General features: G+C 47.2%; 3 protein-coding genes across 3 annotated transcripts; 2 read left to right on the top strand and 1 right to left on the bottom strand.

Annotated features, from left to right (window-relative positions):
• Positions 1-6,113: 6,113 nt before the first annotated feature.
• LOC125728229 (Friend leukemia integration 1 transcription factor-like) lies at positions 6,114-22,196 on the top strand. Its single transcript, XM_049005268.1, has 9 exons — positions 6,114-6,316; positions 9,835-10,049; positions 10,318-10,469; positions 11,941-12,144; positions 13,890-13,961; positions 18,053-18,112; positions 18,365-18,427; positions 19,142-19,189; positions 19,665-22,196. The coding sequence occupies exons 1-9, from the start codon at positions 6,299-6,301 to the stop codon at positions 20,192-20,194; spliced, it is 1,362 nt and encodes a 453-aa protein (XP_048861225.1). The 5' UTR covers positions 6,114-6,298; the 3' UTR covers positions 20,195-22,196.
• Positions 22,197-22,518: 322 nt separating this feature from the next.
• LOC125728230 (ATP-sensitive inward rectifier potassium channel 1-like) lies at positions 22,519-29,198 on the bottom strand. Its single transcript, XM_049005269.1, has 2 exons — positions 29,082-29,198; positions 22,519-24,699 (listed from the first exon to the last, which is right to left on the bottom strand). Exon 2 carries the CDS (start codon positions 24,690-24,692, stop codon positions 23,568-23,570), a length of 1,125 nt encoding a protein of 374 aa, XP_048861226.1. The 5' UTR covers positions 24,693-24,699; positions 29,082-29,198; the 3' UTR covers positions 22,519-23,567.
• A 4,138-nt stretch (positions 29,199-33,336) lies between these two features.
• LOC125728224 (G protein-activated inward rectifier potassium channel 4-like) lies at positions 33,337-48,831 on the top strand. The gene is made up of 4 exons (XM_049005259.1): positions 33,337-33,406; positions 44,720-44,802; positions 45,065-45,935; positions 48,500-48,831. Exons 1-4 carry the CDS (start codon positions 33,403-33,405, stop codon positions 48,829-48,831), a joined length of 1,290 nt encoding a protein of 429 aa, XP_048861216.1. The 5' UTR covers positions 33,337-33,402.
• Positions 48,832-54,866: the final 6,035 nt, after the last annotated feature.

Consider the following 54,866-nt stretch of genomic DNA (forward strand, 5'->3'; position numbering starts at 1 on the left):
GGACAGAGCTCTCCTGCACGGCAAGGTGCTTAAAATGTAACACTAGAGGCTCTCTGACATGAATGGTGTCCCTAGGAAAGCGGAGGCGGTCATTTAACAGTCCCGGCGAGTCACTGGCTGGGTAATTGGGTGCAGATGCCGGACTGCACGGCCTTCTTACCGTTTAAGAATTGGATGCATTTTGGAAACTTTATGAGGCGATCCCAACATTATCCTGTAAAATGGAAAGAAAATCCGAGAGTTCTGCGTTTTCTGACATCAAATTACGTCTATTGGCCCCGACGGCGATAGTCCGCCAGGCATGCAGACTGGAGAACGATAGCAAAACAAAGTCAGACACTCAATACGGTGCAGGACGAGGGAAAACAGACGGCGTTTATATTTTCATTATGAGATTATTATGAATGAAAGAGTATATTTCCAGGGTATAGTTTTATGCCGCTGTTTAAAAGCAGCCACGTGTGAACTGTCAACTGTTAAACTCTGATTTGTTGTTTTAAGGATTTTATGAAATCTAAACATGATTTTCAAGATGGATAAATCCTTGCAAAGCCGAGCCGCGCCATTTAAATTATACAATCGGTGCCTTTATATGACGTACAGGAGAGAATTCGATATGTGAGAAGTGTGAAAATGACGTGTCCAGACGTGCATCTTGGTTTCCGAATAACCGTCGGTGATAGTTAGTATACAAACTTAACGACTCTGGTTTCTTGACCGGCTCCGCCAAAAAAAAAAAAAGAAAATGGGTAAAACAGAAGCAACAAAATAGTTCATCTTCAAACTCCGCAACTTTGAACAGGCTCACGCCGCAACAATACCGTAATACGCAGACTATCACGTCAGCTAATTAAAATTCAAACAGTCTGGTTTGTCTGTACAATTAGTTTTTGGGGTTAGCACTGACTTGCATGGTGGACTGATATGCCTTGTTCAGTTTATCGAACTAAATATTCCGCCGAACCAGTTGAGGTTAACTCCCCTTGATACATGAACACATGTGCATGAAAGCGCGGTCTCTACATAGGACTGTATACCCCCCACCCCAGTATAAAACACATCAATTTGCCAGTATAAAGCAACTGTGTTTGTCTCTCTCGGTTATGATGGCTATAGTTTGACTGCTTTGGAAAGCAAAATGATCTTTCCTGACCTTACGCTCAGACCCCAGGCTTTGCCTTCAACGTGTATATATGCATATGTGTGTATCTAAAAGCAGAGCATTGTGGGATACGTCCGAAGAAGCATTCCAATGTTCCTGTACACATATGTGGGCAAATGAAGCATTAATTCATTTGTGCCTGAGAAGCAGTTATAAGCATTAGGGACCATTGGTAGCCAAGCTTTCTGAGGACCGCAAACTGATTGGTCCAGTCGGCTATAATCTGACAATCTGGAAGCGGTGCAGCCAATCAGGAACTAGCATGGTGGTTAAGGATGTAGACATGTGATGGACAGTTGGAAACCTGGGAGGGGCACTTCTGTAGGACCTTTGAGTGGGGAATGAATTTTAGAGAGGTGTGATTTATCAGATTTAGTGTTTTTACTTATGTTAAGAGTGGAAACTGAAATGGACACACACCTCCATTACTGCCCAGGATATGACATCATCAAGGCTGTTGTGCAAAACCCGTATTTTATGGTTTGCATATTATCATCACTCAGAAGTGGGGAAAGAAGGGCTGAAGGCCAGAATACACACGGTTCGTAAGAGCTTGTCCTTCTTGGAGCTGCTTCTAAAGTGCCATGAATAAATCATCAGGGAGGCGTTAGAGGAAGCTCCCTCCATCCGCGTTACGCATGGTGGCGTCCCTATTATTTTACGCTTCTTCTATATGGGCTTTTCCCCTGTACTCCGCCTTCGCAGAGACTGTGAACAGACGGCTTTTAAGACCAATTCTCACATGAAAGTATTTCAAAGAGTCCCGAACGCTGCATTTCACCTCAAAGCCGAACAGAAACGATCGCCGTCGCTTTTAGTTCAAGCTACAATCAGAGGTGGAAATTTCAGGTCCAGAAAGTACAAATCCAGACCAGGATTTTGTTTCAACCGATCAGTTGAGTCCTCTGTGACTGTGGCTCTTTATGCGCAACTGGTCGGTTGAAACAAAACCTCGGTCTGGATTTAAAATCCGTGCACCTGAACTTTCCACTTCTGCCTGCAATAAACAGTATAATGTGAAAATACATACTGAAAAGTTACCAAAAGGGCATCTAGGTGTATTTGCATTGAGACATATCTAATTGATGTGACATCCCTACAGTCGACGGGTTTCGTTCTGTTTCTCTGAAGAATGTAAATGAGGCGAACAGCTGACGTGCGCAAAAATGCGTCCTGGACAGCGTGCAGAAAATCACCGCCCTTAGGCTATTTTGTGGGGCAGAGGGGACAGTCCATCCGAGAATTATAATTTTATGGGTTACGACTACAAATTAAACTAAAGAGCAACATTAATTAAAGTTATTTTCTTTCTTAAACAAAAAGAACATCTGTGCTCTACAGCTTATACAACGTTGCTTGGAAATAGTGTAGAAGGTATTATGTTAAAACGGTGTTTTTATTCAACACCACAATACAGACATTTTATTAGATATAGGCGAAAATAAACAATAAACATTACTGCGTTGTTTTCCTTGTTGTGATATTCTAACTCTACAGCAGTATTTTATTTTAACAAATAAAATAGGCCCACTATGAAAAACTACTGCCTTCGAAAACATGCGGTTTAATTCATGTAGCCTAGCTGCACTGTATTTTACTGCTCCAGTGCACGACACATTTGAGTTTTCGTGCAATCACTACATAAACAACACTAGTAAACACAATATTTCAGTCTTAACTGGAAGTGGTAATTAGGATATATCTGGAATCCTGAATTTGTATAACCTTTTGCAATTACGGTTGTATAAATAATCCGATAGAGGCCACATATGGGAGCTTCCTTTGAAGTTTCCCAAATTGGATATTTATTATTGTTTTTGCGTTTTAATCTTCCACAGACTTACCTTTATTTCAGCAGTGCGGGAAATTAACAGAGGAGTGTCTTGGTTGAAGTTATTTGGATGTGTTGTTTACTTTTTTTTTTTTTTTGGGGGGGGGGGGGGGGAACCGTTGGTCAGCACAGCTCAGAATAGGAACCAAGCTCACCTCAGAAGAAAAACCTCGCTTCATTCGAGCGAATCCATCGCCAAGCACCACTTTGTATTTGCTTAAGGTCTGACGGGATTCTGTGTCGCCAATACAAATAAACCTCAAATTAATTATGGCCTCATGCCGGACTCCAGGCCTGTGCGTTGCAGCCTTAATGTTTTTTTTTTATAAGTATTTTCCCAAATTTTTCGTTCTTTTTCCCTTCACTTGAGAAGTACACAAATCATGACCTCCGTAATGGGTATCCACAGGGGTCACGCGCAAAACGCTTGCAGTGGTTGTAAAGGATCAAACATCTTGGTCACAGACTATAACAACACACAATGGCAACTGCATAAGTAATGTGGCATTCCTCGAAATGTGTTTTTCTTGGTGAAACACATCAGTGCACTTCAATGGGATTATGGAAGAAATCATAACCGCTACATTTCTTAAATGCGACAGGTATAAAGCAGGAATATCAGATTAAATTCTACTTCCAGGTTAAACGTAGTGTGGGGGGCTTGGAGTTAGGATTTCAGATTCTGCACTGACTGTGTGTGAGCTCTGTATGTTCTCATGTTGTGCGTGGTTTGTGCCATGGGCGTCATTAAGTCAGATCACTGTGGGCTATAGCCCTGTGTATTTTAAGCCGAGTTTAGATGTGGAGTTTGAGTGTTTTCCCCATGTTCTGTGAAGGTTGCATGTTCCTCCCGTATTGTGTGGGGTCTACATGTTCCCGTGTTCTGTGGAGTTTGCTTGTTTTCCCCATGTTCCAGTGGGGTTTGCATGTTCTCTCCGTGTTTTGTGGTGTTTGCATGTTCTCTCCGTGTTGTGTGGTGTTTGCATGTTCTCTCCGTGTTGTGCGGTGTTTGCATGTTCTCTCCGTGTTATGTGGGGTTTGTATGTTCTCTTCGTGTTGTGTGGTGTTTGCATGTTCCCTCCATGTTGTGTGGGGTTTACATGTTGTCTCCGTGTTGTGTGGGGTCTACATGTTCCCGTGTTCTGTGGAGTTTGCTTGTTTTCCCCATGTTCCAGTGGGGTTTGCATGTTCTCTCCGTGTTGTGTGGTGTTTGCATGTTCTCTCCGTGTTGTGTGGGGTTTGCATGTTCTCTCTATGTTGTGTGGTGTTTGCATGTTCTCTCCATGTTGTGTGGGGTTTGCATGTTCCCTCCGTGTTGTGTGGGGTTTGCATGTTCCCTCCGTGTTGTGTGGGGTTTGCATGTCCCCTCCATGTTGTGTGGGGTTTGCATGTTCTCTCTGTGTTCTGTGGAGTCCCCAGCCTCGAGCCCTGTGATACCTGGGATAGGCTGCAGCCCCCCACCCCCGCCCCTGTGACCTTGCCCTGAATAAGCAACTGGAGGATGACTGGAAACCTTAATCCAAGTGCTCTGGCTAAGCCTGCATATTGTAACCCTAATCTTGACTGGTTACATACTGGTGTAATCTGCACAACTGGTAGCATAGTTTGCATTACGGCTAATTTGAACTACCAGTTTGTACACTGAGACGCATTTTGCTAAAATGCAACATTAACTCGAGGACTGACCTCCATCACAGAAATAGGGACCTCCCCCCCATCTTAATTAGACTGCCACACCGGCCTGAGGCAGGGAAAGCCTTGACCTCGGCAAGATCCAGATGTGAGGGTCCCAAGGGGGCCACCCCCCCTCCCCCCCAAGCAGAGCCCCAAATCGAGAGCAGACAGGCCGACCCCTTGAGCCAGCCGTGACGGAGCAGGCTGTTTGCACAGCACTCCGGGCCCCCGGCTGCCCTGTGCAGGGTTAGCTGGCAGAAATACAGCCTCACTGATGGAGGCTGATTCATGAGAGGGGGGGGGGGGGACAGTCTCCTCCTTAATTAACCTTAAATAAATTCTGATGTTATAATAATGATAATAATTATTATTGCTTAATAATAATAATTATGATTGTGATGATGATTATAATTAGTATTATTATTATTATTATTATTATTATTATTATTATTTATTATTATTATTATTATTAATAATAATAATAATAATAATATTCTTGCTGTTGTTCATATTGTTATTATTATTACTATTATAATCTCTTAGTAGTATAGTGATAGTATTGGGGGAAAAACTATATGTATCATTTACGCCAATGATTTAATGCCTGATCGTATCCGTCTGTTTTTAATCTTGCACCTACAATTCCCCCAAAGTCAGGGGATGGGGTTAGGCTTGGGGGCAGTCGAATCCGAAACAAGGGTCTTATTATTGAACCCGACCAACATGCCCCCCATTCATTCGGGGAGACATACTATCCATCACACGGCCCGATGCCGGATAAAGGAAACACACATGTGGAAGCAGACTGAGGCATCCAGCAGTTACGGTCCGGCCTGGTTTTATTGATGGTGTTTCAGGGAAAGCTTACCGGGGACCGTGGGCGGCCGGAGCTGCTGAACTCCCTGTCACAGGTACGCTGCCACGGAGCCTGTGCAGTTCCCTTAGTTTGATTTACGATGTTTTTTTTCCTACTTTAATGCGATGCGTCTGCATGCATTTTGTCTTCAGCCCGTTCCTGTTTGAGGCTGAGGTAAGACTAAAATGACGACTTAAATTGTATAGATGACACAGTTTCATTTAATTCATAGAAAACTGGAGGGATTTGTATTATTACGCATATGTAGAACAAAATCAAAAAAAAATATTTATATTTAATAAATAATAAATAAATTAAATTCATAAATAAAAAAGATTTAAAAAAAGAAATCAAACTTAATAAACGGACATATCGTTGTTTTGAGTCTTTAAAAATATTTGGAAAAAAATTGCCCATGACGTGTACATTCGAAAGGCGTCGCAGATGTTAAAGATGAATGCATCAAACATTTCCAGGGAAAATATTCAAAGAGAAAAAAAAAATCCATTGTCTTCTCTGCTTATCTCATTGGGACAAGTATCCTGCTTTTTTGGGAGCGGGTAACGAAGGGAGCACTGCAGTGACACACACAGACCGCTTCCTTCGCATACGTACTCACTTCACTTGCCACATTTTGCGAGTAAAATCTTCCAGTTAACTTTTTTTTTCTTCTCTCTCTCCATCTCCATCCCGCCATAACACATGGGTTTGTGGATTTAATGCGGCAAAGTGTCATGTTCGGATTATTTCTGGGGTTCCCTTATAATTGCCCGACATGGATGAAAGCGTTAAGGTAAGGCACCGGACCGGGAGGCTGGTCGCGCGGCTCTCATCTACCCGCCGCGGCGCTCTGAAAGCTGGACACTTCGCCTCCTGAAACCGATTATCACACTTCGTTGTCTGCTTCCACGGACCCTGACGTGTCCTTCTCATTTCATCTGCTTTTAATCTGCAAAATAAAATTACAAAGTATTAGCAGATTAAATGAAAAACGCTGTCAAAGTTGGATAGAGCTTACAGCGGAGTTGCAGCTGAAGAATTATATATATATATATATATATATATATATATATATATATATAGGCTATATATATATATATATAAACATATAAGTATAAGGAATTATATTATGCATATTTGAAAAAATATACTACATTAAAAAAGTTCGCCTTAGTGTTATGAGATGGTCGTATAGTTATATGTCGGCTACTTGTATTTTGTCATGTAGCCTAAGTAACGGGTTGACTAATAGTCCAGCCAGCACTCTTAATAAAATCAATTTTGTTCTAACCATACCGAAAGTAAAAATGTAAACTTTAAACCAACGTTTTGCATTGGTGCGCCTGATGTTGTATCTGCAGCGAGCCGAATTATGCGCTGAGTAACTTTGACTGTTGGAGGAAAGTGAAATTATCCAGCGCTGCGATTCGCCACGCTGTGTTTTTTAAGTTTCAGGCATTAGTTTGAAAGCTATATATTTTGTTATTAGTGATATATTCCATTTATAATCTAAATAAGATGGTTCAGATCGTGCTGAATGGCCATTTTGTCTAGTTTGTAATCATACCAATGAATGTAAAGGGAGTATTCTATGTAAATATCTGAAACGTGTATTTAGAGTATAAAACACTGTCTTTAAGTGCTGTGTTTTATATTTTATATATATATATATTTTTTTTTCGTTGGTATGTCCTCATCTTAAGGACAAAGGCTCTCTATGTGAACAAATTTCAGGAAAAAACTCCGAGCTGCTCCCCCGGGCACGATTGCGGGATCTGAAACGCTGTCACGGTGACGGTCATGTCTATCGTGTGGTTCAGCAGTGAGAAGTGAAAGATTGCCGGACCCGGGCGGTTTGCGGAGCGCCTCACACACTCGGCCATTCTCGGCCGGCTCCCCTGATCAGTTCGCTCCAGGATGCAGCATGGCCTCTGCAGACTTCCTGCGCTACACAATCAGGCTAAATGGCCAGATTTCCTTTTTCCTTCTCAAACAAACGGACCCCCCCCCCAATGATACCCCCCACTGGCTGCCTTGTGGGCACCCTTAGGACCTTCACTGGGTTCCTCAGCCATGGGTCTCGCTCTTTAGCCTGGAAAGAACCTTCTTGCAGACCACACCCTCCTCTTGGCCTCTTCCCCAATTAGGAGCATAATGACTCTGCTTTGAAGAACAGCTTCTTCAGAAGTCTACAGTCTTCCTGGAGAAGTTCTCTCTCCTGTTCTGGAAAGCCACATCCCACCAGCAGGTGGCGTTGCTGCGGCGAGTTCCGCTTCCCTCTCCCCTGCAATACCTCCCAGCCCCCACGTTGACAGTGTGTCAGGGTGGTTTAGAAAATGTGACTGGAAGACTATGGGTGACAGGAAGGACACTCAGTGCCGAGGCCCAGTTTACTGTCCCTCGCCTCAGCTGTGCCAGGAAAATATTGAAAGTGCAGAACCTGGAGAAACTGGATGTCTTTTAGCATGAGCACGTTGCCCAAGCAACCAAAAACAGCCAATGGGCGCGAATGTAACAAAACCGTGAACCAAACCTGCACCTCCTGACAAGAGACAGGAGTGGCTTAGCAAACGAAGGACCCGATACCTCAGCTGGGGAGTTGGACACAACACTGCCTGACAAGAAAATAGTGTCACTATCAATTTTAATAGACTGCTAATGTTTAATAAACTACTTACACTGAGCCCACAGGTTGTAGTAGTTCTAATAGGACACAGAATAATACATTTCCTATTTTGTCTATTTTGGCGGTCCAGATTGTAATTACATAATTTTATACTTTATAAATATTTTTTTATGATAGAGGAACATTGATTGAGATGCTCCTCATGTTTACCGTCGTGGAACGTTGCACATTTTTTTGTAAGTAATGTTCTATTTCCTGGAATGCAGATCAAGGTTGGTAGGTGGGAATCATTTGTAAGCAAGGACTGAAAGTGGGAACGGGGTACGGGGAACGCTGTTCTTCTGTGTAAATACCGCCACCTTTCAAAACGCTAACGCAGAATTCGCAGATAGGCAGCGCAATTCGTTTAACAAACACATTTCATTCTCCGAAGCAAAATATCTCCCACATAGTCATGTTGGAAAGATCTGAAAAGATATGGCTCTCATTTCCTTTGGAAATATCAACCCATGGCTGGTGGTGTTTTGGTGTTGAATGGTGTTGTGTTGAATTCTCCTTTTAGGAGAGATATAGCAGTCAAACAGCTGATCTCAGGATCAGAGTTTTGCAAGTTGTGAATCCATCCCTTTAGGGATATCCTTGCTGTTTTGAGGTGGTTTGCATACCAAGGTCAGGGTTAGGGACCCCTCCCCCCCCACCAGGGGGATTTGCGAGGGGCGCTGGTTATCAACTGTCGTGCCTGATGATCTCAAGGCGTGTTTGCTGAGTTTTGTTGGAAAACAGGATGTGGGTATACTTATCGTATTCCCACTGGTGGCCGAAGAGCTCGCCACTGATTACAGGAGTCGCCGACGCCCCCCCCCCCCCCCCCCCCCACAGAAAGGAACGTTCCAGAGGTGCGAGGCTGCCACATGACATCCTCAGCGAGTCTCTGTGTCACGACACAGGAGGAAGCAGGACGTTGCCTCCAAGGGGAAGCATCCTCAGGAAGCAGCTGGCCGCCTGGCTGAGGTCGGGGTAGTTCTGACCCCCTGCTTCCCTCGAACCCGGGCATTTACTGTGTGTGTGTGGGGGGGGGGGGGGTGTCCTTGTGTCCATGGATGTGGGTGACCATCTTCCTTCCTGTGACTCTCGTCCTGAGTTCTGGGTAAAAATGTCGCAACAAAAGGCATGGAAACAAATCTAATGCCTCTCGGGTTGCGGGTTCGAGTGCATGTGTGATTCCCCTGTTCTCTTCTGCCATGCAGCCTGCATGTCCCAAGTTCCTGCCACAGCCCCAGGATGGGCAGTCAGAATGACTAGCATCTGTAAAATGCCAGCTGCATGTGCAGGTCATGTATATGTTACATTGCTTGGACCAAATATCCCCACAATGTGATTAAAAACGGGTTATTTTTACATTGTGGGGACCAGCTTTTCGGTCCCCACAAGGGGAAACTGAATTCTATAAAAATCTGTGACTGCAATCAAAAAACTAAAGATGCCAGAAGTCTTGTATTTTCTTGGGATACTTATGGTTAAGGTTAGGGCTGGGTAGGGGTTAAGGTCGTCACTGTTGGGAATGGGGTTTTTCCCCATAGAAATGAATGGAGAGTCCCCACAAAGATATGTGAGATGGTTTTGTTCCTTGTATTTTCTCTGGAGGGGCCCAACCTGAACCTGCGTTTGCTTATCCCTCCCCCCAGGAGGCGCTGTCTATTGTGAGTGAAGACCAGTCCCTGTTCGAGCCCCCATACGCAGCTGCCGCCCCCCTGTCTAAGCCGGACATGACAGCATCGGGATCCCAAGACTATGGCACCGCCCCCGACATTCACCCTCTGCCCCCCCAGCATGAGTGGCTCAGCCCGGCCCGGCACATCAGCGTCAAGCGGGAATACGAGCATATCAATGGTGGCTCCAGGTGGGTGGTCCGAGTCACGGCGGCTTATTCAACACGCCGAATGCTCATTGGCTGACCGTTTTATCACGCCGATTAAGCAGAGAGCTGATATTATTAACACCCCCGGGGCTATTCCTCCCCCCACCCGCTTTAAATGCCCCACTGGAGCGAGAATCGGCTGTAAGGGTTAAAAGCATGGAGAGTGTTTGGAATGCTACCCAATGTTCTAGGAGGGGGTCCCACGTCATCCTGGTACCCCCTGCTCCCCCCACCTTCCCCACTTTTACAGTGACTCCACGGCGCCGCCCTGCCTGCTGAAGAGCACCAAGCAGCCCAGTGGCACCGACAGCACTCGCACCGGCTACGGCTGCTATGCTGATGAGAAGAGTGGCCTGCTGGAGAGCTCAGGCGTCGCCGAGAGGAGGGTCATTGTCCCGGCAGGTAGGTGGCGCTAGACAGGCTGTCATAGCGGGAATCACCATCATCAAGTGTGTGTGCGTCTGTGTGAGTGTGTGTGTGTCTGTGTGAGTGTGCCGGCTCTCCATTATTTTGGTTACTCCATTTATTTTGAAACTAAGAATAGCAAAATACTTGGATTTTGCTTGGTTTCTCATGGTTACGGTTAGGGCTGGGTAGAGTGTAAGGTTGTCATAGCTGGGATTAGGGTTATGGCCTTAGAAATTAATCGAGAGTCCGCATAAAGCTAGGAATACATGGACTGTGTGTGTGTGTCTGTGTTTGTCTGTGTGTGTGTGTGTGTGTGTGTGTGTGCGTCTATGTGTGTGTGTGTGTGTGTGTGTGTGCGTCTATGTGTGTGCGTCTGTGTGTGTGTGTTTGTATGTGTGTCTGTGTGTTCGGGGGAAGCTGAGATAATTTCTCGAATGTATTAATACCAATAAAATCCACAGTACATTCCCGGTTCCGTGTTTATTTTCTTGGATCCCCGGGCCGGTTACACTGAGGTCGCAGGCCTTTCATTCTAATCACAATATGGACACAAATTATCATGAAAGCCCCTTTTCCGCAAGACGGCTCGTGCGTCCGAGGCCTCATCTTTTATTCAGTGGCCCCCGCTGGAGCGGTTTTCTGTGGCCGGCGCTGTGCTGCTCGTGTGTCGCGGACCCTTTGAAGCCTTTGTGGCAGCAGCCCACGGTGTCCCCGCCGCTGTCCGGCCCGCTCAGTCCCTCCCATTGTCCAAAAGGTATCATGAAAATTCAGCCGCGCTAATTAATTCTGAGCAGCCAGCTGATGGTAGCTAATTAGGGGCCTGGAAGGCGTGACGTAGCCAGAGGTGGAGATTTCAGGTCCAGAGAGTACAAATCCAGGCCAGGATTTCGTTTCAACCGACCAGTTGACCATAAAGAGTCACAAGTCACAGAGCACTCAACTGGTTGGTTGAAACGAAATCCTGGTGTGGATTTGTACTCTCTGGACCTGAAATCTCCACCTCTGGACGTAGCGAGCGGCTCACTGAGGGACGTGACGGCCACGACGCAATGGAAGAGCATCGTCGCCATGGAGACAAGGACTCCCCGGCAACACTGCATAGTGACCAGCGGCTTGAGGGCAACAACAAATCATAACAATAATAATGAGGATAGTGACAATGATAGTGATAATATTTGTAAACTAGTAACTGTTATAATGTTGTGCTGTAATTAAATGGCGAGGTCTTTGTAAGGAAAAGAAACATGTTTATTGATAAAATGGCCCCATTAAGGGCCATTTTCAGTTTCTTATTATCTCAAAGGGAGGATTAATAGCATCTTGTGTTTTTACAGTAAATGTTACCATCTTATACTTCCTGTTAATAGTGGGTGTGGTAGCAGTGAGCTTATATCAATGCAGCACCGTGACATTGGTTGCCTAGGAAACAGCACTAGCTTACATTGGACTGGTCCCCCCCCCACAGACCCCGCCCTGTGGACCCCGGAGCACGTGCGGCAGTGGCTGGACTGGGCGGTCAAGGAATACGGGCTGCTGGAGGTGGAGACCACGGCATTTCAGGGCACCGACGGCAAGGCTCTCTGCAGGATGGCCAAGGACGACTTCCTGCGGCTCACGTCCGTGTACAGCGCTGACGTCCTAATGTCCCACCTGCAGTACCTCAGGGAGAGTAAGTCAGGACGCCTCTCTCGCGGTCCACTAGCTCCAACGGCGTGTTGGGCTGGTGTCCAGCTTCTGCTCAGTCAGATCCTGCCCTCAGTTCCTGAGCCAGTCGTGATGACCGATGCTCTTTGTTCGCATCTCTACGCACTGGCGAGAATCCCGCGCAGTTCCACGCCACTTTCTGAAAGCTTCTCGCTGAGTTTTGAACTTTGCTCCTCATAATTCAGACCCTCTGTTCCCCCCGGAGCATCTGGAACTACTGTCTTCCTCTTGTGGGCAAAATCAACTTTTCCTTCTTTTTTTGTGGTCTTTGCTCCCTGTGGCAAATGCCCCTGTAATGTTCTTGCTGTGATCCTCTCTATCAGAGTTCTTCAGCTTTTTCGGAGAGCAGACCAGCTCCAGGGGCCCCCGACCATGAACACTAACGTTCCTTCCGGGGGGGTGGGTTGGCTTGCGTGAGTCGAATGATAATACCAGCATTTCCTCAATTTACGACACGTCTTTGCACCCCCCCCACCCCCCAGCCGCGCCTGCTCTACAGGTCCCCAGGGTCCCCCACTCTATGCTAAATGGAACTTTATGGATGGAAATTCATCTTCTGTGCTATAAACTGCTGTTTCTCTTGGGAGAGGGCGAGGGAAACTTTTCTGGAAGTGAGGTCTACCTCTACATGTAGCGGTGAGCGAGGGAGGAGCGGGGACTGGGCCCAATGTGCGCACGTCATCAGGGGGCAATGTAGTGACACTGCCACGGCCTCCAGATCACCTGGATGGTGGGGCTGTTTTTCCAGCTGTGTGGCCAGGCTGGTCGGCCTGCCCCAGCTTGTCCAGTAAACACTGTCCTAAACGAGTGGGGGTGAAAAGGGCAGTGGGTCACTGTGGCTTATGAAGCAGATGCTGCTTTACACCCCCTAACCCCACCTCGATCGCAGCGCCACCTGCTGGCAGGACAAGAAAGTGCAAAAGGAGAATTAAAAATAATAATTAAGGACTCTGTATTTGCTTGATTGGGCCAGCCGGATGTGCAGCATCCGCCGAGGAGGCTGGAGGCAGCCCCCCCCCCCAACGCCATTCTGCACTGCCCAGCTGGCCTCCGTTTGCGGCAGGCGGTAATCGCTTTCCAGCCTGGATGTCTTCTGCTTACTCTCCCCCCCAATCAACACCAAGCACATGGGCGGGACGGTTATTCTCCCACCAGAGACACGGACCTGGATGTAGAGTGTGATTCCTGGGGCCCCGGAACCCGGATTAGAGGGCGGGGGGCATGTCTGACCTACAGCTGTAAGCCAATCACGAAACAGGTTAAAGAGCATCTGTTACTGCAGCGTGCACCATCTGAAAATATTTCCAGTTATATTCTTCTGATGTTCCTCACCTGAATACACTCCCTGGTGATGTTCATCTGATGGTCACCACCTGAATACATTCTCCAGTGATGTTCTTCTGATGTTCCCCACCTGCTTACATTCTCCAGTGATGTTCTTCTGATGGTCCCCACCTGAATACATTCTCCAGTGATGTTCTTCTGATGTTCCCCACCTGCTTACATTCTCCAGTGATGTTCTTCTGATGGTCCCCACCTGAATACATTCTCCAGTGATGTTCTTCTGATGTTCCCCACCTGCTTACATTCTCCAGTGATGTTCTTCTGATGTTCCCCACCTGAATACATTCTCCAGTGATGTTCTTCTGATGGTCCCCACCTGAATACATTCTTCGGTGATGTTCTTCTGGTGTTTTCCCTGTCCTGCAGGTAACTCTTCGCTGTCCTACAATGTCCCGTCTCACATGAACCAGCCCCACACACGGCCGGTGGCTAAGGAAGGTAAGGTGATGCCATGACTATGCTGGGAGGGTCAAGTGTGTCTTCGTAACAGAGCCATGGTCATGTTTGGGCTATGAAAGTTCCATACAGTTCACTGAAGAGCACTTATGGGGTCTGGAAGTCATGCAGAAATCCCTTCAGTATCAAAGTGTCCCTGAGGTATAGGAATCACATTGGAGGAAATGAACTTCCATACGCCCATCCACAACCAGGCCAGCGCTTAGACCAGCAGTCTTCTATAGCAACATGTCTAATTTGGTCATGTGACATCACATGGGGGAGGAGGGGGCATGCTGATGAGAGGATCAGTAGCACATTGCTAATAAAACAGAGGGCCTGACAGTACCTTAGGAGAGACGCGGGGCAGAGTCTATGCATGGACAGTAAGGAACCATGTGTGTTTCATCTGGGATGGGGTGGGGGGGCTTTCAGGCTGCTGATGCAGGCAGTTTGTCCCCCCCTGATCCCCCACCTTCACCCCCGAGACACTAAGCGCTTCCTGTCTGTGGATTTATTGTCCAGATTTACAGCCATAAGCAGACGTGCACCGTCAGAGTCTAAATCAGTTACCTGACACAGTCCAGGAATCGGTACCCGCCTCATTGTTCTTGGGCCGGGATTCCTCTGAGCAGGAAGCGGGGAGCCAGCGGGACACCCTGCTGCAATAACACTGATAGGCAGGAGCCTCCTAGGTGCCGAGCCAATGGAAGCACATGGCTGATAAGGGCCCCACCAATAAGGTGCTCCTGCTGAGTCACATGATGCTGTTATGGTCACTGATTCAGGGAGAGCAAAATGTGAAGTTAAAGCTCCTGTTGGCAGGTTTCCGCTGCCAGAGCACAGACTACAGGTGACAGTATTATGCGTGTGGTTATCGCGTTTGGTGGGCTGCGCACGCTTGGACCATTGAAGCCTCCTCCTCAGTCCAGACTGCTCATAAGCTCGGTTTACACACCCGCAAAATAGTTGTTTGTATCTTCATAATTTAATATGAAATATCCGCAGTACCGCCGGGTTCGTCAGCAAGTCCTATCGAACGATCAACTAACAACAGGACACCACTAGAGCCCCTCTTGAGTCTAGAACCGACACCTTTCTGGATAGTGCCCTGGGTCCCCCCCCCCCCCCCCCCCCCCGCCCATGGTCTACATTCAGCTACCATTATGTCCCATTAGATGCGCTCATTGTTTTCCTTCTTCTTGAAGGCAGCACCCTCCAGGGGGCGACATTGTCACCTCCCCCCCCCCACCACACTCGGGGCGGCTGCCCTTCTCCCCTCGCGGACAGTAGCTGAGTCGCTCGCGTCCGCCTCTGGGCCTGAATTCCAGCGTCTTGTTTGGACTGCACCCCATCCAAAAATAACATACCGTGTTCCTTCCCTAACCCCCCCCCCCCCCGATGGTTTCCTTTCATGGAGAAAAACAAGGGGGGGGGGGGTGGTAAATGGCTGGCCAAACAAAGAGGGGCTGTCTGAGGTAAGGCAGGCAGGAAGTGAAACTCCCAGCAGGCCGCTGGGCCTCGTTTTAATGTAATTAATGATTCCTGACCTCAGCAGATGAAACGTTTCTGCCACTTGCCACTATTTTGAAGTAAAATGATAAAAAAAAAAAGCATTTATTCCAGAGGGATGTGAGACTTCACTGCCAGAAAGGTGGCGAGACATAAATATCAGAAACACATGGACAGAAAGAGGTAACATTTCTGGTTATATTTAGTGAATATTAAAGCAAAAGAGCGTATTCCCCACTGAGAAGCCGTAAGAAAGTGAAATAAGGGCCTGATGCTGTTTATCGTTGGATCATCAGTTTCTGAGTGAGCTGCTCACTTTCTGCCTGTTTTCTTTGGATTGCTGGTTCAGTCCAACAGTTACCGTAAATATGAATGGGGGGGGGGGGGGGGGGGGTTCTATCATTTAGGTTATGGAAGCATAACAATGTTTAAGTGAAGGTAAAAGTGAAACTATCGGGAAAAAATATGTTCTGGGACACGCGTGGAGAGTTTTCTCGCTTTCGCTGTTGTGTTTTGGGCCAGTAGGGGGCAGCATTTCTCCGCATTTCACACTGCAGAAACTAGCCTTGCCTTTTTAGAAAGTGGTTTTGGAAGTTCTGGGTGCTGTGAGGTCAGATCCTGAAGTGTGTGGCATAGGGTGAGGTGGGAGGGATGTGGGGGGCGGCTATGATATGGGATTACAGAAAAAGAGTACAGCTTTCCTGATGCCAGAAGCTGACCCCACCTTACAGACACCTAGCTGTAGTGCCCCACTTCTCCACCAGAGGGTGTTCAAGTCTCTGGCCCCAAACTCAGGCTCAGTCAGATGCAGAATCTCAGGTGAATTTGATTCATTTCATTCTGAATAACGTATTTGTTGAAAAATAACTGGTACAACCTGGGCTCTTCTGGGACTTCAATACTCAATTATTAAAAAGCATTCAATTAAAAATTTCCTTCTCGATTACTCAGCAATATGGCGGAAGGCAGACAGCACATGCGGGATGACGATCCAAATGAAGGGCAAAAGCATCATTTGTGTGCAAGCGCTTCACATTACAAATGAATAAGAATGCAGTCGTCTGTCAGTATTGCAAGGCAGAACTTGAATATCACCACGGCACGACTGCAAAGCAAACACATCGTAGAAGACATTCAGGTTTGACGGACTCGCCCAGTAATGCGAGATTAGCCATGCCATAGATATCTGCCATGTAGCCTCTCAGTGTAGTTTATCATGTCTGTGTCATCACTTTGCCTCCATTTATGTTGCTTATTGTGTTTCCTGCATGTGTAAATAATCGTTGCTAAAATTAAGGTTAGCCTGTCGCTTAGGCGCATCATTTTACTTACACAACGGTACACAATAACCAATTAGCGTGAATTATTTTTTCTTTAGGCAAGGCGTATTTTGAGTAGGGCTAAACGAGACTATAAAAAGATCACGATTGCGATATTTAGAGAGAAAATTAACTATACAGACGCTCCTCTACTTACGAACTTTCAACTTACGAACTTTCAGACATGCGAACTAAGAGGACTGCAAGTCCAAATTGTGTTTGTTGGCCTCCTGTTCCCTGTCCGCAACATAAATTTTATTTCTGTGCGCCAATTCCGCCTGGTACGACTTCTGGTCGCTACTCCCCGCCGCACAGCAGTGTAGCGTGCGGACTCCCAGCATCCGAGTTCTTAGTACTTGCGTAAACCCTTAAAATGATGTCGAATAATGACTTACGAACATTTCAAGTTACGAACGGCTTTTCGTGACCAGTCTTCTTCGCCTTTCTCCTCTTCACTCAGTTGCTTAATTTCTCCCAAACGCGCCACGCAGTCCATGAATCAGTCCAACAGGATGAAGACGATGTGGTTGGCATACAGCGCTCATGCAAAAGCAGTGGCAGTAAACTTCAGACTGAATTTTTAAACCTTTAATAGATAATGCTGAAAAGGAAGCATCATTAAAACTGCAAAGCATACTAAGTTTGGTTTCCTGTAACTAACTAAATGTTTTAGCGCAATTTGTCGATGGTTTGAACCCAGCAGACTATCGCGGTCCTTGCATGAAATGCCATGTTGATATTCACTTTGCACAGCGTGCCAGCCTAGCGGCAGCGTGGCACTGGGAAGCGCTGTCACCGCACACCGCCGCTTGCGTGTGTGTGGAGTTTGCACGTTCGTCCTGTGTGTCGGTGCCTTTTCGGCAGATCTGCCGATTTCCTTATAATGTCCAAAAACCTTGAACATAGGTGGATTGGAGTGCCTAAATTGACCATATGTGTGACTGAGTGTGCACCCTGCAATGTGTGGCTGGTTCCTGCTGTGCAGCAATTGCAATTTAATTGCCTGAGGTCTAGTTCTTATTACTGAATTGCAGTCGCGATATATTGGAGTACAACCACACTCCTTTTCATATGTTACTGCTTAAATATAAACAGTTACTCGATGAATCGTCAGATGAATCGGTACTCGATTACTTATATATTAGGCATGGAGCAACCTGTGAATTTACCCCCTCATACAAATAGGGAGTGTGTCTTGTTGAAGCATCCGTCTTGACCGTAACTCTCTCAGCGTTTATATCTCTCTCCCCCCTCCCTTGTCAGACACCCCCTATGAAGTTCCAGGGCAGGCAGCTTGGACGGGGGCCATGCATGTTGGGAAAGGTGAGCGAAACATTAAAATGATCCTAAAGAAATGTCGTGAAGCAGCAGAAGTCAGTCAGAGGTGAGTGTTTGCTAGTTTCCATTAGCATGCGCTATGCTCAGGTGATGACAAAGCCCCGCCCACCTTGAAATTCCTTAAGCCCCATGAAGCACCTGGTGAGACGCCACGTCTCAAGGCCGTCTCCTCGGGAAAGAAGGGGCAGGTGCCCATTTCCGCGTCTTTTTCCAAACCTTGCACGTCCCGTCCCCCAGGCTCGCCGCCAGGAGTCACACAGAGTGTCTCCAAGACGACGGAGCAGCCGGGGGCCCAGCCAGGTGACTCAGACCTGTACCGTGCCATGCCTGGAGCCAAATACACCATCCCTGAAATGCTAAATGCTAACAAACTGAGCCAAATACACTGTTCCTGCAATGCTAAATGCTAACACCTGGAGTCAAATAAGGCTTCCCTGCAATGCAAAATGCTAACGCCTTGAACCAAATAAACCTTCCCTGAAGTGCTAAATGCTGACACCTTCAGCCAAAATAAACATTCTCTGCCATGCTAAATGCTTCTGCCTTGAGCAAAATTAACCGTCCCCTCAAAGCTAAATGCTAACGCTCCTTTTTTCATACATGCAATGGTCACCTTAGCACTCTAATCTGAGTGACGGGCAGAGTCATCGCAACAAGGGATCCAGACTCCGCTACACTTTCTTCACTAGTTCATCCACTTTTCAACTACTTATCCTGGATCATATCAGGATAAGTGGGGGTGGGGGGGGGGGCAATGTAGAGCCTGTCCAGGCAGAAGTACACCGTGGAGAGCGTAGCAGTCCATCACAGGACACATACGCACAGCAGGCGAGTCAGAAACCCCTAGATATCCTGACTGCATGTCAGAGTGTGGGAGGGAACCTGCATCAGGAGAGCACACACAGCCTCCGCGTGTGGGATCCGAACCCACGTCCTCGGGGGTGTGCGGTGGCAGTGCCTGTCTCAAACCGTACATCATCTCCCCCTTACAAACTATCCTTTCTCCTAAATCAGATCCTTACCAGATCCTGGGTCCAACCAGCAGCCGACTGGCCAACCCAGGTGAGCTCCGGTTTTCAGCGTATTTTCACAGGTTCCTGCTCTGGGGGGCTTCATCAGGCCACGTAGCGCGGATGCAGGTCTCAGTCCCAGTGGCGACTGTGCTGTCATAGCACTCAGAGAGCTGCCATTCCAGCTATGAATAAATAATGGTGAAAGGGGCCCTTTTCACGTGCATAACATTCAGATCTGTGCAAATGGTACGGATAAAGATCAAAGTTTGTAGTAAAAGAGCGCCCTCTGTCTGCAGGAATGTGTAACTCAAAGGTGGCCTTTTTTATTTATTGAATTTGTTGGGTGTAGCTGCTGCCCAGCTGCCAGTTTGATGGCTACCTGGGAGAACATGCAGCAGCAAGACAGTTGAGGAAAAAAATCACGAAAATAAAAACCTTTTTTTTTTTGCTGAAACTTATTGGTAGAACTTTCTCCTGCACGCACGCCTCCCCCCCCCCCCCACCCCCCCCCCCCGAATCCCCAGGATCTGGCCAGATACAGCTGTGGCAGTTCCTCCTGGAGCTGCTGTCGGACAGCGCCAACGCGGCGTGCATCACCTGGGAGGGAACCAGCGGCGAGTTCAAGATGACGGACCCGGACGAGGTGGCGCGGCGCTGGGGCGAGAGGAAGAGCAAGCCCAACATGAACTACGACAAGCTGAGCCGCGCGCTGCGCTACTACTACGACAAGAGCATCATGACCAAGGTGCACGGCAAACGCTACGCCTACCGCTTCGACTTCCACGGCATCGCCCAGGCGCTGCAGCCGCACCCCGCCGAGCCCCCTGCCTACAAGTACCCCCCCGAGCTGGGCTACGCCCCACCCTACCCCCCACCTCAACAGAAAATGGCCTTTGCCCCCCCACACCCCTCCCCAGTGCCTGTCACCTCCTCAAACTTCTTTGGGCCGGCCCCCCCTTACTGGAACTCGCCTGGGGGGGGCATGTACCCGGGCCCAGGCGTCCCTCGACACCCTAACGCTCATGTGCCCTCACATCTGGGCAGTTATTACTAAAACACACACACACACACACATTCCTGTTATGGTGTTTGTCCTCTCAGTTTTCCTGAAGCAGACCCTTCCCCCAAACCGGCAAGATGAAATTCTTCTGACATTCTTCATGAGGAAATATTTCTTCTGTTTTTGCCAAAGGATACAAAAAAAAAAAAGAAAATACTCAATTTCAGCTTCAGTGCCAAATGGATTATAACTTTCATGAAGGTGAGGCTCTGTATTCCCAATAACACAGCATTCAAGTCGTCATGGATACAGCTGGGATAGAGACCTTCCGCCTTTGGGTTTAAATGGGCCCCAGATCTCCACTCTCAGTCCCTCCCTGTGCCTCGGGAATCTTGCAGGATCATGGTGGAGCCTGGAGATCTGTCACCTGGAAGGAGCAGACCACAGACAGATTCCATTCTCTAGGTGTGAAGAGTAAAATTCTGGAACTCTCATCAGCCTCAGAGTCCTGTATTTTGGCCAGTCATTGTAGTAGGATCTGGTCAGATCACTGCTGAGCACATCACATTCTTAGATTTTGTGCGGATTCATAAGAGATCCATGTCATGGGGATGTTCTCAGCATCCGAGCACACCTAGAGAACTTCAGAAGACCACCACTTTTTTTTCTTAATCTATCCCCATCTCTGTCTCTCTCTCTCTCTGTCTCTCTCTTTGTGTATCTGTCTCTCTGTGTGTCTGTCTCTCTCTCTTTCTCTGTCTGCCTCTCTGTGTCTCTCTCTGTATCTGTCTCTCTCTTTGTGAATGTCTATGTGTCTGTCTATCTGTCTCTCTCTGCATGTCTCTCTCTTTGTGTATCTGTCTCTCTATGTGTCTCTCTGTCTCTCTCTCTGTCTGTCTCTCTGTGTCTCTGTATCAGTCTCTCTCTTTGTATATGTCTATCTGTGTGTCTTTCTGTCTCTCTCTGCATGTCTCTCTCTTTGTGTATCTGTCTCTCTATGTGTCTGTCTCTCTCTCTGTCTGTCTCTCTCTCTGTCTGTCTCTCTGTGTCTCTCTCTGTATCTGTCTCTCTCTATGTCTCTCTCTCTTTGTATATGTCTATCTGTGTGTCTATCTGTCTCTCTCTGTATCTGTCTCTCTCTTTGTGTATCTGTCTCTCTGTCTGTCTCTCTCTCTGCTGTCTGGTTTGCCCCATGTGAAGCTTTGTTCGCCATCTCCTCTTTTCAAACCTGTGGAATGCCAGGGTGCTCTTGACCATATTCAGCAAGCCTACCCACATCGCCACCTCCCTTTTCCATTGTTAGTTTTGTAAAGAAACGATCAATGAATCACCAGGGCTGGAACAAGCGAAGGCCTATCAAGATAAAAGCAGACATGACGAGACCAGCAACGGCTGGGAGGCTTCCCTGATCGATTCACGAATGCTGTGCATTCGCCAGACCTGCCTCTTCAGTCTCAGACATTAGCTAGTTGTTCAACCAGCTACATAAGTTATGCAGAGCTATTTTCATATTTGACGCAGTATTAAAAGGTCAGGAGAATGAATGCGAGTTGACCTCGCCCGTAAATGCAGTTATTTTGCAGTCGTCTTTGAGGTATATTTGCACATCTCTATTTTGTTTCAAATTTGTACATTTGAGCCGTACCGTAAATACAGGTAACTACTAAATACAGGTCATTCCCAGTGCCTTACTATAACAGATACAACTTACTAAATAAACCCACCCAGCACAAAAAAACACCTGGACTCTTTGTCCCGGTCACCAGTCAGCCAAATTCACCATCCAGAGCAAAAGTCACACTTAGTTAAACGTGCCTGAATTCAGTTGAACATCCAGCACATTCCAGGCCATTCCAGTTCAGATGACACTAATGAGCTTCTGGCCCCATTTGCCTAAAGGCAAACCTAAGCAGGTAGTGTTATTTTACATATGCAATGTACTTTGAATATGATATATTTGTAAATAATGTCATTATTCATGTTCATGTGATAAATTTTTTTGTAAAAGAGTTCTTATACGGAAGAAATAAGAAAATAAATGTTTTTATATTGTTTACATATGTTTCCTGTAGCAATGTCTCCAGCAGAAACTAGATTACCTCCTTATCTAGACATGAGTGGTGTCTGGTTAGCATTATCCATCAGGTTTACTAGTCAAGTGACATAATAAACCAGTTCAGCTGTCAAAAATGCATCTAATACGCAGAAATGTGATTTTACTGACAAAAACAATAACATTAATTAGCTTGAGAATCAGTCTTTACAAATTCCACAGTCGGAGGGGCTGTTTGAATTTTACTGAAAGTTTTATATTTCAAGGACATTTAAGAGGCAGAAGGTAGAATGTTTCTGAATGAAATACACAAGAAACGAGAGGATGTGTGACAAATATCTTTATTGTGACCTGACATTATTTCAGTCATTTCTTCCCCTGAGAAAATATATAACTACTTCCTGCTTTGCAGAGATCTTGACTTCCTGTCAATGCCAGTGTTCAAGTTAACAAAATACATACTCAGACTTTACATGAGCTGTGTTATTCAGAGGCTATAAAACACACACACACACACACACACACACACACAAATCCTGTTACTCCTTCAGACGTTAAATATTTAATTAAAATCGACTTAGATCATAATCCCCTCTTGTGGACCCGTAATACAGCCTCTTTCTCATGTAATACACAGAAGTAACGGGTCCAAAGCTACTGCAGTGTTAGGACGTGAGTTTAAGGTGCCGAGGGAATTTTCCAAAACTCTGGCATTTAGTGCTGAGAAAAACACATCAACAAATTGTCTTAAATAGCTGTATATTCCATTTTCTATAACTTTACAGTCATGAATGGTGGCAGTCTTACTGCTACCTTATCGTTCTGTGTGCGTTAAAGTGTTCTACAGGAGATCTCTCTAAAGTGTGAACAGCAGCAGGTTTCTTCTCCATCTTGACAGGTGTCCTGCTACTTCTGCATCGAAGTCGAGCTCGAATCCTTGGCAGAAGATGCATGTCGTCAAACACGAGCATTCGCGATTTTGATCCTGCCCCCATTCAACTTAAGTTTTAGTCGTGTGACTTCAGTCGTCGCATGTCCAGAGGCAGGAGTGCCGCTAGGGATTCAGAGCCTCATCGAAGCAAATCACAGTGGACCCCCAACCCAGATCAATCCCATTATGTTACAAAAATGTTTACAGCCCCTATCACTCAGGGGCTCTTGGAATCGTCCTAATTCCCTCCCTCCCTTCACAGTGCTCCTGCTCAGAGGGTCCAGGTGGCACCACCCAGTGGTTGAAGCCTTTGGAGACTTGTGGTCACTACTTCCTTTGAGGCTCACCTGCAATAGCCATAGCTGCTTAGGTTTGTCCAAAAGGGTTTATGCTCCCATACATGTGTACAGAAAACTAGGGCCAAGGCTTGGCATCCGCCTGGCTCACATTTTGGTGAAGTCCATTGGATCGTGGATATCTATCACCTCAAAGGCAGGGTTGTCGATGCCTGTCTTGGTGTGTCGGTGGTTGTGTGCCTTCTCGTTGTGGAAGCACTGGGCACAGTGAGGGGTGGTCACTGGCACGATCTTGGCAAAATTGGAGAAGTCCACGCAATACTTGCCTTCCTTGGTCCGGGAAATTACAGGCAGGAAACTGTAGCCCCACTTGATCTCGCGTGGGATGTAGGAGGTCCTCACCTGGCAAGAGGCGCTTGTGGACTCTGCCACGCCGTCCAGGAAGACCACTAGCTCAAATTCCTGCTGGTGCAGGGTGTCCATGGCCAACTCGAAGAAGGGACTGGTATTGTCAATGACGTGGTACAGCGTCAAGGGGCAGACGAAGAACAGGTTGTCCTTACCAGCGTCCACCACAAAGTTGATGTTGGTCTGGTCCAGAATGACCGTTTCCCCATCCGATGTGACAATTGTCTTCAGAAGCTTGCCATATATCTGGCTTCCAATCAGCAAGGTCTTGCGCAAGTTAGCCACTCGGATGAGGAGGCACAGGCTGCCATTCTTCAGACAGACGACAGCCGTCTCGCTGAAGGTGATGCTCTTCGCCCTCTTCTTGGGCAGTGCCATCTTGGCCAGGATGATGCTGCACATGAAGCAGTTGAGAATGGTGCCCATGAGGGTCTGTATGATGAGGAGGGCCACGGAGCTGGGGCAGACGCCTGTGATGTACCGGCTCCCATACCCGATGGTGGTCTGGGTTTCTAACGAATACAGAAAAGCCGTGGTGAGCCCATATACGTTGCGTACGCAAGGCGTGTGGTTCATCGGTGGATTCTGATGCAACAGGTCCCCGTTGCTCTTGCCGATCCAGTACCAAATCAGGGCAAAGCCGAACCAGGTGCCGGTGAAGGTGATGACATAGTTGAAGATGACGTAGCGCCACCGGATTTCCACGACCGTGGTCCAGAAGTCCACCAGTAGGATAAAACGCCTGTGGTATTCTATGTTTCCCACCTCGATATTGCAGTGGCCGTCCTTCGTCACGAGGCGGTTCTTCTGGGTCCGGCGATCCACCAGTCGGTTCTGGAGCCGCTTCTGAAGGGACTGGAACATCTTTAAACTGTGGGGATGAGGAAAGTGAGCTTGTAATTCATGTGACTGAACATTTTATAAAACCATTTGAAAGGGGTACATGGTTCTTCTGTCAGTGATGTTTGACCTATGAAATGTATATCTACACACTTAGGAAGAGCTTTGTGGCAACACTGTTGTGCAAGGCACCAAACAAAAACACATTCAATTAGATTAAAAGGAAAAGCTTTTAACACTGGGTTTTTGGCATTCTGATACTTCTCTCTATAAAAGCAGATTAAAAAATTAAACGCTATCAGAAAACTCAGAATGCAATATAAAGATAAAATAAAGAGTTATTACAATTTAAGTTTGATTTGCCCACTGAAGTGATGCAAACGCGGGAACAATTGGCTTACTGTGATAAATTTTCCAGCATTTTCTACTAGACGGCTTTTGCGCACGATGGCCAAAATGCGTAATGCAACATTTCATGCATGCAGAGTTCTGACAGAATAGGCCCCTCGCCAACCAAACGGAAAGGATACCCCCCCAGGAATGACATGACCTTGACTTTAATGACCGCCATTGGAGCTGAGAGTGGAAAAAACTCAGTCACTCTTTAACGCGGGTCAGTGACCTGAACTTATTACGGGAGTAAATTAAGTGGAGAAAAGTTCAAACCCAGGCATGAGTGGAAGCTGTGTGGAGCCCAGAGGCTCCATTCCTGTGAGCGTATCTACACACAGCGCAGAAGGATCTCCATCACGCCGCTAGCTGATCGCAGCCGACCGCACCGGACGTACCTGCGATCCGACACCACGGCGGTGCTCTCCGGACGGCTCCCGCTCCACTCTCGCCACGGCCCACCCGAGTGCAATGAACTTTAATCCCCGGGAAATGCTCTAATCCCAGGCACATGTCCCAGTTTTGCTCCCCCCCCCCCACCCCCCCAAGAACAGAGTCGTCGGTGTCACCCACGTGTGACGCGAGCATCTAGGTGTCGACTGCTGGACTGGTGCAACCTCGCCCCGAAACTAACCCCGAGGAAATTTGCACGGCCCTGCAACTCCTCCCCGCCCCCCCTATTCCCCCCCCCCCCCCAACAAATCCTCTCCAGTGGGGCCCCGGCTCAGCCCTCTCATGACTGTATGCTGTTGGCTGGGTCGGCTGCAAAAAGCACAGCAGCTTGAGGGTTCGGGGGCTGGGGTGGTTACTGAGGGCAGTGTTGGAATGTCCACCCCACCCCCCAGCCCCCTTAGCAGCAGCAGGTGTACCATACAAGCTGCCGAGCCGCCTATAGAATCCGCAGCAGGAAGGTCCAGCCGGCCCTCGGGTCGCGGGGTGACAGCACAATGACTTCCCTAAATCACATTTCACTTTGTTTTGTTTGCTCTCCCCCACCCTCTCAATCACTCCCCCAGTGATGGTGGACGTGGGCTTAGACAGCATGTGGGGGGTTGGGGTTTCTTTGGTTTGCAATCCTGAAGTCTGGGATCAGTCAAGAGACCAGCCCCAGTGTTGCAAGTGAGTAAAAGCTGCTTTAAAACACCACGAACAGACCTCCGCACGTAGACCTCCGCATGCAGACCTGTATATGCTGACCACAGCATACAGATCCCCAAGTTCACCTCCCCATGCTGACCTCCATGCACTGATTGCCACATGCTGATTGCCACACACTGATCACCATTCACGGACCTCCATACACAGACTGCCATACGCGGAACTCCCCACACTGTCCTCTATATGCTAATTGACATACATTGTCCTCCCCACTCTGACCTAAATATACTTTTCGCCATACGTTGACTGCCTCCATACACTTATCACCATTTGCTGACCTCTCTACACTGATCTCCATTCACTGTTCGCCATATGCTGACCTCCATATGCTGACCTCCCCACACTGACCACCATACACTGATTGCCATATGCTGACCTCCCCAAGTTCACCTCCATATGCTGACCTCTCGAAGTTCACCTCCACATGCTGACCTCCCCTAGTTGACCTACATATGCGGACTTCCCCAAGTTCACACTCCCCAAGTTCGCCACACACTGACCTCCACACACTGATTGCCATACATTGACCTCCCCACGCTGACCCCCATATGCTGATTGCCACATTGACCTCCATACACTGACTGCCATATGCTGTCCTCCACAAACAGACCTCCGCATGCTGGCTGCCATACGCTGTCCTCCACAAACAGACCTCCGTATGCTGGCTGCCATACACTGATCTCCACACACAGACCTCCGCATGCTGGCTGCCATACGCTGTCCTCCACAAACAGACCTCCGCATGCTGGCTGCCATACACTGATCTCTACACACAGACCTCCGCATGCTGGCTACCATACACTGATCTCCACACACAGACCTCCGCATGCTGGCTGCCATACGCTGACCTCCACACACAGACCTCCGCATGCTGGCTGCTATACGCTGACCTCCACACACAGACCTCCGCATGCTGGCTGCCATACGCTGTCCTCCACAAACAGACCTCCGCATGCTGGCTGCCATACACTGATCTCTACACACAGACCTCCGCATGCTGGCTGCCATACACTGATCTCCACACACAGACCTCCGCATGCTGGCTGCCATACGCTGACCTCCACACACAGACCTCCGCATGCTGGCTGCTATACGCTGTCCTCCACACACAGACCTCCCCATGCTGGCTGCCATACGCTGACCTCCACACACAGACCTCCGCATGCTGGCTGCCATACGCTGACCTCCACACACAGACCTCTGCATGCTGGCTGCCATACGCTGACCTCCACACACAGACCTCTGCATGCTGGCTGCCATACGCTGACACCGCACACTGATCTCTGCACTCATTCACAGGGACGATGGTCTCTCATCAAGTGTATTTTCCAAGACACTTTCCTCATTCCCCCTCTCGCCTATTTCAGACATATATCCTCACCAGCCCAGTTGACCCTCCATTGGATTCCAGTACACACCATCATGCTCTCAGTGATGCAGATCTATGAACGGCATCTACAGGAATGCATACACTCGCAAACCCATAATAAAACATCAGGGGGTGTCCTCTGAGCAGACTTATGGTTACCTCATTGTCACAAGAGCCCTGCACAAAGCCCGGCCCATCAACCAGAACTGATGCTACGTAAATTGCCTTGTATCATACTATAAAACACGCCATGCAACTGTTTGGGGAGGACATTAAACGACAGGACATGCAATAATAAACCCTGAGGAAAGCAAAAAAATAAAAAAACTAAACAAAACAGCGGTAAAGAAAATCAATGCAACAAACAATCGCAGCAATTTGTGAGAAGACAGGCATGGATGTGTGGCGCAAATGACATCACAGCACACGCCACTTGTAAAGACACAGACATCCTCAGCTTGGTGTTTTTTGTAGACAAAAGAAAACAAGATGCTTCAGCAGTGAATCGCAAAATATCCTCACATAAAAAGCCACATCTCAATACCAAGGCTTTGTTTAGCTTGCAGGACCACAGCTCTCCGATCTTCAAGGACACTAAGAGATGAGCCAAGGAAACATCAATATAAACAACAAAAAAGCTGTAAGAGTCTTTCTCATGATGGTGGGTAAATCTGGGACGGCTCTTCTGATTCTCGTGACTTCTTGTGCGCATATTAAAATGGGGCAGATATGTGGAGGTGGAGACTCATTGACTTAACACCCTATGGTGTAAATTGAACACTATTAGAGTTAATAAAGATTAACACTGTAAAAACACTTACTGCACACTGTGATGTGTTAAAGGTAACACTGATTGGTGTGGACACATATAAACACCACCCAGTGTTAGTTTAACACTGGCACATTCGCTGGGTGCAAAGGCTACGCTTTGTTTCATACATGTAACTTGTTAAACTGTAGTTTGTTTTGTGCAAATCCTTGTATTTGGTTGACAAAATATAGACACTCTGCATATTTAACTTGCAAACTGCCGCATGTCTAAAATAAAATCCTGCCATCTAAATAATTACATAAAAAACCGTACTGACAAAACTTTAATGATAGGAAAATTAATCTTTCTCTTCTCTCTTATCTTTTTAGTGTCTTTGTTTTTCTAAAGCATCTTTTAGGGAACCCCAGGCGTCCAGGTTTCTGCTACCGGGAGCTGGGAGTGATCAAAAACATGGACTGCTGGGGGATCCCTAAGGACCGGGTTGAGAAATACTGGTGTAAAACACCCAAACAGACACCGTCACTTCCAAGAAACCAAAACAGCTGACGCAGTCCGAATTTGTTATCCATTATTCCAAGATCACCCGGGAACCTTTGGCCACCAAGCAGGATCAGTTGGGACCGCAGAGAACATCTCTGGTGTCCCTCTCCCCATTATGGGGGGGAAACTGCATCAAGCGGAGATGGAGACGGCAGACGTGACGGAAGAGAGAAGGGAGGCTTACCGTTCAGCGGAGGAAGCGCAGAGGCCAAGAGCAGGCAGCTGGAGGAGAGCCGGTTAGCACTGTGGGGGGCGGTCTGGAAGACAGGCAAAGGCTTTGACAGCCTGAGAGGAACTGGCTGGGTACCTGGCACAGCACCTGTAGCTTTTATAGATGAGGTTGGGGATAATTACCCATGCATATCCTCGGCCTGCATGGCCACACCCCCTCCCATAAACACCCATTACACGCTTAACCTCCAGACCTGTATTTGGAATTATATGGCGAAATGGAAAAAATTCTCCAGTGTTTATGCCACAACCCCCCTCCTCATCCAGGGCCAGGCCACCCTTTCACCAGCCTGACCCCCCAGCCCTCCTTCTGTGAATAGTATCAACCTATTAGCTATTAAGTTAAGATGTAGCAACAAAGGGGCTGTTTACCGTTAACGCAGTAACTCACGGTTTAATAATGAGGAAGCAAAAAAAAAAAAAAGAAAGAAAAAGTAACCTCTGTACAGCACAGACAGCCACCGGGCTCCATGCCTTAAGGAAAAATGAAGGTGAGATTGCCCGGATGTCATAATGTGTTAATTTTCCAGGTGAGGAAACTTGTGCTCGTTTCAGGATGTTTTAAACTGCATAAAAGGACAAGTGTCGTATTCATAAATTTATAAAATAACGTGGACAGCCAAAACAGCCAGATAACAAAGCGTATGGCCTAATTCGGAGATGCCCTCAATAACGGTATTGTAATCGCCAGTAGCCTATTACGAATGCATAAAGGTGTCGGAGCAAACGACACTTTCACACGGGTGTTAGCATACGTTTCATGCCCTTTTACTGCCACACAAAGGGCGGTGTTATAAAACCGCCCCCAAACAGGTTCTGATATCTGCTTCATTCAACCGTCTATCTTTATGCTGGACGCAGAACAAACGGTTTTACTAGCGTCCCGTCAGCTTGGCGAAAGGGAGCGCGTAGGTGTGCGCATGCGCGCATCTGTCGAACCCCGCGCCCCCGGGGTAAGGGGCTAACCCCAGTGTATTCCGGGTAGGGGGGTCTCCCTTTGTGTTCTGGAGGCGAGGGCGCTGCTAACGATGCGTAACGATGCCTGCTTTAAAAATCAGCCGAAAATGCTCCAAAGACCTTTTTATCTTTCTCTAACATCGCACACTATGTCTGACTTAGCAAACCCGGTCCAAATTGTGTTTCGGTTTCGAGCTGCTGAGGGGACTTGAGAAGAAGAAAAAAAATAATAGAAGAAAAAAAAGTTATGCAATGCATTTGCGTTATCTCGCAATACATAATTATTTTCAATTGCACTCTGTCCGGTCAATGTACAAAGAGTAGTACAAATGGACCAGGCACGTAGCCACGCTGTAAAATAAGGAGTTTGAACCCTCCTCGAAATTTGCTTCAACCCTCCGGTCGGTGAAATATATCGAGAGTAGCCCCCCCCCCCCCCCCCCCCCCTGTTGGTAAAATGTACCTGTCGGCAGGGTTGCCGGACCCCCAACAAAATGTATTCCCTCGAAAGTACATTTACATCATAGTAAATTGTGCTTTAATTAAGCAATAGACTAGGGCATTGCACACCATTTAATTTTCAGATCATATATTTTTATCCATATTTATCAATAATTGCAATGTGTTCGTTTACCAGCAGAAAATGGTTTGCGTGCTAACGCAAAAACACAAGTGATCTGTACAAGCTACTTCTTACTGGCACGAAAACCAAGGAGGTATTCGGGAAACTTGCCTTTATATTCGAAAGTTTTCCGGCTGTAATGGGCCAGTCTTTCCGTAAAAGCAAGCAACACCTTTTTGGTTTACCAGATTTCTTTTATAGCGAATTTTATAACATGTGACTGTGCACGTTCAGTATCACAGCCGTCGGTCGTTTACAGTCCCTGGTGTTGCATGGAGTGTAATTTTATTTTATTTTTTTTAAATGCGTATTAAAATACATGATGAAAATGAAATGGTGTTCCTTGTCCAATCGGTTGCTTAAAGCACAGTTTACTGGACATGTTTATGTCACTTCTAATAGTTTAATAGTTTATTTTAGCCTTTGAACTTTGAACGGCCGCAGTTCAATAATTAATAAATATATATTTCAAGATAACGAAAAAGTATTGCAAGATCACACAAAAGAAATGTTTTTTTCCTTCAATTAATTTACGTAGGATGCCCCCGCCCCCACCTCAGTAAACTTAAGCCCCCGGTCGAACAGTTGGCCCTCGAGCCTCTTTAATTCATTTCAGCTTACTTATATCGGAATTAAAAAAACATGTAGTATATGTAATTATTTCATTATACCTCAATCCATGCAAGCAAGTCGGAGAAGATGCAAATAAATAAGGCGACTGTTATCTCGTTAATCTGTTAAAATGACTAGTTTTCTCTTTTTGTTCCATAAACGTTCAATATATATATAATGTACGGAAAATACTATTTATAAATGTCATGCATTAATTCGGCAATGTGTTGGAAAAACTGTGATTTTAAAGTAAGATACAGCTGTTGTATATACCGTGTAGTCCCGCGATTGATGACAAAACTGTAACTTTCCACTTGAAGCAGCCGCTCACCCTGTGTGCCCTTGTTCGCCCGCGCCGCGGTGCCTCTGGCTGGCCCATACCACGGCCGGGGGTCTGGCTCCGGCGTCTTCAGCACTGGAGAGCTCCCGGGCGGCGTTCTGCTCCGGGGAAGCGCTTTAGATATCGTTTTTGGCAATTCCCAGCCTAAAGCCTTAGTAACATTAAGCAAGACACGTTAACATATCTGATATACGGAAATAGCAAGTATAGCAAAGTAGCATAAATTATGAAAAAATGCATATATCTGCGGCTGGATGAGCAGAGGCGTTAATGTCCAGATAATATTCAAATAGACTAGACATGACTTCATTACTGCTAATTAGCCACAGTTTGGCAAAGGTAATTATACGGATACCGACGCTTTTCTTACACTACGAGTTCAGTCTACGGTCGCGCTCTACTTTTGACGTACAGCTTGGCGCTCTGCGTTTAAGAGGAATTTGAAACGCCCTTAATTAATCATCTGGTATCCCTCTATCTGTATGTAGGAAAACCGACACACCCACAGTCACGTTCCAGAACATGTAATTATAAGTGTTAATAACAAAGCAAACTGCAAATTGCATACCAGTCACTGCAAGGCTACTGTCTACTGATACATCCGAGATTTATCTGAAATATTTGGATCGGTTAGCTGCTTTATTCGTTCAGAGCTTCATTTTAGGTTATTTGGTCCGTTAATGTTAATGAGGAAAGATTTCTATGACTTGGGTGCATAAACTGGGTGTTCCATTATTTGGAAAAATAAAATCGTAACTTTTCACGTTGGTCGCCTCTCACCTGGCACATATCCTGGTAGTGCAGGTTTGCACCTCCTCCGAATTTTTTTTAGTTACCGATTCGGCACGTAGCCAAGTAGTAATATTACGAGCTTGAAACCCCCCCACCCATCGAAATTTGCCTCGGGCGTCCAGTCTGCGGAATGTACTGAGGGCGGAATCTAACAGCACCGATTTCCCGTAAAACTAAAGCAGAGCAGAAATGGAGTCTGGGAGTCTGGGGCAGAATGTACGCATATCAGGACAGCAGCATGCTAAGGAGAGCCACAGCAAGGTCTGGGGAGTTGCTCTGACCCTCAGTACGCTGTCCTCAGCACACTCTGCACGCAGATGCTGCTTATTCCTGCCACACCAAAGACTTCAAAGAGTGGTTGACTAACATGGATTTTCACACACAGGTTCTAAGGAGATGATGGTGATATCTGGAAGGGCAAATCTCCAAAAAAAAAAGGACTTTTTACTCAAAGATTTTACAAGCTGGGTAGCTGTGTTTTCTCACACTGAGAAGTGTAGCCCTCTGGCGTCACCTTGCGCTGAGCCGCACACCTTCCGGCATTACCTCGGAAGCATCCGGCATCAGCGAAACTGTAGTTTCACATACAAATGTAGCTGGAATGATGGGCCTTGTAATTTAAGAGTTCGGAACACACTTTTTTATTTTCTATTTTAAAATTGGGGGTTCTTTTTCTGGGACACTTTATTGCGCCCCCCCCCCCGAAATCCTGTTCAGCTGTCGTGAGGAGGGCTGCAGAAGAAATGATTCTCTGGCTCAGAAGTAGAAAGGAGTTGTGATTGAAGATGAGGAAAATGGAACATAACTGGACAACAGCTATTCTGGGACACGAGACAGAAGCAGAAGATGCCGGTATTCCTGGAGTGTCAGCCTACTTTGATGGGTGTAATGGCAGAAGGTGAAGAAGATGAAATGAATGAAGGTGAATCCAGGGGAGATGATTAGCTCTACATGGGTGAGACACAAATTGCTTAATTAAATTATGTTTTACTGGGTAATTAAGGGAACAATGTTTAACTGGGTTAGGGCTGACAGCAGTAAGCAATATTACATGTACAAACCAGAGTTCAAGTTATCATAGTGGCTGCTGAAGAAGACAAGACAAGGTATGTCTATGGAGGTCCATGAGGATCAAGAGATGCTCCTTCAGATCCAGATGTGAAGCAGGGGAGAGGGCAGGCTGCTCATCAGTCAGGGGACGCTGGAGAAGAGGCCTTCCGGGATTCAGGGGTTTTGGTTTCAGCCTCGTTAGCAATTCTGTTCAGGTGAATTAGTGTTTTAGTTTCTGGTATTCCAAGAAGCGTCCTCAACCTTTGTCTAATTGTTAATTGAAACCGCTTCCCTCATTGTCATCCTTGCTATTTGAATCACTCTTAGGCAGCTTTGTGAGAAATTTAGGCCAAAAAAAACTCCTTTTTTGCTTTAGAAATATCCCAAAATTTATTGCAACAAAATCACATTGTGATATTTGAAAAATTGCAGCCCTAGTATATTATAGCAAATGCTTTTTAACTCTTGTCATGCCATCCTGACCAGATCAGACCAGATTGCAATTTAAGCTTGGATCTCTTCATTTGTCCACACATCCATTATTATTACTTGTGTTTCACTTTGTTTACCATTGTTTTCAGAGTTTGTAACTACGCTTTTCCAGAATGGTGCATGTGTTTTGCGATTGTGCGGCAGGTTATTTGCAGGTTATATACATAAAAAGTGCCCCAGTTGGTTTGGTACTTTTGGTCCTTGTACTTTTGGTCCTGGTACTTTTGGTCCTTGTACTTTTGTTACTGGTACCTTTGGTCCTGGTACTTTTGGTCCTTGTACTTTTGGTCCTGGTACTTTTGGTCCTTGTACTTTTGGTCCTTGTACTTTTGTTACTGGTACCTTTGGTCCTGGTACTTTTGGTCCTTGTACTTTTGGTCCTTGTACTTTTGGTCCTGGTACTTTTGGTCCTGGTACTTTTGTTCCTTGTACTCAACCAGAAGTCAGTGGAATAGGTAAAGCAGCACTTTTTTATTAGCAAAAGTACAGTATCTGGTGCGGTGGAAAAGTGTCCTTAGCCACTTGATCTCCCTTGATATCTACATTGATAAACCACTTCCTCATCCTCCTGACCTCCTGATTTAGAGACCTGGTTCTGCATTCCTCCTCCACATAAGGCTGGACACGAACTTGATTACAGCCATGCACTCTCTACTAGCAGGTCTACCAGCTTGTGCTATCAGGCCACTGCAGATGATTCAAAACCCAGCAGAATGTCTGATACTCATTCAGCCTGGACATTCTCATGTCACACCCTTGCTTGTCTCTGGTGAACTATCGGTGCTCACATCAAGTTCAAGGCCTTGCTGTGGTCTTATAGGTCCTTTGATGGACAGGCACCTATTTCTATTAAAAGGTTCCGCAAGACCCATGTCCCATCTCGCCCTCTTTGGTCAGCAAGCCAACGCTGTTTGGAAACTCCCTCCACCATGCGAGACGTGTCACTCCATGCGGTTCCCTTGCATGGTTCCTCAATGCTGGAAAGAGTTGCTGAAGCATGTCTGGTCATCAGATCCCCTCTCCACCCTCAAGAAACACCTCAAGGGTGGGCCAGGTCAAGGTGGGTCAGGTCAGGGTGAGCGGGGTGCCTCCTCGGTATATAACAGCAGTATGCACAGGAAGTAGATTGCAGGGCTGAAGAACTGGTGTGTCTGGCCCAGCACACCTGCCCTGTAAAGATGGGGAGGTGTTGTCCATGCTGAGTTGGGACCTAGCAGGGGGAGCGTAAAACAACCCAAGGGCAAGTGGGAGAAAAGGCATGCAGAAGAATGAAGAAGGTGAGGAGGTCACCCAACCTGTCGGACGTGAAGGAGATGGGGGGAGAGGGGAGCAGTGAAGGAGAGAGGACACTAAAACTGAGGGGACAGAGGTGTCACCCAAAGCAGTTTCCCAGCAGTCTAGTGCTGTGGAGCATTTGAGACCCATTAACTAATACAGCACAAAGGTCCTGAAGAGGGCTACAAAATGCATCCACATTACTCGTGTTCTTCAAGCCCGTACACTAAGACCCTCAGGTTCCAATTACCTCATGCTAGCTAGCTCAGGTCAGGTTGGGAAACATGCACGGGTACACTGGTACACCACACGACGGAACACCTTGGGATCCCAGTTGACACATGGTCCAGTCGCACCCTCCGGAAATGGGCATCTTTCTATCGCAGCCAGGTGTTATGTGGGCGTCTCCCTTGGCCTGGTCCAGCCGCTCAGGTCCTCAGTAATGACGCTCCCTCACAATGCAGGTAATGTTCTTCATCAGGACTCCATGAGCAACTGCTCATTTGACGCAAAGTCAAACTAGTGGTACCCAAGGATTCTCTAAAGAGACACAGTACTGAAGGAGTCCGGTCTTAATCTCAGGTTACTGGACAGCATCCATGTCTCACAGCCATACAACAAGACAGGGAGCACCAGGACTCTAAAGACTTGGAAAGATAACCAGATTTCCACATACCCCTTTCCGGCGACCTCATGACCCCCCATGCTCTCCCAATCATAAGAAATTTACAAACAAGAGATGGCCATTCGGCCCTTCAAGCTCGTTTGGGGTCTGCAGACTTCATAGGAAGAGTCACCAGAGACATGAATTGCCGAGGCTAGTCAACTTCTCAACAGTCGACATTCTCTCTGCAGACAGACACACGGCTGATGGCTGGCCAAAGAGGTCATTAAAGGCCTGCATCTTGGTTTAGATCCAGGATACTCGCAAACCCAGACACTCAGAATCCTCGCTCAGTCTCCTGAAAGCTCTGATCAGAGACTCCGCAAACATCAAAGTATTGTCAGTAAAGTCAAGATCAGTAAATCTTTCTTCACCAACGGACGCCCCAGAGCTGCTGGACCCCACGACCCTGCCCAACACCCAGTCCATGCAAGCACTGAACAGAGTAGGAGTAAGAAAACACTCCCGGAGAACCCCAGAATCAACTGGGAAGAACGCGGAGGTTTTGCCTCCACACTGTTCAACACTCACAGCCAGTGTACAGGCCCGACCATGACATCCAGCAGCTTCAGGGGGGGGGGGGGGGGGGGGATCCTGTGAAGTCTCAAGGTGTCCCACAGGGCTGCTCGATCAACTGTGTGGAAGCCTTTATGAAAATTGACAAAGGCTACAGAGAAACTCTGCCAATATTCACATTTGCTGGTAGGCATGCAAGTGATTAAAGATCCCGTTGAAGATGACCCTAGCAAGGACCTTATTCAGCACTGAGAGCAGTGTTATCCCCCGAGTAGTTGCCGCAATCCAGGTGATCACCATTCACTTTCCAAATAAGGACTACAGGTCCAGGTTTTCCAGTCAGTTGAGGTGACGCCCGTCTCCCAGATGGAAGCACATATTGCTTGCAGTGCTAGGAGGACAGCCTTACCACCAGCCTGGAGAAGTTCACTGGGCCCTGAGGGTCGCAAGTGCAGTGAGGATGTGGGGATTATTTCATAAGCACTGTTCCCTCACCTGCCCTAACTACAACTCTCAGAGGAACTAATTTGGATGTGCCTAATGTTCTGTGAACAAGACGTGGGTAACTAGACCGTAGATGATGTGTCACTTACTCACAGAGAAGAAAAGAGTCCTGTCCGCTGTTTCAGCACTGGGTGAAATTTTTACAGTGACTGGAGTGCCAATCCCACCATCAACTCCCAAATGCAGTTTAACATCATACCCAGTACCTTGGTTTAGATAACATTTCACGGGTGGCGTATTTAGTGTTGTAGTGCTGAAACTTTGGAATGCACTGCCACAGTCTGGGGGATGAACAATAAATTTCAACTTCTAAGATTCGGTTTCGTAAATACAATTTTGTCACAATACATCATCCTGTTTGTAAGGTTGAACTATGTTTTTGTTTTTGAGCTTAGCATTTTGTTGTCAAAGCAACCAATCTGTAAGCTCAGACCTGCTCGGAGCAGGTTTATTCAGTGTAAACAAGAGTAGATCACTGACAAAAACAGAGGAGTTCATTCAATAAACCCGTCGAACCATAGCCGCGCCTTCCTTACGAGGGCAACCGATTGGTGTGATCATAAGAAGAGCATCTCTCTCTCTCTCTCTCTCTCTCTATATATATATATATATATATATATATATATATATATATATATATATATATATATATATATATATATATATTTGTGCATTTCACAAAAGTGAAAATAAAGGTCTCATGTTTATTAACTTCTCTTTGCTGATATTATTCATTTACACTTCACAGTAATTTTACCATGGGGGTTGGATGCCCCCCTAGGACCCCCGGAGTCCCTAGAATTACCCCTGTGTGTGTGTGTGTGTATATATATATAGAATAATACCTCTCCATATCTTCACAGCATATTATTACATATTAGAAAGTCCATGTAGTTACTATGTTACAGTAAAATGCAGAAAAATAGTTTCACACCATTAGAGTTACATCTATCTATACATTATTCGGCAAATAAGCATTCCAAATTGAGTGTATATAGGGTTATATATATATGTATCATCAATAACCTTTAGCGTGTGCTCCTTGACAGCTACCGCTTCGGTCAGGAGGGAATAACATTCAGCGGCAATTTACGAGCTCCGTATATTACGAGCCAAAGCTGGCGAAGTCATCTTCTCCACAAGACTGGTCAGACACTGTGTCCTCATCCAACAATGTTATTATATATTAATATAATATATATTGCTAATAATATAATTCATATATTATGTCATGTATTTTTCATTAAATATCATGTGCCCAAAATGGTAAAAGCGAGAGCGCAATTCCTACGAAGCGCGCAATGCCCCAAAAAAACGCGTAAGGATTGCGCCTTCGCTTTTGATGTTTTAGACAGCCAGTCACGCTTGTGGATCATGGTTCTGAGTGCCGATATACGATATACAGCCTAGTCAGTGTCCACAGAAGCGTGCCGTTTTCTCATATCATTCAATCCAACTTTGCTAATCCGAGTGTCCTGTGGCTTTGAAGAACTGAAACAGCCGGATAACCGTATCCAGGATTAGATGATGCGGGATATGTCCTCTGATCTGGGATATCTTAATCCATGTACGAAGAATACCCCGCTGCTCTCAGGAAGGGCCCTACAGGTCTCTTGAGGTGAAATACCCAGCTGTCTAAATAATTTAAAACACTACAGGAACTTGTTGCCGTAGAGACGCCTGCCTACACTTGATGTTGCCGAGCTGGTATGCGTGCCATTCAAACGCAGGCTCTCTCTGTTTACTGTCCTAGGAGTGAGTTGACAGCTAGTGACATTAACAGCCCATAGCAGTGGCTAACCTGTGTTTGCTCACCAAACACATGCTGAGCGACCCAAACACTCATCGTCCCAGCTATGAGGTCCTCAGCTTCCATTCTGGTTTAACAAACATGTTTAAGCAATGAAGCCGCTCTACTCCGATAGTTTGTTGTAAGTGGATCTTAAATACGAAGGTGTCTATCCTGGTTCGGTAGTCAGTGCTCTACAAAGAAGTCCACGTCAATTGCCTGGTCAGGTCCTACTGCTTGCCTGATGATCAGATTCTATGAAGGTTGATAATTTCCCATAGCATAAGATTATAAATCCTGCGTCTTTTTTGTTTTTTAATAATTGTAACACTTCCCATCGATTCCATGTCTATAAGAATCGATGAGCACATTTATAACACATTATAATGCATTATTAACATGGCTACGAGAGAGGTAAGGAATGCACGCTGATTACAGCATGTTGCCACCACACGACAAACCACTCAGGGATGAGAACCCAAGTACAGTCAATCAAATACATCAGCATCATGCTAGTTCAGATGGAATGGAACAGTGTGAGTTTTTTCCAGTGGGTGGGGGGGGGAGTGCCAATTCAGTCACCAACCCTCAAATTTTTGTAGGACCTGCTTACAGGGCTGGATGTAGGTTAACGTCATACCCAGAACAAAGCAATTACAGGTTAAGGGCCCAACGGAGTAGAATCGCTCATGGCATTCACGGGACTTGAACTGGAGCCATTCCGGTTGTTGGCGCAGATCCCTAGCCTCAGAGCCAACACTCCGCCCTTAAATACAATTACGTACAGCACTGCCTTGCTGTGTACAGGGGTCTGTCAAACGTGCTTATAGTAAAATGGCCTGGTCATGTGACCAGCATGTTTGTACATGTGATGAAGCTCGTTGTCTTTTTGCTTGCATTATAAAGACATGTGGAAAACATGCCTATAAATATGTATGAAAAGGCACAACACATTATAGGCATGTTTATTATGCATTATGAATGAAGTTCTCATCTGTAATGCACTACAGATACCTTCATAATGCAGTACTAGCTTCCATAATTCTTGTACTGACCACTATAAGTCATTATGAAGGTACAGAATCTAAAATACAGTATGGATGATAGTTTTATTATTATCAATATATAGTCTATTATTATCTTAATACATTAATATATTTAGTTACCTCCAGTTAGCTAACGAAAGCTGTCTTCTTGGGATTCGAGCCCATACCATCCTGGTGAGCTGCCTGGCTCCTTAACTGCACTGTCCCCTGGCAGCAAGAGGCACGGTGCACTGGGAGGGAGTGGGCACTGTGCCAGGGAGGATTAGTCTGGATTTTAATCACGACTTCAGGATTCCTTTAGGCTCTTTTGTCACCGTCGTCCCTCTCTTCCTCGTTGGCCATCTTTCAGGGCTCCTTTCATTGGAAAGCGGGGCAGGGAGATACTGTAACATTCTCAGAAAGTGAAACCTTTCGCCTCGCCACGCCTCCCTGCCCCAGTATCGGCCCGGCGTGCCGCGTGACAGATGCGCATCGCCTGGAAACTTGTTTTTTTACCTTCCTGGTGGATTGCGAGAGAGTAGCTGTCTGATAAATGGAGGTGTGGCATCAGACAACAAAATCTCGTGTTCCTCAAGAGTGACAGTGCACGTTTCACAAGCCTGCGGTAACCAGAAGCGTAATACTTGTAATCCCCACACCACATCCTTAGCTAGTACAGTTACGGCCTGTTTTAGCGACAGAACGGACACGATGATGTCACACTTTGTGAGCTGAACACTGAGGTATATTGACTCACGTTTTAGAGCATCTCACGCAGACTCGTATGTTCCCGCCTGCAAATTACTATGCTGGGAAGCGTGCTGTTTTTGCCAAGTTCACCGATTTCTAAAGAGCATCCTGTTCTTTCAAACTCTACTGAGACAAAGTTCAGCTAAGGCTCTGAAAGAGATAAAGGAGGTTCTGCTGAGAGGAGGGGGGGACAGAGAGAGAGGCACAGTTATTCCAGCTGCACACACAGATTGGCACTCAGTTAACACTCTTAAAGAGAACCTTTAGTCGCATGATATTTGCAGTCGCATGACTGCAACAGTCACATGACACGGCCTTTTTCCCGACCCACTGCATCCACTGCAGGATCATAGCACGGCTGCTGTGAAACCAGCTACTTATGCATGTCATACTGTCTTATAACCTCACTCACCCCGTTTGAAGCCATGCTGCTGTAAATCGCATTAAAATGAGTCATCGGCTGCATCTCCAGCCACGTGGGCCCTTGCCCGTGATCAAAACTGCAGCGCCTGTTCTACGGCAGAGATGGACCGCAACGCATCTCGCCAGCCCCCTCTGTCCACAACTGTCCATATCCATGACAGCTCCTGTCAAACTTTAGCTGCAGTAGCACTGTTGCCTCACACTTCCAGGGTTGCGGGTTTGAATCTCGCCTCCGCCATTTGTGGGGTTTGCAGCCCTTGTCAGGCTGGTTCAGGGTTTCCTCTCACAGTCCAAAGATGCACAAAATGCTTAACTGCTACCTGGCACCTAACTAGTCCTGTCCAGGCTGTACCCCAGACTCCCCCACAGCCCTGACTATGGATATATGGGTGGTTGTCAGCATCCTGCTTCAGCAGCAAAACATGAAATATGGGGCTCGAAGGGTTTGGTGTGGGACTCAGAACCATTCTGGTCATTTCACAACATAGACTTTGAGAGGCATGTTTGCAGACATCTTACGGGGTTCTAGGTCTTCAGCTGGCACCTTCACTAGGTCTTAGTTCAGCTGTTGGAGGACGGGCATGAGGAGCGGCGGCCCGTCTACCCACAATGCACAGGGGCGCTTAAACCGACTCCCCTGCTGGGATAGATAGAAGAGGAGGAACAGGAGACTCGCAATCCACCTCGCGCACGCACGCACGCACACACACACACACACACACACACACACACACGCACACACACACACACACACACACACACACACACACACACACACACGCACACACGCACACACACACACACACAGACACACACACACACACACACACACACACACACACACACACACACACACACACACACACACAAGCGGAGCTGACACACGGTGTCTCCCCCCTACACACAGACACCGCGAATCGACAGGACCTGCGATTAGGGCTGAACACAGACAGAAGCAGGCAGACGAACAGGCACCATACTCACTCGCACGTTTGCACGGTCGCTAGCCGGTTCAGGGATGGACGGGGGGGTACAGAAGAGCGACCACGCGGGAACATCAGCTCCCAGAGCAGGACATGGAGAACCCTCCAAGGCAGAGGGGCTCTGATCCAGAAACGGGGCAGGCACCAGGAGGTCCAGTCTATCAGGAACCACAGGTAGGAACCATCGGGGTACAGTGCGGAGCTGGGACAGGGTGCGGGGGTAAACCCAGTCGCCACACCAGACCACCCGGTTCCCCCCATCTGCTGGGTGACCGTGAGTGTGGAAGGGTTTGCAGTGCGGCGAACTACGGATCTTTCAGACTGAATTCCAGGCATGATGCCCACACACTCCAGAGCACAGCAGCGTGGATCTACTTGTCTACGGAGTCCGGCCGTATTCCGCCCACCCAGGCTCTGTGTGTGTGTGTGGGACTCATGTTTAAAGGGACAGCGCAGTAATTGTGAGGTGAGAGTGACCCTCAGAGACAGACGCGCTCCTTCCAGGGCTCAGGTCCAGCTCAGGAACTGCACGCCTGAGAGGAAACCTGGAGGGAGACTGAGACCATCAGCAAACAGCTGTGGGTCTGTCAGGGAACATGGTCAGGTGACCTTTATGATCTTTGCACCAGCAGACAGATTTATGCAAAGTTACCAGCCTTGCTAAAACCCCGAGCTGCCCCCCCCCTTTGGTTTGTCCTGGGGGGGGGGGGGGTCTCTGTGAGTGGCCCGTAGGTGGACATGGTGCCCAAGACCTTTAAACAATGAATATTCATTCCTAACTTCAGTTTGCAGACAAAAGAACTTCATCAAGGCAGCTCTGAGTAGATATGTGGTTCTAGGGTATAACAACGGAGGCACTAATGGGTTTCGAGCTGGTAAGCGCTTTTTTTTCTGTCATGCTAATTTCACGCTAATTGCCCCAGCGTTCACCACCAAGCTCCTATTGCCCGACGGTCACGCCTGACTGCCCCCTTTAGAGTATGAATGGAAAAACAAACATTAACTTTAGCCCAGAGTCAGGTTGGGTTTCACTGTGAATAGTGCTGAAGTCCTAATGAGCTGGACAGATAGACAGAACACCAAGAAGGCACACTGCTAACATGCTAACATCCCTGTGGACTGGTTCCGGTAATTCACTTTGGCTTCAGGAAAAAATGGAGGTGTGGCGTCAGACGACAAAGCCAGAAGTGTGCACTGTCTGGCAGGGAGCTTGAAGGGAACCGAAACGTGGACCTGTGGGTCCCTGGGGACTGGGTTGAGAAATGCTGATATAAGACATCAAAGACCACAGTGGCCTGGTTTATCATGACTGTCAATCACCAGTTGCCATAGTTACCGGCAGTGATTGGCGGCACACATGGGTCCCACCCACTCTGGGCTATTTGAGGCCTAATTTCTCCGCCATGGCCGCGCCAGACTGAAGGTCCTTATTGCGCGTGGGAGAAGACATGCGATCCCGAAGGTGCAACAGATGCGGCGTCCATGCGGCACTGTTCCAGGGCCGGGAGACGTTACGTTCGCCAGAAAGCGTTCGAAAAACAGTGAGCTCGCCAGTGGGGCCGCTCACTTGCACGTGGGGGCATTTCCTGGTACACTTGCTGTCATCCCAAAGCATCAGGTGGGATCTCAAGGCCAACGTGAAACGGCGCCTCCCAGGGGGGAGATGCAGGGGATGACTTAAAAGGCATGCAGGCCTGTTTTTAGAGAAATTTTTCAAAGAAGAATTTAAGTCGATAGCAGACACTTTGTGGACTTAAACCAGGGCTAGACATGGCGGGAGGGGGGGTGGGGTAACAAGAAAATCTGCGGGAGAGAGTCTGCTGATGATGCAATTTGCTGAGCTGGGCCCCCCCTAGCGTCTGGACCTCTGAAAGTCTTACCCTTCCTTGCTCTATATTGGTGGCCCTGAGTTAACCCTCTGGGGTCGAGTGCGTCGTCGTTGCCGCAGCTCACTTTTCGCGTCTATTTCAGTTTATATCTCGCTCAAATCTTCATGTAGAATCGTGAAAAGACCACTGACTAAATCCGTAATCTGTCTTCTTTTCAAAACGCCAATCGTGGGAAGCATTAAAGTTTTTAAAATTAGGTTAAATCGGCAAAAAAGTAAACCATGTCACCTTTATTTGTTTTACCTGCATGGGGGGGGGGGGGCGTATAGTGCCGCCCCCACCTGAAGATCGCTATTCGCATTCTAAATAGCCGCATTAGCGCGTATTCAAATGGAATTCTCGGTGAAACGCGATCCAGATGCATCCCCATCAGCGCAATAAAAGGGGGGGGGGGGTGTGGCCAGGTGTGAATGGCTCATGCAGACACACGAAAGTTGCTACATATTCAATGAAAGGAGCCCAGAAATAGTGACATGAGTTCGGTTTTTCTTACTTATTTATCCAACTGAATGTTGCAACTACACCATTTAGTCATCTTCATGTAGCCAAGACTTTGGTGATCAGATATCTGGGATCAAAACCAGTTTCCATCATTGTTTACTATGTACTCTTATAATATTTCTGCAAGTATTCCAACCTGCATTTTTCAATGTCTATACTTTGATGTCAAATTACAGACTTCACATAAATCTGACATACTTACTAAGTGCACTAAGATTAAGATGAGTTTAATGCCAAAACAAATATATAAGAAATAACGTATTTGCCATGAATTAAGTTTATGATATTGAATGAAATGTGTGACCATGCCCCAGTCAGCGAAAGTGTGTTCCTTACCCCTAGACCCCAGAGGGTTAAACATCAGACGTCCTCAGACCTTTTGCCCCTCATCCCCCCCCCCGTTCCAGGTGACCAAATCGCACTGAGGATGGCTGGAGACTCGCGGGCGTATACGGACCACGACATGGAGATAGGAGTGCTGTCCACCAAGGTGAGGATCATCTCAGCTTCGCTCTCCACACACCAGGCCCTGCTAACTGACCCACCCTTCATCACCCTTCAGTCCCTTTTACCCGACCGTCACACCTCACTGAACAGTACAATATGACTGGGAAAAAAAAATATTAGCATTAGCCCAGAATTAGATTGGGTTACATTGTGAGCGTCAGTCTCGCCGACAGTCTGTTTCCAGTGATTTGCCGATGGCTGCATCTCACATGGAGATATTCCCAGCAGTTCCATCTGGCCCGCAGGTGAAGAAGCTCCCAAAGCCTGTGAGAGAGATCCCGATCTGCACGGATCGCATGTGCCTGGTCTCCGAGAGCACCAAGCCCAGGCAGCGCTACGTCCAGAAGGATGGCAAGTGCAATGTGCACCACGGCAACGTGCAGGAGACCTACCGCTACCTCAGTGACCTCTTCACCACACTGGTGGACCTGAAGTGGCACTTCAGCCTGCTGGTCTTCACCCTGGTCTACTGCGTGACCTGGCTCTTCTTTGGGTTGCTTTGGTGGCTAATCGCTTATGCGCGTGGTGACCTAGGCCATGTTGGCGAGGAGAGCTGGACGCCTTGCGTGGAAAATCTCAACAGCTTCGTGTCGGCCTTCCTCTTCTCCATCGAGACGGAGACCACCATCGGATATGGTTACCGTGTCATCACCGACAAATGCCCAGAAGGAATCATCCTCCTGCTTCTCCAGGCCATCCTGGGATCCATCGTTAATGCCCTGATGGTGGGCTGCATGTTTGTCAAAATCTCTCAGCCCAAAAAGCGGGCGGAGACATTGGTGTTCTCTCACAAGGCTGTGGTGTCGGTGCGGGATGGGCGGCTCTGCCTCATGTTCCGCGTGGGCGACCTGCGCAACTCACACATCGTGGAGGCCTCCATCCGTGCCAAGCTCATCCGCTCGCAGCAGACCAAGGAGGGTGAGTTCATCCCACTCAACCAGACCGACATCAACGTGGGTTTCGACACGGGAGATGACCGCCTCTTCCTCGTCTCACCACTCACCATTGCCCACGAGATCAACGAGCGCAGCCCCTTCTGGGAGTGGACTCAGGCACGGATGGAGAAGGAAGAGTTTGAGATGGTGGTCATCCTGGAGGGTATGGTAGAGGCTACAGGTAGGTCTTTGGTCACAGCCAGAGGTGGAGATTTCAGGTCCAGAAAGTAAAAATCCAGACCAAGATTTAGTTTCAACCAACCAATAGAACACTCTGTGACTGAGTGTTTATGCTCAACTGATTGGCTGAAACAACATCCTGGTCTAGATTTTTACTTTCTGCACCTGAAATGTCCACCTCTAGTCACAGCGTCCCGGTATGACCTCTTTGTCCCCTAATGTTCGAGCCCCAATTCCAATCTCAGCTGTCGGTGATGCTACTCTGCCAACCAGGACCCAAAAGATGGCTGATCCGTCTGCTTTTGCTAAAGCCGGACCATGGGTCCATTTTTCAGGACTGTCCTTTACACAGTGTTACAATGCCGTGTTTATAGGAAAAAGGTCACGTTACTTGCCAATTCACCCACCACAGATCCTATCTCATTTATACCTTGATGTCAATGATGTTTAAGGTTCTCGCTCAGCTTTAAAAAAAAAAAGTGCACCGACACTAACGGGGTACCTGTCGAGTGAGGAAGAGGTGGAGTATGAGGGGGAGGCGGAGGAGGATGGAGCGAGTAACGCTTCGGTCTGCACTGCCGATGCCGCCTTTGCCGGTCCAGGTCACCACTCGTACTGCGCTGGTTAGCTGCAAGGATGCCGCGTTAAGATCGCTGTTGAGTTTTGACAGGAGTACTCCACAAAAATAGATCTGATAGAGCGTAACTCCCAGAGCAATCCGCCTTTTTCACTGTTATCAAACCGAAAGACCTTTTTAATGGGGCCAGCACCTATATTTGCAGCCATTCCTTTACCCGGCAATCTTGCGTGCTGGCATTTTGTCAAGTAAAGTTCTCTGGATGTAATTTATCATGCTATAATTAACATCATGCGGTGCTGTAAATACAGAAGGGCCAGAGCTGGTCACCCTGGTTCAAACATATAACTTTGTGTGCCTCTGAAATATAGATCAGGAAGCCAGTATAATTATTCTTCACAGGGAGCTGAAGTGTTGCATGAAGCTAATTGCTTTTTTACAGTGCTGCTTTTGTTGGTCCGTAGCCAGTGAACTATAATGAGACCCAATGTGCAGCTATGGTTATTTTTTAACTGGCTACACTGCTACACAGCTAGTCCAGGCCACACTCGAGCCTTCATGCTAAGCTAATCAGCTAGTCCAGGCCATTTTCTTGTGCCGTTTTTCTGTCTGCCATAAAGTTACCCAAGTGGGAAAACCCTGCAGGCATCACCCGCCGTCGGTTGACTTTTGGGGACTGGAGATAAAAGGAAGCAACCATCACCTTGGCTTAAATGCCACAGAGCATATCACGCTTAAGCCGGCTGGAGGTTATTTGGTTATCACGGAAACTGATGTTCCCTGGTAAATGCGCCTAAAAATGTGACAGAAGTAGTTTGGCAGGCGAGACCTGTCTGAAAAGAATAACGAAATGTCGTTAATTATTCATCGTTTAAAATATGTGGAAGGTTTCCGCTTTCCCTCTATCTTTCTGAGAAGGCATGACCCATATTCCATCAATTTCCTGATCGTTTGCCCCAGCCAATCACTCAAACACCTCACTAGTATCCACAGCGATGGACCTGCCAATGGCATAGCGGGTCCAGGTCAGCTGACTCACCGTCCCTCCAACACCGATGCAGTGCTTAAGTGGGCTGTTGGTGACGCAATGCGCAGCGGGGGTTAGGTTCAAAGGGCCACTGTGCTTCCTTCCTAAACGCCTGCCGTGTGAGTCAGCGCAGGCAATGGAAAGCTCTTAAAACCACTGTAGTACTGCACCTGATATTAGGCTGGACCCCCCCTGATATATATGGAAGTGAGTTTGCTACAGTGTTACTGAACTAGATGTTAGGTCTTAGATTTGTGCTGTTTGGCCTGTACCCATTTAGAACATTTTACCTCAGGGGTCCAGTGGACCCCGTAAGAGCCTATACACACCAGGACTAGCCATTAGATCTTGTCAGACAAGCGCCTTGGAAGTTTATGAAGTGTGAGGAGGAGTGAAGAGGAGGTGGGAGGAGGCATAGGAGGAGGCAGGGGGGTGTCTGTGTGTTTTTCAGGTCCCCGCAATATAAACCTCAACTTTTAAAAAATCTGTGACTGCAATCGAAAAACTAAAATAGCCAAAAATCTTGTATTTAGTTTGGTTGCTTATGGTTAAGGTTAGGGCTGGGTAGGGGTTAAGGTGGTCATGAATGGATGGTCCCCACAAAGATATAAATACAAATGTGCATGTTTATGTGTGTCCCTGCCTGTCAGTATGTGTGCTTACTGTATCTGCATTTGCTAGCTACGTCTCTCTTGTCCTGTCTTTCCTGAGCTTAACCCCACTCTCTTGCTAGAGATTCTGATATACAGGGAACCTTCCAGAAGCCTCTATGGGAACAGATATTGCCGTTGGTCCCCTAAAGCCGTTCAAAAGAAGTGAAAAGCAGGGAGGGGCACTGATAGCCTGGGATGTGCAGACCTGCCCCTCTGCCGCTGAGCTCGAGGGTCACGCCTGTGATCTCTGAGCATCACAGAGGTATAGGTGTCAAGCGTCTGCCCTCCTGCTCTCCTCCTCTCCGCAGGAATGACCTGCCAGGCCCGCAGCTCCTACCTGGACACGGAGGTGCTGTGGGGTTACAGGTTTACCCCAGTCCTCTCCCTGGAGCAGGGCTTCTATGAGGTAGACTATACCAGCTTCCATGAGATCTATGCCACGGACACACCCTCCTGCAGCGCCAAAGAGCTGGCCAGTGGTCCAAGAGGACTCCAGACCTCCCCCCTGCTGCCCCACCCAGGCCTGACCCCTAGACTCCATCTCCGGGACTTGCCCATGACCCTCGAACCCCAGCTTCTGGAGTGCGATGAGGAAGGGGAGGTGGAGGAGTCCAACAGCCCCGCAGGAGGGGTAGGGTAGGTGCTAGATCAGTGGACACAGTGGCTTGCAGAAGGAGCTTTAGCTCGACCACGTGGGCATCTAGCGAATGTGACCCTAGGTCACGCGGTACACCTGTCGAGGAAGCCCACCTGGAAGGGCCCTAATCCAAAAGATCCGCGTCAAACGGCATGCGTTGCTAACAACAGACTGCTCCGAGAATGGAAGGAGCAGCAGAGGCAGCTGGGATCCTTCCAGGGATGAGGCTGCCTCTCTTGGACCATAGGATATAAGACGTTGAGCACCGTCAGGGTGTTAAATCCCCCTCTTCAGCCTCATTTAGGGAACCTGATGCTTTTTGTAAAGATCATACGGCACACAGCTCCACTCAGAACCCTGTTTGAGTTTTGTGTGAACACATATTTCAGGTGCAATTACTTCACAGCCTGCCGAAATATTAAAAGGCCAGAAGAAATACCCCGAAATCAAACCTTAAGCATGATTCTATGATCTGTTTGAAACACAAATTATCTATAAATCGCCACTGACATTAACATGCATTGACCGGTATTATATGGCTAGTATTCTTCAATGTGACTTCCTACGTATAACACGGCACGCTGGAAGAAAACTCAGTATTGCTAAATATACAAGTCCTGTAAATTCTTTTGTTTTTCCCCCCCCCCCCTGTGGATCTTATAAATAGATCTGATCGATAAAGTACGATTTCGGTTAAGCCAGGGTCGATTTCAGCTCCGAGTGCTGTCTTCAGTGCAGACGACGTACCGTTTTTAAGGAGTCAAAGAAGTATACGACCGGCAGCAAACAGAAACCGTGCTGTAAAAAAAGGGGAAAAACGCACAGCACTGTCCAGGTGAGAAAGGGACGGGGAAAATAATTCGCTTGCAGCTTCACGGAAGCGGAAGCGCAGAGCCTTTCCTGCCGGCGCACCGCCGATAACGCGTCTCGTTTAGTATTCGACGGACCGGTGCTTATTGCAGCCATGATTCAGAAGAGCCGTTTAACGTTAAACCTGAAGCTGCGTGTCCAGCAATGAGTAGCGCGATTTCCCTGAAGCTACGGAATCCTGACCACCCCAACCGCACTGATTTCTAAGTCGCTAAGTTTTGTGGGAAGATAAATTAATAGCTACATACCAGGTGTATTGGAAACCTAGTTTACTCAGAGGTTAGCCCTGAAGTGACAATTCGTGCACAAACCAGTGTTTCTCAAGCCGGACCTTGGGCATCCCAAGTCCATGTTATTTCTCTTACTGGGAGATTGGAGGGAGCAAAAACATGTACCGTCTGGGGGTCCCCTAGGAACGGATAGAGAAACACTGGTATTAATGTAAATGAATAGGCTAAAATGAACACATAGAACTGGTAAATATATATTAAATTTACATATAATATATTAAATGGGGCGGCATGGTGGTGCAGTGGTTAGCACTGTTGCCTCACACCTCTGGGACCCAGGTTCGAGTCTCCGCCTGGGTCACGTGTGTGCGGAGTTTGCATGTTCTCCCCATGTCGTCGTGGGGTTTCCTGCGGGTACTCCGGTTTCCCCCCCACAGTCCAAAAACATGCTGAGGCTGATTGGAGTTGTTAAATTGCCCATAGGTGTGCATGTGTGAGTGAATGGTGTGTGAGTGAATGGTGTGTGAGTGTGCCCTGCGATGGGCTGGTCCCCCATCCTGGATTGTTCCCTGCCTCGTGCCCATTGCTTCCGGGATAGGCTCCGGATCCCCCGCGACCCAGTAGGATAAGCGGTTTGGAAAATGGATGGATGGGTGGATGTTAAATTTACATATATATATTGAATTTACATATATTAAATGTACATATATTAAATTTACATACAAAATATATATTAAATTCATACATAAAATATGTACTAGACTACACCTGCTTGTACTAAATGCAACACTCACTGTAGAGTCACACAGCTCTAAAGAGACTCAAAATGGTTTTGATCAGCATGTGGGAATGAGTTTCCGGCTAAATCACAGAACACATTTTTCATTTTTCTATATTTAAACTTTACATTTATGTATGAATGCTGACATTTTAAATCCAGTGGTGAACAGAATTTGGCTTCAATACTGATGCATCCTTTTTACCATAAATTTGAATAATGTATCTGAAAAATATCAGGATATTTACGTTGTACATAGAATTTCATTTTAGAATTTCGTGTGTGGGTTATTATTATTATTATTACTCTTTTACCATAAACTGACTTTTTTTACTGAATAGATTTCAGTCCAACAGCAAAATAAACAAACTTCTGGTTCTTTTGATTGTCTTGTTAACTTTGCTTAGAAGGGAGTTCATTTCTTGAGTCTTGAGTCTTGATCTATCTGACGCGTCTCCAGAGGTAGATGGACACAAACTCGATCATTAGGTTCAAGTGCATCAAGCCCAGCTTATGAAATGAAACATGTCTTATTAAAGACTGGGGAGTGAGCAGCACGAACCGCGGAGCACGGCGGACAGCGGCGGGGGGCGGAGTCCAAGCACGTGGCAGGAACTTGACGCTCCCAGCCGGTGTGCTGGAGATGTTCCAATGCTGGACCCGAATTACTACAGGAAAACCTCGATCAGCAGATGAGGGTTTACATCTGAGTGAAATGGAAAGGCAGATGAAGAAAATTAAAAAGAAATAAAGTCCTGGGTAACCACTGCCCAGTGACCTAACAAACACTCGCTCGCTCGCTCGCTCACTCACTCACTCACTCACTCACTCACTCACTCACACTCACTCACACTCACTCACACACACACACACACACAGCTGTCAGGCGCTCACGGAAAGTTCTGGTCACCACTGCAAATACTACCAAGAAAAGAGGCCCATTCACCGTCCCTGAAGATTTACAGCAGAGTTCGGGTTATTGAGACGGAGGCCATGCCGGATTCCCATCCTCGCCTGAAAGCTCACGTCACGCTCAGTGTTTATATAACCGCCTCTGTGGCCTGAGGTTGGAGTTTCGGTTGACAGGAGAGGGACCGCCGTCAGGCTCTCGAGCTTGGGGAGATGTCGGTGCACGCCCATGTAGGGCGCTTGTTTTAACCAATTGGGGCGAGCAAAGGACAGGTGGGACATGTCGCCGCAGATGGTGACGCGCGACTTGTGTCACCTAACCCGCTCGACAAGGGCACGCGACGAGAGATGCGCTAGGGCATAAACATCTCTTTCACCCCCCGCGCACCCCTTCCCGACACACCCCAGGCATACAGGCTGCCCACTGCCCTTGTAAATCAGCCCACCATAAAACGTCTATGCAGAATCACTACATTAAATTGATCATATTGGATTTTTCTATAGTCCTTCCGGCACATTCTGAGACCCCCCCCCCCCCCCCCATTGTGAACCACCACAAATCATCAGAGAGTACGGTGTCTGGAATCAGGCTCCCCTGTCTGTCTCGTTGACCAGGGGGGTTTGGACGGGTTGATATTACAAGCGAACCTCAGACATCAGCACACACTGTACTTGCCCTACAAGCTTCACAGGATTCCGCCCGGTTCTCGGGTGCATGCAAGCAGGCAAAATAATGAGCTCAAACACAAGAAATATCTCAAAGCCTTCTGACCCCGCTGCTCATATTAAACATTATTAAAAGACAGTTTGCGGTTACTGATTAAAAGTTTAAAAGAAAAAAAAAGCAATACATTTTTAGGATGGACGCTAATTTTATTTGTTTAGATTGTTGTGTTTCATCATGTTCTATATGTTAAGCCGTGGGGGTACGATTCATTCTTAGGAATCTGTTGAGTGTTTGTCTTTTAAGGTCTACAAATCTGTGAAGAGCTACACACAGAAGGGCGGCTGGTTTTTCTCTTAAAGTCTGAGAAAAGCTAACAGAACGCGCCCTCCTCCAGCCTGCTGGAAATGGATCGCCACAAGCTCAGTTCATTCAGAATCCCCCTGGTTCTTTTTCTTTTTGTGTTCTTACTTTTCTATCCCGAAGGTCACCCAAGAGCAAGTACTTCAAGGGGACCTTTTTAATGAGTCAATTAAATTCAATCAGTCGGCAACGCAGTCAGAATGACTGATCGCTAAAGTTGATGTCCTCTTACAGATATAGTAATGGCTGCATAATTTCAGAAAATGCACGATGTCTTTTAAGTAAAACCTGGAACTGGATGTTATTGGCGTCTTGGGCGTTTTTTGTGCGCGGATCTCTTTGTCTGGGTACTCTGACTTAAAGCAGGTCTGCCCTTGAAATATAAAGCGCGTCAGGAACGCACTCCCTCCTACGAAGCAAAAGGCACCATTTAAAACGGGCATTTTCTTCCGTTCTGTGATTAAACAGCGCTTACCGCCGGGCTGAGACGCGCTCCAGCGGTCCTTGAGCCGAAACCCCCGAGATCTAGCCCGGTTCCGCTCCCGGGCAGAGGGGTGTCGGCTCTGTACCCATGGCCAGGTAACTCATGAGACACGTAACGCTGCAAGTTCGTTTGCTCATTATGAGTATTTTTTTTCCATCGCATTGTGAACCGTTTCGTAGTTCAACAACGGGCTCATTGCGTCCCCAAACCCCGTCGTGTCAGTAATTGTGTTATGTGTTATTTTGTGTTGCGACATTAGATAGCGCATTAGGGATCAAACGTGTTTCGGGTAGCTGCACATCTTAACTAAACTTTCTTTTTTTTTACGAAAACTGAACTCTGCAATTTGTCTTGTATGGTACGTATTCAAACTATTTATATTAATACAAAAAAATGTGCCAATGACATGCACAGTAGGACATACTATAGACACCCGGCTTGCATTTTGACGACCGTCTGCCTTTGATCTGACACAAAATGCGTGAGTCATTTACACACTAATGTCACACCAGAGATCCTCATCCTGGCCTGTTACATAATCGTTCCCCGAGTCTCTCGATGAAAATCTTTATGTTGCGTAACCAGCCTATTGCATAAAGATGAAGTTTCTAGACGAATTTCTTTCAAACGTTTTCCTTAGGCAAAATACTCTTCTTGGGGTAGAAAATAATAATGTTGAGCTTATATTTTCAGCACTTTACCAGTGTGATAAAATCGACACACCAGCGTTAGAACATAAAATGAATATCTTGCAAAAAATAATATATAATGAAATTTATGGGGACCAAAGAGGTGTTTTCAATCGTTTGGAAAAGTAAAGGAATACATAGTGTTTTTGCCTATATGTATACATTTTCTTTCTGTAGTTGTGACCACTCCTTCTTAGAATAACTAGGAAAAATGGAGAATCCTTTTGGGTTTGAGGTATCACACATTTGTCCATCATTTAGGGCAGCACAGTAAGTTGAAAAAAGGAGAGAGAAGCTGAAAAAAATCATATGCTTACACTGCTTCAAGGAGCAAACAGCTAAATAAAACCCCAGGTTTTCAGCTGCTGTACTGTGAGGCTGTGACAGGTCTGGGTTTGGGATCCAGCACCTGCAGCACCAATGAGCAATGCAGCATCCGCATGCAGCACCGCTGAACAATGCAGCATCCGCATGAAACACCGCCGAACAATGCAGCATCCGCATGCAGCACCGTCGAACAATGCAGCATCCGCATGCAGCACCGTCGAACAATGCAGCATCCGCATGCAGCACCGTCGAACAATGCAGAATCCGCATGCAGCACCGTCGAACAATGCAGCATCCGCATGAAACACCGGAGAACAATGCAGCATCCGCATGAAACACCGCTGAACAATGCAGCATCCGCATGAAACACCGCTGAACAATGCAGCATCCGCATGAAACACCGTCGAACAATGCAGCATCCGCATGAAACACCGCTGAACAATGCAGCATCCGCATGAAACACCGCTGAACAATGCAGCATCCGCATGAAACACCGCTGAACAATGCAGCATCCGCATGAAACAGCGCCGAACAATGCAGCATCCACATGAAACACCGTCACACAATGCAGCATCCGCATGAAACACCGCCGAACAATGCAGCATCCGCATGAAACACCGCCGAACAATGCAGCGTCTGCATGCAGCACCGTCGAACAATGCAGCAGCAGGCATCTAACAGTGCAGCATTCACATGCAAAATGGCAGTTTTTGCAGCTTCGCTG

The sequence above is a fragment of the Brienomyrus brachyistius genome, unplaced genomic scaffold (genome assembly GCF_023856365.1).
Source record: "Brienomyrus brachyistius isolate T26 unplaced genomic scaffold, BBRACH_0.4 scaffold212, whole genome shotgun sequence".
Classification (NCBI taxonomy): domain Eukaryota; kingdom Metazoa; phylum Chordata; class Actinopteri; order Osteoglossiformes; family Mormyridae; genus Brienomyrus; species Brienomyrus brachyistius.

Bases quoted from the DNA above. Each gene is read 5' to 3' on its own strand.
- LOC125728229 (XM_049005268.1), top strand. The intron at 12,145-13,889 runs GTAAGTCAGGAC...CCTGTCCTGCAG, and splicing joins CCTGCAGTACCTCAGGGAGA to GTAACTCTTCGCTGTCCTAC. The intron at 18,428-19,141 runs GTGACTCAGACC...CTCCTAAATCAG, and splicing joins GCAGCCGGGGGCCCAGCCAG to ATCCTTACCAGATCCTGGGT.
- LOC125728230 (XM_049005269.1), bottom strand. From the start codon at position 24,692: ATGTTCCAGTCCCTTCAGAAGCGGCTCCAGAACCGACTGGTGGATCGC.
- LOC125728224 (XM_049005259.1), top strand. The intron at 44,803-45,064 runs GTGAGGATCATC...TCTGGCCCGCAG, and splicing joins TAGGAGTGCTGTCCACCAAG to GTGAAGAAGCTCCCAAAGCC. The intron at 45,936-48,499 runs GTAGGTCTTTGG...TCCTCTCCGCAG, and splicing joins GGGTATGGTAGAGGCTACAG to GAATGACCTGCCAGGCCCGC.